Below are 72089 nucleotides of genomic sequence, written 5' to 3'. Positions count from 1 at the left end.
CCAATTGATACCAAATAGATTGTGCCACTCCTAAGGAATGAAATGCAAGTTCTTGGCACAGTCAATGGTCCCTTATGTTTTTGATTTTTATGAACTTTTGAAAAAGAAAACAACACACCAACCTGCTCATTCACATTAGTGGTTTCAATGATGTGAATATCAAAATTAATAAGAACAAACAGTGAAGTCTTATCCTAAAACCACTCCACCACAAACATACACATCATCACAACCAATTTCTCACAATGTTTTTTCCTACCACACACATCTTATCCATTCATTTTCGCACTACCAAAATGCAAGGGCAATAATGAATCCTATGCAATGGGAGATAAAACTCCAAGAGGATGGAAGAAACAAAGGTATTTCCCCGGCAGTGGCACCAAAAAATGTTATGGGGGACTACCACACCTCCAAGACACATTCACCTAATGGATGAGCAATAGATCACAACTGTCGTAGGGTACTTACCAAGGCTTCGATCTTGGGTCCCTTGAGGCCTCCAAGCTCGCTTGTTAAGCTCCAAACTCCAAGCTCCACCTCCACACTGTCACCGTGGAGTCACTCACACTGTCGCATAGGGCAATTACTCTCTCTCTCTCTCTCTCTCACTCTCTCACACAAGCATAAATCACACAAGCATGAAAGAGGCACAATGCTAGAATTCTCTCACTCCTTCAATCTCTCTCACTCCTTCAATCTCTCTCAAGACACAAAGGGAGAGATCTCAATAGCACAAAGGATATCGTGTCTTTACATTATGAGAAAATGCCTTATCTATAATTGGCCCTTATTCACACTTGGGTGCCCAAAACTCACTAGGCCTTGGGTGGCCAATATCTCATAATGTATAACGTTTATAGTGCCTTTTCATGACACTTATTAATGTCCTCAATTGAGTATCATGTTTGTTAATCCAAAATGGGATTAACAGTAGAAGAACCAACACTTAAAGTAGACTAATGAGAATGAGTGAAGTACAAGTGAAATAACATGACTTACACATTCATAAAAGTGCGTACAAGTGAGGTACAACCAAATTAACATGATAAGGTGTACATATGCTCTCGAGAAAAACCTCCTAAAGTAGAAAAAAGTACCCCAGTCCATTATTAGCCTATGTCTACACATCACTACCATATAAATGGCTACAAATTTCCCTCGTATAGTGATGATGTGAATATGTATAGAGATCATGTGGCTAATGAATCCCAAAATGGAAATAAGCTCAAATCTTTGCGAAAAGCTTCACACTTCTCTCGTAAGAGAGCCTTTGTAAATATATTTGTCATTGTCGTGTGTAGAGACATAATCTAGGCTAATCTTTCCTGTGATGAGCCTCTCCCTGACATAATGATAATGCACTCAATGTACTTTATGCAGGCATAAAACACTAGGTTCCTCCCGCAACAACAACGGGCTAATACACTCTGGCTGTGAATGCAGATGGAGGTGGGGGATGTTGAGATATCAAGCTCAACTAGTGCTACGGACATACATTGATGACCCGCTTGGCTGATAGCTTCCGCACTTATGCCACTGGCATGGTTGGTGAGATTATGAGATTGATATGCCACCAGTGGATGATACGTTGTGTGACAGCCACTTTGGAGTACTAGAGTTATGGCATAGTTATAGCGCCAGCTCATATATTCGGGTTCACACTATAGACCGACCATTGTATGTTGTTGTAGGAAGAAAGTATTTTCCCTTTATGTATGTACTCTTATCTTTTAGTTATATGGTTATAGAGAGGAGAAGAAAATTCAGCCATCCATCTCTCGCTTGTGTCTTGCACTCTCGTGTGTGTGTATTTGCTTCCAAGGAACTTAAGCTCTTCCTCTCCCCCACATTCTCTTTATGGTATCAGAGCTTTGGTTTGTGTGAGAGCTAAGGAGGTAAGCAAGAGGCAAGAACAAGCAAGGAAGGAAGCAGTACATGGGTAAGAGCATCATCATCTCTTCCCCTTCTTGGTTTAGGTACAACACCCCCTTGGTAGCTCCAAGAGCTACACATCTCTAATTGAGGAGCTGTCTTCGTAGGCTTGGAGGTGTCTGTGTGTGGTACTCAGTACTTTGTACTACATTTTTGCGACAAAAAACACGTTTTGGTCTCCATTTCGTCATTGCAAGGTATTTTCAGCAATATCGAGAAGTTTGGATAGAGAATTGTCTCTATGGTTGAAATCTAGTTATTACAGTGCAGCATTACATTTTGGAAGTGCAAACATTGTTTGCACATGTATTGTTGATATTGGGTGTATATACATGTACTCTGGTCAGATATGGTGACATACAAGTTATGCTGAAGTACCACTGCAGCGTTATAGAAGATATTGCTGTATTACAGGTTGCATACATAAATTGTCTATTTGCAGGTTTCTCATTATTGTAGGCAAAAAAGTCTAATGGAGACTCAATTAGATTGTCAGTTAAAAGCTAGACAATACCAACTTCCATGCTTGGAAGTTCAGAATGACTAATTTCATGATGGGTAAAGGATTTTGGGACTGTCAAAGGAGACAATGAGGAGCCTCCAGAGTTGTCTGAAAAGAATGCCACTCCACCAGATATAAAGGCATTCAAGGATTGGAATTAGGGTGCAAGGAAAGTCATGTATTGCCTTTCGATCATAGTGTCACATACAAAATGATAAGACATATACATGATGCCAACACTCCAGCAGTCGCATGGCAAAACTTGGTGTAGATGTTCCAAACTAATACAAAGACAAGGAAACTATAGCTAAAACAAGAGCTACATATAGTGGAAAAGAAATGCATGTCTATCAATGAGTATGCTCTAAAGATCAAGGGCATTGTTGAATCCTTTGAGTTTATCAATGTATTGGTTGAAGATGATGATTTGGTGAGTGTCTGTTGTTTGAATGGACTTGGCAAAGAGTACAAGCATTCAAGACCTCCATTATAGTCAAAGAGAATATTTTCAACTTTCGGGACTTGGTGTCTATGCTAATCATAGAAGAAAATTCTCTAGGTGAGGACTCTTCTTCATAAAGCAAGAATATATCAGAAGATGCCTTCTACTCTAATTCAAGTAGAGGTCGTTTGGTCGAGGCCAAGGTGGTGGGGCCGACAAGGAAACCAAAATTTTGGACAACAAACAGTCCAATGATTTGTAGCAGCAGTAATCATACACAAGTGGAAGAGGCCAAGGCAGGGGGAGCCAAAGAGGCCAAGGTGGTTGGCAAAGAAATCAGAATGTATAGCATAGAGTGCTTTTATTGTGGTGGCAAACCAGGGTACATGGAAAAGGACTGCTATAAAAAGCAAAATGACATTAAAAGTGAAAAGTTGTTGCAGCAAGGAAACTATGCATCATCTAGTAAATAGGGTGGTGATGACAGAAGTGAGTAGCTGTTTATAATGTAGCACATGTTCAATTCCACAAACAAGAGACGTGTCATGATTTCAAGATATATGGTATATGGATTCTGGCCTCTAACCACATGACCAGTCATGTGGTGACATTTAGAAAATAGAAAAACTAGGTTATGTCCCATTGTCCATGTTGGTAAAGTGCCATTATCTATGCAGGACGACAAAATGAAGTACTTTGTAGATGTACTTCATGTTCCAAATATCACAAAGAACTTGGTTTCTATTGAAGAGCAGGGTCTGCAAGTGAGGTTTAATCCTTAAGGATGTTTTGTGGAACACTTCAAAAATTATTTTTGCTTGGTTGTAAGGGTAACATAAATGACAGGATGTCTACTTTGGATGTAAACATGCTTGAGGTAAAGGCAGCCATGCTTGCATATGGAACATGTGTCATTTTACAGATATTGACATATGGCACAAGCGCATTGGTCATGTGAATATACAACGAGAAGTCTATGCAAGCCCAAAATATTATTGCAGATTTCCCAAAGTTTAAGGTTGATGGTATGCATAAAGTATGTGAAGCATGCCAACTTGGTAAGTAAGCCAAATATGATTTCCCACATAAAAATCATGTCAATGCAAGGTCGTTAGATGTTATACACTCAGATGTATGGGACCGACCAAAACTGCAACAATTGTAGGTTGGAGGTATTATTATGTTACATTCATTGATGACCACACTAGGAAAGTATGGGTTATCTTCATGTGAAGGAGAAAAGTAAGGTTTTTGCTCACTTTCAAATATTTAAGGCCTTGGTTGAGAAAGGAAAAGGAATGCAAATAAAATGCCTAAGATTAGATGGTGGGAGAGAATATTTCCAATGATTTCTTAAGAAAGCAAGGAATCAAGAGACAGTTTACATGCAGATACACTCCACTATAAAATGGCATTGCAAAAAGAAAAAATAGGCACATTGCAAAATGGCATGTGCCTTGAAGGCTGAAAAGAATGTCACATTATTTTTGGGCAAAAGCAATAGTAATTATTGTGTACATTATGGACATAACAACCACTGCAATTGTTCATGGTATGATGCCTGAATAGAAGTTTACAGGCATAAGACTGGATGTGTCTCATTTGAAAGTGTTTGTTGTATCGCATATGTACATGTTCTTAATGAAGTAAGAATAAAGTTGAATCCAAAGGCAGAGCAATGCATCTTTATTGGTTATGCTATGTTATGTGAAAAAGACAGATAGGGGGATCATGCTATTAATCTATGTGGATGACTTGATTATCACTGGTAATAGTGATGCTGACATACATAATGTCAAGAGGCTTTTTGAGTAGAAGTTTGGGATGAAGGATTTGGGTGAACTATGATATTTCTTGGGCATAGAGGTGGTGAGATCACCTTATGGCATTTTGTTATTGCAAAGGTAGTATGGCGTGGACATGTTGTTCAAGTATGGTATGATAGGTTGTAAGCCTATTTCAGTGCCATTGGAGCAGAACACAAAGCTTTCCACAGATATAGGTGAGTTTTTAGAGGACCCCACTACGTACAAGTGCATAGTGGTCAGCTTGATCTGCGTGACCATTGCTAGGCCAGACTTAAGCTATGTTGTTGGACTTATGAGTCACTTTATGCAGGCTCCTAGGAAGCCACACTTGGATATAGCCAGACGGATTCTTGGGTACATAAAGTCCACAATTGATTATGGACTTTTCTATGAGTTTGGTATAAAGATACAGCTACATGGGTACACAAATGCTGATTGGGCTGGTTTTATGTTCTCATTCGGGAGTGTTGCTATGAGTTGGAGCATTAAGAAGCAGCCACCAACAGTTGCCTTGTCAAGTATAGAGACAGAGTACAAGGATGCTGCTATGGTAGCTTGTGAGCTAGCTTGGTTTCAGAAGCTACTTGGTAATATGGATGAGCCCGTAGATAAGGAAATTGTCATATATTGTGACAACATGAGTAGCATGCAATTGGCCAGTAACTCAGTATATCATGCTAGAATAAAGCACATTGAGGTGCATTATCACTTTGTGTGAGGGAGAAGGTTCTAGCAGGTGATGTAGATCTGGCATATGTCAGCACAGAGGATTAGGTGGCTGACATCTTCATGAAGGTATTAGGTGCAAAGAAGCTCCACAAGTTTAGGAGCTTACTTGGAGTACAATGTGTGGAGTTGACCTCAAGGAGGGGAGTGTTGAGATATCGAGCTCAACTAGTGCTATGGCGAACATTGATGTTGTTGAAGGATTGTACTTTCCCTTTATGTATGTACTCTTATCTTTTAGTTATATGGTTGTAGAGAAGAGAAGAAGATAGAAGAAAATTCAGCCATCCATCTCTCTCTTGTGTCTTGCACTCTTTTGTGTGTATGTGTGTTTTCTTGCAAGGAACTCAAGCTCTCCCTCTCCCCCCGCATTCTCTTTAGGGGATTGCTATTCACACTAAGATCTACCAAAATGTGTCTGATCCATATACACTCCACAGTAGAAGCTACCCTCCTGTACTTAGCTTCATAGCTCTCGAAGTGGCCACAATCGGTTGCTTCTTGTTGAGCCATCATATGTCATAACATCCTGCCCAATCAGAATCACTAAAATCATATAGCTGAATATCACCCCCTTAGCATAGAATAGGCTAAGGGATTGAGTGCCTTCTTATAAGGATTTGAATAGGCCATAATCGGCTGCTTCTTATTGAGCCATCATGTGTCATAGAATAGGCTAAGGGATTGAGTGCCCTATAAGGATTTGAATAGGCCATAATCGGCTACTTCTTGTTGAGCCATCATGTGTCATAACATCCAGCCCAATCGGAATCACTAAAAGCATACAATTGAATATCACCCCCCTTAACATAGAATAGGTTAAGGGATTGAGTGTCTTATAATTATTTGAATAGGCCAAGGGATTGAGTGCCCTATAAGTATCTGAATACTTGCTTAGTAGCCTTATAAGTATCTAAAATAGGCTAAGGGATTGAGTGCCCTATAAGTATCTAAATACTTGCTTAGCAGCCTGCCAATGCTTACTTTCGGGACTGTGCATAAACTTGCTCAAGTGGGAGACTCCAAACTAAATGTCTAGCCTCGTATTACATAGATAGATGAGGCACCAAACATCCCTACTAATAAAGTGATGCATCAAATAGTTCACCTGCATCTTGGAGACTAAGCCTAGCACTGTCTCTATTAGTGGTGTAGTAATAGTCTTATGGCCTATGTAGCCTCTATATGTACTTTGACTACAACGTGACATACATAATACCATCATCATGTTGCATAAACTATATGCCCAAATAATAATGCAATGAGCCCAAATCTATCATGTCAAATGACACATGTAATTTAGCCTTGGAAGGCTAAAATCTTCTCCTCATTAGGGATTGTGAATATCATGTCCATCAACATATAAAACGATGAGTAAAAATTAATTTTTACTCCTCTTTACATGGAGGGTACTCTTAGTTAGATTGTTGTAAAAACCATTTGCAACTAAGTATACATTTATTATCTTCTCATACCATGCTTTGGGAGCCTGCTTAAGGCCATATAAAGCTTTTCTTAATTTGTATACTTTAGACTTATGTCCCTTCTCAACAAAACCACGAGGATAAGATACATATACCTCTTCATGTAAATCACCATTCAAAAAGGAAAACTTGATATCTAATTGATATACATTTCAACTATGATGCACTACCAATGCAATAGTTATATGAGACGTGGGTGTAAAGGTCTCATCATAATCTATGCCCTTCTCTTGAGCATAACACTTTACAATAAGCCTTACCTTCTAGCGGCGGTTAGCTTTACACTTTAGCTTATAAACCCACTTTGCACCAATGGCCTTTTTACCACCATAAGGTTAATCTGCTAAATACCAAGTATTATTTTTTAGGATTGAGTTGTACTCATCCTTCATGGACTGCATCAAATGATCATTTTCCTATGCTCCCTTAAAATAAATAAGTTCTTCTTCATTACATATACTGGAAATGAGAGCATGATCTACAAATGTGTCCTCTGAGGTAAAGCATTAGCAAAGTCGTTGTCCCACAATATCTGTACACTAGCCATTTTGGCATACTCTTGGATATTTACATGGCTGCGCTTTTCTCATCCATTGCATAATCCACAATTGCCTCATCAATAATCTAATATATGGGCTGAAATTTGAGCTGATTTTCAGCCAATACGTGCTAATTTGTAGCACCTTATCAAGCATTCATTTGCTCCACATATGGCTACGTGACATTATATAAAGGTAGGAGTGTATAGATGATGTCCTACGAGTATATAATTTACTCCTTTTACATAAAAACATGGATTAAACAAAATTCTCAACAAAGACAATATCTCTACTCACCAAAATCTACTTTGTGGCCGGATGGTAGAGTCTATACCCTTTTAATAACTCTAATACAAAACTTAGTTTTATACATAAGTTGTTTAAAAAATGAAATCTTGGTTTTTGTAGATAGATTCTGACTTGGTTTTATCTAAACATGCAAATCACAGATTTGGATTTCTAGTTTTATGCCCCCAATAGGTTAGGGGCATATGGGTGCTTTTTCTCATTAATTGGCTAAAAATGGCTTTTTATTTTGCATGTCTAGCTATTTGAGGGGCTATATGATCACAATTTTAGACACGGTCAAGTATGTATGTTGTTAATATTATCTACTCTAAGCATATCAAATCTTGAGGCCATTTGTGGCTAGACAATGGCAACTATTTTTTTTAAAAAGTCTGCTAAGGGCTGAGCAAAGTTGTCCATACTTGAAATTAGTAGTGAAAATATTGTTAGAATAGAAATAGCTTTCATTGTAGCACCCACTTTTTTCACATAAAGCGATTTAAAAGAAAGCTTGGATTCTATAGATAACTTTTGACCACTTAAACATCGTGATTGAAGCTACAGAACTCAAGCTATGACCTAAATAAGAAGGGCTACATAGGGTAAAGTTTGCATGCCTAGCATTTTAGAAGGCTTCCAATGCTTAGAATCTCATATTATTAAATTCTCACCTAATACTTAATGCTGCACATAAAGCCTCATCTCCATCATACATGTCTAACCAAGGGAACCAAGGGGGTCTACACGCTAGGTAGCCCATAAAGCCTCATCTCCATCAAACATGTCTACACTAGAGGTAGTAGAAGCCAGAGTTAGTGTATTTTTTATTTCCACACAAGACTGAAAAACAATCCAAACGATCAAATTTTCAATCAAGGTTTTGCACAAAGGTGAATGGGGATGGGAAAGTGGGATATTTTTTTAACAAATCAGCTACTATTTATAGCCAATTGCAAAAATGCAATCCACTTTTTGAGCCTGGGAGTTTAAAGGTGGTTTAATCATGGCAAAAAAATACATAGTCTGGCAGAGTGCATTGCCTTGACATGACATTGCTATTATTTAAACCATGTGTTCATCGGATAAGTGCAAGAAGTGCAACCCACATGTGGCTATTTTGATAGATTTGAACTTAAGTTTTCTATGCCAACTCTGGAGTGAAAGCCTAGATGTTGTAGCCAAAATGTCATGAAATTTTACACACATGATCAATGCAACTGCCTTTTCACCTCCCACAACAACAGAACAAGCCAAGTGGGATGGTGGGAGGGATGCATAGGCACAGTATTAATCCCACTTTCATTTGAAAAGGAGCATTATTCCTCATATTTGTTCATGTAAAGCTATAAAGCATGCTTGGGATGTGCTTATTGCACTTTACCATGTGTGTAACGAGGCATGAGTGACCTACTTATGCAAGTAGTTAGAGTCTGAGCATGTAAATGCAAGAGATTTAATGGATTAGTTCCTCACAAGGATTAAAGATCTTAGGAAGTAGCTTGCATGTATTGATGAGGCCTATCCAGACAGAGCTTTGGTGTTGTCTACTGTCCTCACATCTCTACTGGATTCATACTAGGGTTTTGCATCTATATTATGGCTCGTGATGAAGGGTAACCCCAATGCCCTTACTTTTGATGAGTTGTAGTGATGTTGCCAACAAGAAGAGAAATCTTGACAAAACCGAAGTAGTATGCATGTGGGTGATCATGCATTTGCTTGCCAGTCAAAAAAGGTAAAGGTAAAGCCTTTTCTTAGAGTGGCTATAAGCAAAGGTAGAATTAGCAGACCGTGGCTATAAGCCAAAGGTAGAATAATAAGTGGTAAAGCTTGATATTCTGAGGCCATTGCTTAGATCTTTTTGGCTTCCGAAGTTGTGCAGATGATGAGGTTTTTGGGACCCAAATAGACAGGTTTCCTTCGTAGAAGCCTTAGGCTTCCAGCAACTTGATAGGGATCCACAGGCCTCGGGGTTTGGATAAAACTCTAATATTTGGGCTTCCTGCTTATTAGCAGATCTCCACTCATGGTTGAGCTTTGAGCTAAATGGCAGCTGACATGTCCTCGCATGGGCATTGTACTTTCCATGGCTAGACAGGGTACTCTTGGGGGTACCGAAGAGTGGGTACCCATTCTTTCTTGGTGATCTCTCTAAAAGGTTGCTGAGGTTGAGGTTTGGGGGGTGGTCTTAATCTTCATCGATGAGGTTTAGGATCTCCATAATGGTTTGAGAGGGTGGCCAACATGGAGAGGTGAGAGTGTTGTGTAGTGCTAGAGGTTACCTAAGGGGTTGGCTCGTAAGTGGAGGATGAGGCTAGGGATGTTGATAAGCTCGGGTTGCCCTCATCCACCAGGGGTATGGTAACCCTTCCAAAGGGGATCTTGGACGTTGTTAGCTTTCTTCACCAATGGATAATGTAATCTGTGGCCTGTAATCTATCCCCTAATAAGGATGATGCTCTCTTTCAATGTACCTATGAGGTTCACATAAAACTTGCATGACGATGCAAGTTTAGATCCAATAATAAACTCTATTTTAAAACAATCAACAGCCATAGATTGGGAATTATTTACCATTGTAATGGCTACTATGAATGGTGCGAGGGTTGGGTGGCCTAATAATGTCCACATCTCCCAAGATAAATCTTTATGACTAGCTTTGGTGTTAACCAAGGTGGGCCATGAAGGTAGATGGTCTTTATGAGGGAACTCTAGCTCAAGGCAAGCAAGTTCCACCACTCGTTCTATTTTAATTATGTCAAGCACAAACAAGGATATGATTTTGGCACCGTCCATTCATGTAAATCTTTTCCCATGCTTCTATGGAAGAGTGTCCATGGTTTGCCATAGCATGTGAATCCAATCCTCAAAGTCGGAAAGCTCCGAAAGGGGCTCATATTCTTGGTCCTCATTTTACCCATCCAAGATCTTATTACAAGCTCTACAGATATCAATTGATGTAGTGTGAGCTTTTGCATTGCTACATGATCAACTAAAGCAGTCCCAACAATCGAGTCAGACTCCTTGGGAAGAATGCCTTGACCCATGGGATTAGTCTTCCCTATTTTCAAGTTTATTTTTAAGGATTGGTTACCCTTATGTATATAATGTGATTGGTTTTCCCAATGGTGAACCAGTCTTATGTCTCTCATGTAAGGCCTTATGAGAATCATGGTTCTCTAAAAATCCATCACCACAAATATATGGTGGAAGCTTAGCCCAAAGGTCTTAATCTTTTCATCTTAAAGGACACCCAAAGGTTTAGTTGTGTTCCCATTGGCAAGCTTGACCATAAGGCTTCTGCCTATGAGTGGTGGGCTTCCCTAGGCCTCCCAGTAATCCTTGGTGATTATGCTAACACTTGCACCACCATCCAAGATTATGGAGACCATTGTTCCTTTATAAACCAGAGGTAACACATTGTTCATTTTGTCACTCTCAAAGTGGTGCTCTAACCTTTGGGCTATCAAGAGATCCTTAGGTATCCACCTTTGAGTAATCATGGTGTGAGGACGAGGTGGGTTTTGTCGAGGTTTTTGCTTTGTTGGTGGCTTTCTCCGGATGTTCTCCTTTGTTTTGGTATGGAGGGGGGGTGTTCATTGTGGTACACCTCATCCTCGTCCTCTTCAAGTTCAATTTCAGCTGTGTGGGCCCTTAGACTCTCATTTATCCAGTCAGACAAGTCTCTCCAAAGTTGAAAATTTCTTTGTAAAAGAGAACTTATTGGGACTTGGACTTTTGAGGATAAGAAGGTTGTGAGGCCTGCTATGCCCCTCATGCGATATTCATGCTCACTTAGCTTGTACTCACTCGAAGGTGGGCTTGGACCTGCCAATGTGTAGGGGGGTGCGTTGATCCTTCCCTAAGGCACGGTGCCTTTGATGGGGTTGAAAAGAACTATCACCTATCATGGAAGGCCAACTTTCACCTCCCACTAAGTCCTCCTCCATTGCATCTAGCAATGCGGAATCTAGTTGTATGTGTTCCAGAGGCACAGGCTTCAAAACTAGCTCTTTACGGCCTCTTAAGAATGGTTAACGATTTCGGTGAAGGCGATTTGCAGGCACTAAGGTTTCGTAATTGGTTCCATGATTGGCTCTGTGATGGGGTCAGGGATCTCCTCAGGCAGGGTCAGTGGTTCGTACTCAAGTACTAGCTCTAGCTTAGCTTGTACCTATTGGTTGTGCATATACCTGTGCCACGTGGCTCTTCCTCTGGTGATGTGAGACTAGTTGATCCCATATACTAATCTAGTTTGTGTGTGAGTATATATATATAATAGTCTAAGGTCCCTCTCATCTCTTTGTTGTGTGCATGGGATTGGAGGTTAATGGGGGCCTTTCACCATGTCTACTGAGGCATCTCTATGGGTCGCGCGTAGCCTAGGCCAATTGTGGTATCAAATCTTGGTGGAGTTTGCTATGTGCATTGCATAATGGTTGTTGTCGGGCTCCTCTGGTGGTTGGCATCGAAAGCTTTAAGTGGATTGTGAAGTGGACAAATATGTTGGTGTTCGAGTGTAACTGCCCATCTACATAGAGTCAAGGGTAGCATCGATGTCTGTTGGCTCATACCTTGGAGCCCCCATATCGCGATTTCCTCTTGGTATAGCTGTAGCCCGTTGAGAGTGGGTATTGGTTGTGCCTACAGAGCTACCACATGGCTCTTGCTCCAGTGATGTGAGGCTGGTTATGCCATATGCCGATCCAGTTCATGTGTGAAAAACATACATACGTATACATACGTACATATAATAGTGTAAGGTCCCTCTCATCCCTCCACCACCCTTTATGGGTGTGTAGTGTACATGGGATTCGAGGTTGAGGGGGGTCTTTCTACCACATTTGATGTGACTCTCTAGGTTGTGCATAGCCTGGGTCAATAGTACCTTCCTTACAAGTTCTTAGAATTGTTTTATTCGCTCTTTCTCCAACATGGGTTTGGGGTATTCTCTAAGTTTCTTTGAAATGTTAGATTAATCGGACCAACAAAATCTAAACCCCTACTTTTGGAGAACTTGTAAGGACACAATGCTCATAAGAAGCATGTGGTCCTTGCCACCAAGACTGGCATCGAATCGTTGGCATTCATCGTATATTTTAAAAAATTCAGCCACGCCAAGTAGGCCATCACAACCCTTATTAAAGAAGTTTCTTGGCTATAGTATCTGTGTTTAAAATATCATCCAACTATGTCATTGTGTGCTTCTTCAAGCACACTACCATGTATATTCTGACCCAAGGATGCTACATTTGTGAAGGAGTCCATATCCTTGCCTTGCTTATAAGTTATCCAAAGATCAGTTGAGAAGGGGAAACTAGTTGAATAACTTTTGAAATTGTGTCCTTAGGTATAATAGGATCTTTGGGTAGACCATTGGTAAAAAACCACCATGTCCAAGCTCCATTCAGGAACTAATTCAAGTTGCAAAATAGGAGCATCTCAAATATCTCGTGGTCAACCCCTACTTGAGTTTATCCATTAGTTACCCTTGATAAGTGATCCGCATGGTTAAAAAAGCCACTATGTCCAATCTCCATTCAGGAACTAAGTCAAGTTGCAAAAGAGGAGCATCTCAAATATCTCGTCAAATTGTGTCCTTAGGTATTGCATGATCTTCGGTTAGACCATTGGTTTTAAAAAACCACTATGTCCAAGCTCCATTTAAGAACTAAGTCAAGTTGCAAAAGAGGAGCATCTCAAATATCTCGTCGTCAACCCCTACTTGAGTTTCTCCATTAGTAACCCTTGACAAGTGATCCGCATGGTAAAAAAAACCACTATATCCAAGCTCCATTCAAGAACTAAGTCAAGTTGCAAAAGAGGATCATCTCAATATCTCATCAAATTGTGTCCTTAGGTAGGTATTGCAGGATCTTTGGTTAGAACATTGGTTAAAAAAACCACTATATCCAAGCTCCATTCAGGAACTAAGTCAAGTTGCGAAAGAGGAGCATCTCAAATATCTCGTCGCGTCAACCCCTACTTGAGTTTCTCCATGAGTAACCCCTAACACGTGATCCGCATGCACATGGGTAGTCTCTTTTCTTACTAAAATAGTAAAATCAAATTCCATAAGGATAAGGACCCTCCTCGTGATGCACCTATAATGGTACAACTCACTTTTGTTCTTCGAGCATTTCCATTTATAATTCACAAGTGAATTCTAAGTTTTTTGGTGGATTGGAACTTCAATCACACAACAATGACTATGGTAGTTAGTATCAGAGTTACTTGAGAGCTTTCCAGCGTCAAAACATCGTCCTCATCTCTAAGTATTTGTGTTTTTTTCTTGGCTTCAATTACTCTTTGGATTCATGTTGTTCATGTGTGTATCCCTTGGAGGAGGGAAAAAGTGTTGCTTGAATGCATAGCTTGAACGTAAAGACGAGCACTACCTCCCATAATCACCAGAGGGAAAGGTATAAAACTTGATTTCCTCTAATGATCATTATCAAGGGGAGGCACAAAAACCTATTTTACACCCAAACTCATTGCTAAGAGACCGAAAGAAGCTCCTCGCATGAATAGGTCCATTTGCATTTATCAGATAGACTTCATTGAATTGTAGAATGCATAACTTTGCTTTCTGTCAAAGATGTTGATGCTCCAACTCTACAGGGTTTTAGAAAAGGCAAAAAAGGAAATCTAGAAAATATAAAGCCAAGTTAATTATCAAATTTGGCCCCATATGTTATCATATGGAGTGAATGCCACCTCTTAAGTACAGATTTTGCAAAGTCTTAATTTATTGCTCCAATCTGCCACATTTACCACATAAAGCACAACACTAAATGATCACTTTCAAAAAGTCTCCACCACTGAGGCCATGCACACATCAAATGGGCCTTAACTTTTCAACCTCTCATCTCGCTTCCCTTGTCATCTAGCTTCCCTTGTCATCCTGCGCAGAGATATCTATCATGCAAAGTGTTCTACATGAGTCTTGCCATATCAGTGCATTGGATGTCTATGGCTTGCTAACACACCTATGGTCCATTGTGCTCGATCATATCCAAGTTGTAATCTTTAGCTTTCATGATTTCTTGGCAAATCAATCTTAGCATTATTCAGACTTTCTCAAGCTATCCTCTCTCCATCCCAACAATGCTAATTGCATTGATTTCTTCTTGAGTAGGGTTTTCCCAATTCTACCATGGAATCCAAATTCTTATAGCTCTTACTATCCACATGGATCCTAGTCTATTAGCTATGCCTCTCGTCCAAGAGCCCCAGGCCACCAAGCTGCTATGGAAGACAACACACACTCCATTTGACTTTGGAGGCTTTTCTTTTTCCATTTTGATTCCCTGAGAGTACATCTCTTAAAGGGAACTCTAACTCAATTTTTTTCCATATGGCTTCCCCCAAAGGACATTTCTTAGAAGGCACTCTAACCTCACTCTTTTTCCATATTGCTTCCCCTAGACTAAATCACTTATAAGGCACTTTAATCTCACTCTTTTTCCATACTGGCTCCCTTAAAGTACATCTCTTAGAAGGCACTGTAATCTCACAATGTGAGATTCAGGAGGTCTTCAAGAACAAAGAAAATATATCACTATAGATAAGTATTTGGTTAATCATAATAACCTTGCACTCTAATCTTACAATGTGAGATTCATGAGGTCTCCAACAACAAAGTAAATATCACTATAGATAAGTATTTGGTTAATGATAGTAATCTTGCCCTTAAGACACTTAAGAAGAACACGAACCACTTTCCACATTTTTAAGAAACCTTTTGGAGAATCTAATCCCATCTTTTCTTCTATGAAATGTCCACTTCCAAACATACTCTAATGATTTCCTTTTGTTCCAAGGGGTTTGAAACCATCTCCTTATATATTTTCTTAATTATTGAACAAAAAATCACTAATTGATTTCCATGCTTCCTAAAATTTCATGATGTTAGCTCATAAAGACAGAGTAAGTCAATATAAAATAATTTAAAAAAATGTCATATTTTGGGAATCAATAACTCCATTTAATTTTGGATATATCTTAACCATGCCGACTCTAAATTTGTCAGAGATTGTAGATCTAGATTCTACTCTTCATGATCTTTTCAATGATATGTCACATAAAGGGGTTTTGACAAAATTTTGGACAAGTTCACCATGATCCCATTTTTCAAATGGGAATAGGATATTTTCCAAATTATCTAATATGGTGTTGAGTGGTATCATCAACAAATTATTTTAAAAGCTTGGTGTTCACTCTAGAAAGCCATCCATTGATTTCTCATTCCACTACGACCTCTCTAGAATTTTCAAATAATGGATTCTATTTCTTTTCCTAGACTTCATCCCTTGAATTTCTAATTCTCTTTATTCAAATATCCTCTAATTTATCTACCTTACACATTACATGACTCTACTTTCATCTCAAAACATAAATCTTATCGTGTTAGCCATTACAACTTGGTATTGGTCCATGCTCTCCAACCTGCCATTAAGTCAAAACAACATCACCACTACTCTAGCCTTGGGGTCTTAAAATGCTACTAGACTTGGGGTTGTCTTATAAGGAGCCCATTTGCTCACTTTAATTGATCTTGTTGCTTAAAAAATTGCTTACCATTAGTACCATGATTGTGATATGCTTGATAAATCATTGGATTTCTCCAAATCACCAAAATCACATTTTCCTTTTTAAGAACATTTACATCCTTATAGCATTAACCATGATGAGTAATAGAAGATTCTTACTCTTAACGAGCCTTAAAAAAGACATTTTTATATAAGATTCTTACTCTTAATGAGCCTTAAAAATATTCTTTGATTTTGAATTAATGAGAGGAATGAAGTAAGTTCACTTTTTATCTATGGCATGAGAAAATTGGACACATTTATTTGCCACTTGGTTCCAAACATGAGGAGTTATAAGCTCATACATAAGCATAGCCTTAAGGTATGTAATAAAAGAAGCTAACCAATGTGTAAAAATAGAGATGTTTTTGGAGGGTGGTAAACATACACTAAAGTGAGCCATGTATGTGATGGATCTTGGTAATCATGTTAAAAGTCGAGATCAATTGTTACAAGGTGTTCTCATTTATTGGCCTGTGTCACTTCTGATAAGATCAATGAGAGCAATTTAGCTCAGAAAAGCAACACTCCAATGAAAAAAACCATTCATTGCTCACAGCCATGTGTATCTTTCAGAAGTAATTATAGCAAAATCTGCAGACATGTGTACTGCATGTTTACCCTAACAAGGAGATAAGAGGCCCATAATTGGGTTAGGACCGAGTGATCTTAGACCCAGCCTCATTTGTTCTTCTGACTTGTAACAAAGGGCACATCTAGGGAGTCACCTCACTTGATCTTACCCAGAAATTTTCAAGTTAGAGAGAGGTCAAAATAAGATCTATACTAGTAGTGGGGAACGCTTTTTGATTGACCCCCACTTTGTAAGGATAATTTTTTTCTCCACCCATTTGAGAAGGGGTTTTACCGCTCTTGGCTCTACAGCTTATGAGCCTGTGATGAAATAAAATCATTCAAATCTCACCAAGCAGTCTCTCCTATGTGGAATTCCTCTTCACTGACTGCAGAAAAAATGTTCGAAAGCATAAGAGAGGCTGCCGTGTCTTGTGGTTCCAATGCGAGGATGCTTTGCACTGCCCACTTTGCTAGCATTACATTGCCATGGATTCTACAAGCACCAAGTAAAGCCCTCCACAAATTGAGACTGGGACGAAATGGCATCTTTCTGATTAGTCCCTCTGCCTCTTGTAGGCGCCCTGCACGGCCAAGGAGATCAACCATGCAGGCATAATGTTCTTCTGCCGGTTTTACACCATATTCTCGCTCCATGGAATAAAGAACATGATATCCTTTTTCCATTAGGCCCGAGTGACTACATGCAGTAAGCATACTCACAAACGCAATGTGATCCATTTTAAATCCATCATGTTGCATCTGCTCAACCAATTTAAGGGCTTTCAAGCCAGAACCATGTTGAGCATAAGCTGCAGCCATCACACTCCATGAGACCACATTGCGTTTTGGCAGTCTTTCAAATATGTGAAACGCAATGTCAACACACCCACACTTAGCATACATGTTGATGAGCGTGTTTGCCATCTCAACCTCTGATTCAAAACCTGCCTTCATTATTTCCATATGTAGTCTCTTACCCAATTCTAGGGCTGCAAGGGTTCCACATGCAATAAGGGTGCCCAAAAATGTTACCTTATCCGGCTTGATGCCCTCCATTTCCATGCTGTAGTAGAGTTTGAGAGCCTCCTCATCATGCCCATGTTGGACATAACCTGCGATTAAAGCATTCCATGAGACGACATCACGTACTGTAATTTGGTCAAATGCAAAACGTGCATCCTCCACACTCCTGCATTTAGCATACATATTGATGAGAGAGTTGCACACTTCGAGAACTGACTGGAGTCCAGTAGTAAGAATTTGAGCATGGAATCGCTTTCCTTGTTTGAGGGCGCCCAACTCAGAGCAGGCCTGAAGCATGCCCAAAAAGGTGACCTCATTTGACTTCACTCCTTCCTGTTCCATTTGCTGGTAAAGCTTAAAAGCTTCCTTAGCAAATCCAAGCTTCACATACCCTGCAATCATTGCAGTCCATGAGACCACATTCCGATCATGTAACCTGTCAAATACCTGGCGGGCATCCTCTATGCTTCCACACTTGGCATACATGCCAACGAGTGTATTTCCTATAAACATGTTGGGTATGGTTACATTTTGTACAATGTAGGCATGAAACAGCTTGCCCTTCTTCAGATTTCCAAGGCTGCCGCATGCTTTTATAATACTCAAAAAAGTGACCTTGCCTGCTTTTTCCATCCCACTTTCTAGCTTCAAAGCAGCCATGCATAGTAAATGCAGCTACTGTTATATGCCATGTAAACCTATCTTCAGCAAGTCCTAGCTTTCCTTCAGCCATGATTTTTTATTTTGTACACCCCTGTAAAAGACAAGGAATACATGAGCATATAAATCTCAAATGCATCTTGCTCAACAACTACAACACCTACATTTTATCATGTGCCATGTCACATGCATCAACCTCAATCATTAAATGCATGTATCATGCGGCTACCAATCCCGGCTACTAGCATTAGGGTTCTGTACAGAATCAGCCCATGTTTTGAGCCCTAATCTAAAAATTGACAAAAAAAACTATGTATGAACACAATCAATGCAAAACACAAATATGCAACTAACACTAAGTTAGCCAACTAGGATTGGCCAACTTAGTTGGCCTAGTTTTTATAAATAGGACCCCCTCTCTCCCCATTCTACACATCTTATGGACACTTGAGTGCAGCAAGCAGAGAGAGAGAGATAAGAGTCAAGAAGAGTAGCGTCTTTAAGAATGCGAGATTGTCCAAATACACTTTATCTGCATGCATTGCATTCATGGTTGCTTGGAACAATAGTTTTTGAGTGCAATGTTGTTTTTATACTTGCTTGGGTTGTATGTGTTGGTCTTACGGAGCCAGGGATGCCTGGATCTACATCCCGGATATGTACCTGATGCTAACTGCAAAGTTAGCCAGCCTGATCTTGGGTTAGGGGACCTTGAAGATTAGTGCGGCAGGCTGATTACGTGGGCTAGGGTAAGAATCAATGTTACCCCATAAGTTATAGCTATCTATAGATCTATAGTGGCTATATAAGGGGGTTGAGCCTATTGAGTGGACTATTGTATTCTACCATACTGTCGGAAGTGCTGTCGGTTGACAGAGGCTTGGGCCTAGGCATATTGTCATGACCCTGTGTTTTTCTCTGGACAAGATGCAGGTGTGCACGGGGACATGGTGGACAGTGTGAATGGCATCAGGTGGGAGTGAAGATGGAAGCCCATGTGTGGACAACCCCATGTGTGAAAGGGGGCAAAGAGATTTTAGTTTAAAAGGTTTTAAAAAAACCTTTAAAATCATTTATTAAGCCCTTCATTAAAGAAACATGGCCCTTATGCTATTTTTGGGGCCACGTGTGAGCTTTTTGGTAAAAGAGGGGCTGTTGGGCAGAAAAAGCAGGGAGGTGCCTATCTTTTGTGGTGGGTGTGCTTTTTCAGTCAGGAGGGCTGCTCATCTGGATATTCAGGCGCCTATCTGATGAGCAAGCGTGTGCTTTTCTGGGGAGAGGTGGTATGCATGCTGGCTGCGCACAGAAGGGCCTGTGCAGAACTGTACGGCTGCTGCAGGACTGTCCACGTGGCAGATCAGACTGCTGCAGGTGCAGATTCAGGCGATGCAGGTCAGGTTGCTGCAGATTGAAGGCGGCGCATGTGCAGGTACAGTCCACGTGGCAGATCTGTATGGCTGCTGCAGATTGGTTGGCGGCTGGTCCAGATGATAGATGCAGGCCTGTACGGACAGCAGGAGGGTACTGCTGGCGGGCTGCGCTACAGGCAATATAGGCGCATCTGGGTGTCTATTTTTGCATGCTTTTTGGAGATGAAAGGGCTGGCTGCTGTGCTGTGCTACAGAACAGAGACACAGGCCTCCTTTCTCTCTCTCTCTCTCTCTCTCTCCCTCTGCTGAAGAGTAGACAAGGGTTGGTTTTCTCTTGACACAAAGGTGGACAAGGGCTGTTTTTCCATGAACATAGACATCATGTCGATGGCGTTCAACTGATGGAAATTTCAGCCTTTCTATGCTTTGATTCGGGACTGTTTTGGGACAGTTTATGGGCTGTTTTTGTGTGGCTGCAAATTCAGCTATGTGCTTGGGTTTTTGGCTGCAAGTACAAGGTCATGTGGTTATGTTTCTTGGCATGGGAGTGAAGCAAGCTCGCATGGCTGCGTGCTCATGGAGCAGATTGTTTTCTTCCTGCTAGAAAGGAACAGTGGGAACTACAGCTATGGGCATCTCTATGTTGCCAGATGTTTCATGAGGGAACAGGCAACTAGATGTATGGAAACAGAACAGAAGTTTCAAAGGGAAACAGGCCTAAGGGTTTCATGTGGAAACAGGTCGTAGATTTTCTCGAGGAAACATGTTTTTGGGTTTCTCCAGGAGATAGGTCACATGCAGGCAGAAGGTACAGGAGTGGACACATGTATGGTACAGCCTTGCTACTGATTAGACAGGGGACAGGGAATCCATGACAGAGATGGATAGTACCCTTGGATGGTAGAGAGGGTTTGTACAAGTGTGTCAACTGTATGGTATGCTGTGCTGTGATGCGAGTTCTCTTTTGAGAGACAGTTTGGGAGTCTGTGTTGTGATGCAAAAGCACTGGATGTGTCAGGGTGTGATGCTGTTCATAGTGTGAGAGGCTATGGATGGTTGTGGCAGCCTTGATCATGGGAGAAAGCTTCTGTATGCGGACTCAGTGTGAGAGAGTCTTTTGATATGAACAATGGCTGGACTTGTTTGTGGATGCCGTGTGGACAAGAAGCCAGATGCAGGTTCTTTGCAGGCTTCAGGAGTTCTATTGGGACGGCTGAGTTCCCAGCCTTATATTGTAATCAAAGCTCTTAAAATCAATTAAGGAAATACCGCAAGGGGCGCCACTGCGATTTGGGGCCAATCGGTGTCCGTGTACTTTTTGCAGGAGCACTCTAGCTCCCCCTGTTTGTTTTCCTTTTCTAGGTCCTCAATGGTGTTGAAGTGTTTTATGTGCAAATGTTTGTTTCACCGCCCTTTGCTTTCTGAAGGCCGGTTTACAAGGTTCCGTTGCCGGGACACATCGTCGACTTTCTCAAGGAGGCGAGTCCGTGGTTGCTTTGGTCGGGACAATCGCCAACTTTCCTAAGGGGGCGAGCTTGTGGTTGTCTCATGAGAGTCACATCAAAAGCTTCAACATGAGGAAAGTGAAAAGGAAGTGCAGGACACAGTACAGGATTTTGTGTCTTTGCCTATATGAGATAAAGAGCAAGAGCAGAAGATGAAGTTCAGGAGAAAAGACACCAAGGACAAGAAGTAGTCGGCCAGGAACAAGAAGCAGTTGAAGTGTTATGGTGCAGGAGATGCGTTGAAGGCTATGGCTTTCGACAGTTTGTCACCGGTGGTATCTTCATAGAGGCTTCATGGGTTCGGAAGACAGTTTCTTTCTATGTTAGTGGTGATCTACTATGCTTCATCGAGGACTTGTGCTTATCACTTGGGTGGAGTGCAAGCAGGTTTTGGGTGCCTGAGGATGTATCAGATGAGGCTCAGATGGAAGTGGAGGAACTTGACGAGGTTCTTATTCCTGAGCATATACTGGCACATAAGGAAAGAAAGGTACAGGGTAAGGTTTCCCGTCACTATCCTGTGAAGTTCAAGAGCTGTTCACTGATGGATACGAAGTGGATGGAGGAGGTTCACTGATGGATGCGAAGTGGATGGAGGAGGATGACTTAGCAGATTCACCTCAGGAGTTGCAGCTTTATCTTGATGCCTATGAGTTGGAGTCGACTCTTGTTACGGCTCATTCAGGTTCAGCAGAGCATGGGTCTGGAGCATTACCTGATGCTCAAGAGGGGGGTAGCACCTCCGCTCCCTTTACAGACAGGCTCAGTTGTCATCTAGGAGTCGCTTGGTGACATCTTTGTATTCACCCGAAGGTACTGAGGCTGACAGTACATCTGCTTATGGGACTTCTATGATATTGTGTTCTAGACACATGAGATGATGGTTGAGTATGGTTCACAGTCGCGCGCACCTGGAACTCTAACTGCAACTATGGATAACTCTATGGAGGGCATAAGTCTTGCGAGCAGTCCTAGAGTTGGTTTGGTTCATGGAAATATGGATCGAACTCTGTTTGTGCATGTATGCATACACTTTTTGAGGTAGAGGTATTTTTGTATTCTGGTGCCATTGGATCCTGGTACCATTGAGAATACATTGGGAAAATACTCTGCATTGTGTTGAGTGCTGCATGTATGTTGGTATGATACATCAAGTGCTTTATTATGTCATGGATGCACCATTGGGTGTAACTCCTGCGGGATGGCCATGAGACATATGTGGGAAAGTACTTGGTAGATGTAGTGTTTGGATGCATTGAGTGCTTTCATATGCTCATGTTTTACCTTCAGTCGTGGGTCCTGCGGGATGCCCATGGGCGTAAGGCTTGCGAGCAGCCCTTAGACTGTTACTTTGGAGTAGGTAGAGCATTTTGAGGAGCATATTGTTTGCGAATGCATACGTGTGTGTCATGCATATGTGTGCCATATGTAGAATGATGCATGGTTTTGTTTTTGGCTAACACCGTTAACGTGTTTCCATTTGGTTTTAGACTTTTGCTGTAGGTTCTGAAGGAACAAGCAAGAGGACAGTGTGGCTTATTGTGCAGGATGATTGTTCTATCATCCAGATGCATTGGAAGGCCATTGTTTTTGCCATATGGGGTGTCTTTGCTCATGAGATGCTTTACTGTGCCATTGAGTGCAATCGAGGACGCTTGCCATTTTTCAAGAGGGGGGTATGTCATGACCCTGTGTTTTTCTCTGGACAAGATGCAGGTGTGCACGGGGACATGGTGGACAGTGTGAATGGCATCAGGTGGGAGTGAAGATGGAAGCCCATGTGTGGACAACCCCATGTGTGAAAGGGGGCAAAGAGATTTTAGTTTAAAAGGTTTTAAAAAAACCTTTAAAATCATTTATTAAGCCCTTCATTAAAGAAACATGGCCCTTATGCTATTTTTGGGGCCACGTGTGAGCTTTTTGGTAAAAGAGGGGCTGTTGGGCAGAAAAAGCAGGGAGGCACCTATCTTTTGTGGTGGGTGTGCTTTTTCAGTCAGGAGGGCTGCTCATCTGGATATTCAGGCGCCTATCTGATGAGGAAGCGTGTGCTTTTCTGGGGAGAGGTGGTATGCATGCTGGCTGCGCACAGAAGGGCCTGTGCAGAACTGTACGACTGCTGCAGGACTGTACGGCTGCTGTGCAGGTACTGTCCACATGGCAGATCAGACTGCTGCAGGTGCAGATTCAGGCGATGCAGGTCAGGTTGCTGCAGATTGAAGGCGGCGCATGTGCAGGTACAGTCCACGTGGCAGATCTATATGGCTGCTGCAGATTGGTTGGCGGCTGGTCCAGGTGATAGATGCAGGCCTATACGGACAGCAGGAGGGTACTGCTGGCGGGCTGCGCTACAGGCAATATAGGCGCATCTGGTGTCTATTTTTGCATGCTTTTTGGAGATGAAAGGGCTGGCTGCTGTGCTGTGCTACAGAACAGAGACACAGGCCTCCTTTCTCTCTCTCTCTCTCTCTCTCTCCCTCTGCTGAAGAGTAGACAAGGGTTGGTTTTCTCTTGACACAAAGGTGGACAAGGGCTGTTTTTCCATGAACATAGACATCATGTCGATGGCGTTCAACTGATGGAAATTTCAGCCTTTCTATGCTTTGATTCGGGACTGTTTTGGGACAGTTTATGGGCTGTTTTTGTGTGGCTGCAAATTCAGCTATGTGCTTGGGTTTTTGGCTGCAAGTACAAGGTCATGTGGTTATGTTTCTTGGCATGGGAGTGAAGCAAGCTCGCATGGCTGCGTGCTCATGGAGCAGATTGTTTTCTTCCTGCTAGAAAGGAACAGTGGGAACTACAGCTATGGGCATCTCTATGTTGCCAGATGTTTCATGAGGGAACAGGCAACTAGATGTATGGAAACAGAACAGAAGTTTCAAAGGGAAACAGGCCTAAGGGTTTCATGTGGAAACAGGTCGTAGGTTTTCTCGAGGAAACATGTTTTTGGGTTTCTCCAGGAGATAGGTCACATGCAGGCAGAAGGTACAGGAGTGGACACATGTATGGTACAGCCTTGCTACTGATTAGACAGGGGACAGGGAATCCATGACAGAGATGGATAGTACCCTTGGATGGTAGAGAGGGTTTGTACAAGTGTGTCAACTGTATGGTATGCTGTGCTGTGATGCGAGTTCTCTTTTGAGAGACAGTTTGGGAGTCTGTGTTGTGATGCAAAAGCACTGGATGTGTCAGGGTGTGATGCTGTTCATAGTGTGAGAGGCTATGGATGGTTGTGGCAGCCTTGATCATGGGAGAAAGCTTATGTATGCGGACTCAGTGTGAGAGAGTCTTTTGATATGAACAATGGCTGGACTTGTTTGTGGATGCCGTGTGGACAAGAAGCCAGATGCAGGTTCTTTGCAGGCTTCAGGAGTTCTATTGGGACGACTGAGTTCCCAGCCTTATATTGTAATCAAAGCTCTTAAAATCAATTAAAGAAATACCGCAAGGGGCGCCACTGCGATTTGGGGCCAATCGGTGTCCGTGTACTTTTTGCAGGAGCACTCTAGCTCCCCCTGTTTGTTTTCCTTTTCTAGGTCCTCAATGGTGTTGAAGTGTTTTATGTGCAAATGTTTGTTTCACCGCCCTTTGCTTTCTGAAGGCCGGTTTACACATATGACAACAAGAACCACTCCGAGCCTTAGTCCTTGTGCAGACATACAGTTGGGGGTGGGTCTTCCAATGCATACGGTTGAGTGGTGGGCTAGCCTACATGACCCCTAATTGAGAACTAATCCTGTTTGTCCAGTGTTTAGGAGATCTATGGGCACAACAGTCGTCTAAACCGTGAGAGGAGGATGAAGAGCATCGACGATGCACAAACAAGGATACTGTAAACAAAATGAATTGTGCTTTTTAGGAAGAACTGTGTAATCCTCTATGACTCTGTTGCTAGGGTTTGATGCATACTCAAATTTGAAGTATGTGCTCGCTTTTTGCTTTTGTGGAAAACGCCTAGAGGAGAAGAGAAGTTTGGCAATGGGGATATGCTTGAAAAATGTAGATGTGTAAGCTGAATTCTATATGCAGAGATGTGTGCGATGCTTTTTCAGATTTGAGAGTGGTATGTGATGCTTTCCCACGGGCTTTCTTTTTGTACTGCTTTTTATGTGTTTGGGCATAGTTCTGCAAGACTGGTTGTCCAGATGGTATGGCAGCAGTGCGTGTAGGGCCTGATCATGTGCAAGTCGTACAGCAGCAATGCGCTATACAAAACATACAGCCATGTGTGCAAGTCGTACAGCAGCAATGTGCTATACAAGACATACAGCCATGTGTGCAAGGCAAGCGTGTTATGTACCCAGCACTAACCCTTGGGGTTAGGGACTAATCCAGTAGGGTTAGGGGAGCCCTGGGATTAGGGAAAGCAGGCTTGGATGGATGGCTAAGGTTCAAGGTTACTGGCTATTTATGACTGGATAGTTATTTATAGCAGCAATAAGCACTATATAAGTGAGTCTCGGGTTATTAATGATTCATTGTGGTCTGTACCTCACGAGACACAAATCTGAAGATGGACCAAATGGTCGGCCAATTGGTGACATTGAGCATGCGCTATTATGAACCTTTTCAAGTATTGGAAAAGATTCGTGAGGTGGCCTATCGTTTGAAGCTACCAGATCACTGGAGGATTCACAATGCATTTCATGTGAGTCTACTTAGACCTTTCCGTGGGGATGTGCCTGAGGATGTATCAGATGAGGCTCAGCCGAAAGTTGAGGAACTTGATGAGGTTCTTATTCCAAAGCAGATACTGGTAAGGAAAGGAAGGTACGAGGTAAAGTTTCCCATCAACTCTTGCCATGGACATGGCGGATCACACGCGGTCTTGTGAGGGTCCCTCAAGACTGGCTCTGGTGGTATGGGTGTCAAGGCTGACTAGCTTGGCCTGTGGGAGTGGAACCTTAGCCCTTGGCTCAGAGATGGTTTACGGACGCAAACCTACGGTTTCAAAGTGTCCCTCCGAACAAGTGCTGCTTGTCACCTTCTTCTTGCAAAGGGCGAGCCGCAGAGTGAGGACTCTACCTGCAGTAGCAGAAGTAGTAGCAGCAACAAAGATTGCAAGGGTGGCCGCACTCGCAGCATAGCAGAGGATGATTCCTGTACAGTAACGGCCCGGCCTGCCAAGTCACATTCTTCCTGCAGACGGCAAGCCGCAGAGTGAGGGCTCTACCTGCAGCCCAGCCTGCCAAGTCACCTTCTTCTTCCTGTGAAAGGCGAGCCGCAGAGTGAGGACTCTACCTGCAGCAGCAGAAGCAGTAGTAGCAACAAAGATTGTAAGGGCGGCCACACTCACAGCAACAACAGAAGAAGATGGGAATTGTACATTAACGATGACTGATTAAGCGCCAGGTCTGTCTACAGTTTGTACCATCTCAACTAGGATTTTCTAAATGATTTAGAATTCCTAGATGATCTGGAGTTTTGAAAGGCTTTGATCTGCCATGGCTGCGTAGTCGCAGTTATTGAAGAGTAAAATTGAACACAAAACCAGAGAGGGCAGTGGAGATTATGCCACGATTTGGAGGCTTTCGTGCTTCATTGCTCAATCGACCATCTATTCTATACAATCTACTATTTTTGCTATATTCCAGTGGCAACCGGAGGATGCTCCATGTGTCAGCTCGCTTTCCCCCAGTCCCTCAGGTGTGGCCACCTCCCAAAGGACCATGAGGTTCACGTTCATGCACACCATGCTTCTCAACGCTTCCCTCCCAACAAGTACTGCTGGTCACTGTAATCACTATAGTGGGTATATGCAGGTCTCCACAAACCCTAAGTGCAGCTCAGCCAGTGAAGGCGTTGCCTAATTTTCTGCCTCTGCATTTCCCCCCAGTTCCAGTGCTGGGCATTGCCAATCCCAAGCAAGGCACTCCATTGAGCAACAAGGAGGGGTGCTGCCGCACTTCCCCATCTTGGACAACCTCTTCTTGCTGTTGAAGGTGGCGGACTCTTGCTTCAACTGTACCTTCTTCGTGTCGATCGACACTCCCTTGATCTTAACTGCCTCAGTAGAGGTGCCGCTCTCCCCTTCTAACCTCCACCTTTTGCACTACCAGGTGGTGCCTTTCCACCTGCCTTTGGACTGCCTCACCCCCTTGCCCCTCACTTCCAACATCCCATCCTTCCTCAACGGCTCCCACCTCCTCGTCATCGGCAGCAGCACCACCCCCACAAGCTTACCATGCAACAATTACATTTCTATCAACTACCAGTGCCTGCTGGCCCCTGACCTCTCCGTGTCTGACTTCATGATTGTCTGCGGCACCACTGGCTTCTTAGCCCCCTTCATCTTGGCCATCCCCTTTCCTACAAACACAGAAGGTACCCACCCACCCCTCTCTCTCTCTCTCTCTCTCTCTCTCTCACACACACACATAATTTTGAGCCTTGCTAACATTTTCTCATTGGATGTCGTACATGTGTTCACAGGCTAAGTACCATGCATCGACGTCCTTAAACATTTAGAGCTCAGTTGTGAAGATTGGGTAAGAGGAGGTTCCCTCTGAACTCTTGTAAATATATAATAGATCCCTTCATTCTGCACCTCTCTCCCCTCCCTGCATGCGATCTTCATTCTATCGCCAAAACCCTAACTGGCATTGTCTTCAAACCCTTTGTGGAGGTCCAGAACCAGCTCAACAAAGTCCCCTCAAGTTCTTCTCAGTCGTTGGCTTGCCAGAGCTTCTCTGCCACCTGCAAGTCCACCATCAATGAGCAAATCAAGTAAGTTGTCCTTTCTTTTGCCTCCTAATGAGCTAAGGCTCAAAGCAGTACTCCTTTCTGTGGTTTCTCTGCTGAGGAACGAAATGTTGTTGCGACTCAGGGTTCATGCAAGCTTCTCTGATGTGTTATGCAGTTAGGCATCATGCAAGCATTTATGATCCATCATGCCATAATGCATGCAAATTTGGTCACATCGATGGCATTCGGTTTCATACCATCAGATTTCACGCTATCATGTATCATGCACCCTGCATGTTCAAATTCATGTTGCAGAATGCATGCAGGATGAAAACTTATCACATACAATGCAAAATTATGATATCAGGTCAAGCTCTTTTTCTTGGATGGCACTCTGACTGGGTTTCCCACATTAGTTCAGGTCTCTGTGGTTCTAGGCACATTGTTATGTGATGAGATTGATGACGGTCATCTGCCCAAGTTGTTATGTTGGTTGGGACTCTAACTGTTTCCCATCTCTACGGTTCTCAGCACATAGTCGTGTGATGAGATTGATGATGGTCCTCTGCAGTAGGTGTTATGCTGGGCATATGTAGTGGTTACTATTGAAGAAATTTCCTGCAGCCTCCATTTTCTACATAGGAAAACTATATTTTTATCTTATGTGCAATCAGTGTCCAATATCCATGGGAGGGCAGTGCCAAAACTTGAGCTTATGCTTTTACCATGCAAGCTGCTTCACTTGGAGCCCCAGTGCTGGACTAGAGCCTTCTCTGCCATAACCCATTCATGTGGATTCCCTGGGATTCAGGAGACATACAGTGGAAGCCTTTGGTTCCCTTCTGCGACAGAACCACATTGGGGGAAGACAAATACTAGGCTCCCTTTTGGATGCCAAGCATGCAGGGCTTGGTCAAGTCTCTTGCCTGTTAAGAAAACTACACTGTGGGCAGGCGATTTGTCTTCAGAGCCACATGATGAAAGTTTTGCTTTGGGAAAATGCTTAAAGCACGCAGGGCTTGGTCATGTCTCTTCCTTGTTAAGAAAACTACATTGAGAGCAGTCAATTTGTGGGGTTAAAGCTGCATGCTGAAAGTTTTGCTTTGGGAAAACACCTATCGCGGAACGTGAGAGAGAAAAAATAACAGCATTTTGTGCCTCAGCTTCTCTACATGCACCTAATCAAAGGAGCTGTACATTCTTGCACATCAAGTTTTCTACTTCTTATTTCAATGTTTAGTAGAACTGGTGTTAACTGTGGTCTTTTGCTTTTGGATTTTGGTTGCACAATACCTCTTATGTGTACCATGCCCTCTTTGCGTACATTGACCGAGATAATGTCGCATTGCCAGGTTTTGCTAAGTCACAGCCAAGCTCTTTTTTCAGTTGGTGGTAAAGTCTCCTTTCTGGATAACAAAAACTGCCAGCTTCACTCGGGCGTAGTGTTCTGAATCAAAGTCACTATTTCCTTCCTGCTCAAAGCATTGGCCACTGAGTTGGCCTTTCCTAAAAGATACTCGATCATACCACCAAATTGTTGGAAGATTTGCTGAGAGTCACTCCACTGTGCACTTGTGCGAACCTCAAATTCTCGACTATAAAGGAAATACTTCCAATGTTTTAGGGCCTGAATTACTACTAGGAATTCCCAATCATAGACCGAGTAATTCTTTTCTCAGGCATTAACTTACAGGATATGTAAACTACTAGATGGCTATTTTGTTGTAACACACCTCCAGTCGCGATGTTACTCGCATCGCTGATAACTTGGAACGGCTTGTCCCACAAGGCAAACGCTAGACAAGGAGCTTCTAACAAAGCCACCTTGAGGTTCTTGAATGCCTCCAAAACTCATGGAGTCATTTGGATCCATTGCCTTCTAGTCTTGACACCCTTAAGCAAATTTGTAAGATCTGCCGAGAGGCCAGAGAATCTATCAATGTGGGTGGAATATGCTTGGCATAGACTTGGGGGCATCAGAGGCTAGACAGTGAGTAGCTCTCTTGTAGATTTTGATCACAAGAGTAAGGGGACCCCTTCAAATGGAAACTTCCATGGTGGGTGTGAAGAAACAACACTTTTCAAACCCTAAAAAGGGACTTTCTAGTTATTTTATATTTTATATTTTTGGGGTTTTTGTCTTGGCTGCTGGCCTACACCTTTATGGTGACTGACCAGCACCCGCCTTCACTATATATAGCATTGCCCATACCTCATCATCAGTGTACCACTTCATCGCCACATCAGGTACCATCTGGCCGCCTACAAGCAGAGGCTCTGATCTGCATTTTCCTCTGCTGGTCCAGGCCGCCTTCTGCAGGGCTCACATCAGCCAACATCAGGCTGTTTTCTTGGTGCTTACATCAGCCCTCTCTACTACTCCCGGACAGCAGCCCTCTCTGCTACATCGGGACGGCAGCCCTCTCTGCTGCATCAGGTAGGCAGCACCCGTGTCACCAAAGCTTGCACCACTCGGGACGGCAGCCCTCTCTGCTCCAAGTACGCAGCACCCGTGCCATCAGGACTGCACCACCAACCTTTTTTTGCTGCCACTATCACCTCGGAGTGCTTTGCCACACATCGACGCAAGCCTTCGTCTTCGACCGTGCTTCAGCTCCGACGTCCTTCTCTCCGTGCTTCAGCTCCGACGTCCTTCTCTGCTTCAGCACTGGTCTTCTTTTTGCTCATAGTCACCTCTCATATGAGGGCTCTTGTACATATCTACACTCACCTTTTTATATATATTCACTCACATATTTCATGCTGTGTGGTTTTACTATGATCTCTCATATATCTGGTCCTTCCGTCCTTTTGCCCTCATAGGGTCATCTCAGCCTGAGGCGGCCCCTCATTTTAGATGGAAACCCTTACCGTGAGCTTGCTCACAAAACTGTTGATGGTGATGGGGATCACAAGAGTTTTTGAGAAGGCGACGAAGAAGCACCCATTTTTGAACGGAAGGAAAGCCAATTGAATGGAGCAGCTTCAACATCTCCCTCATATGAAGGGGGCAAATTAACATCCAGCGATTGTAACATCAACACTAATCTAAAGGCAGTACAAAATAGATACCTAAAGGGAGAGATCAGTGAGCTTTGTTGAGCAAGAAGTCTCTGTAGGAATTGCAAACAATAATGCCTCAGCAACCCGTGGGTCAACAACTAGTATGGTGTTAAAAGAGACAAACAGAGAGCATATATCAGCAACAGAGAGCAATTGAACTAGTTAAATACCATCAGGAGTACAACGAGCATGCATAGGTGCATGCATGCGTTATATTTGCAGCCCTAAGAAAAACAAAAAACAAAAAAAAAATTACCTGCAGCAAAAAAGGTTGAAGAGTACACATGGAAGGATTTCATTCGCAGCCAGGGTAGGTGCACATAGCCTGGAGGAATTTAAGCTTGAGAGTTCCGTTGATCATGCTGGCTGTTGGTTTGCATGTTCACACCATTTTATAATAGTGCCAATTACTCAAACCTGAGGATTAAAACACTAAGGTCTACCACTCCCTGTACCTCCCATCGGCAACCTGAAGGGGTCCTGGCATCGAGGCTTGCTTGCAAAACCTATTCCCTCCTTTTGATGCGAGGTTGATGCATCTGTGATCTCTCTCTCTCTCTCTCTCTCTCTCTCTCTCTCTCTCACACACACACACACACAGAGGCCATCTCTATCTGTTGCTCAGCCACGGAGTGCCTATTGTACATGGTTCATCTCTCTGAGACTTCTCTCACACACGAGGATGATGATGATCATAGAGCCTACCACCTTGATGCGCGCCCCCCAAGAGAGAGAGAGAGAGAGAGAGGGGTCCTTGCGTCCCAAGTGTTTGTGAGAGAAAGAGAACTCTCACATAGAAAACTCCTCCCTAGTTTATAGAAGGAAACACGCGTGAGAGAAAATGCCACACATTAAACTCTACACATCATCCATAGCATAGCAAGGTTGCTTTCTGATGGGAGTCATGCCCTTTTTGGGCATTTTGGCAGTAAAATACAGCCACTTATTTTGAGTGACCATAAAAAAATAAGTTGAGCCATGAAAGAAAATCAATCTTGGCCATGTGCTTATGAATTCTAGCTCATGCACCGCCTTCTTCATCCTCCTCATCAATGCACTCATATTGGCAATCCACATACAATATCATTGCCAACTCAACCTCTTCATCCTCCTCATCAATGCACTCATATTGGCAATCCACATACAATATCATTGCCAACTCAACCTCGTCAAATGACCCTAACCTTGTAAATAGCCATTCAATGGTTTTTATTAGCCACTCAATGGTTTTAACTAATCATGGCATCTCTATCTTGTATAAAACACTCGTTTAGGTTCTTGTACATAGCATAGTTAGAGAAAGCACATAGCTTATATTATAAATAGCCACTCAATGGTTTTAACCACAATCATGACATCTCTTTCTTCTGTATAACACTTCTTGTACATAGCTTAGTTATAGAAAGCTTAGGTAAGGCAGAGCAACAATCGAACATGCTTGGTTTTCAAGGTGGCATGCCTCCAAATGATTAGCAAAGCTCCTCCAGCTCCCTCCAACCTATTTTAAACAATGGCAAGATCGAGTTGAACCATGAAAGAAAATCAATCTCGCCATGTGCTGATGAATTCTAGCTCATGTGCCGCCTTCTTCATCCTCCTCATCACTCAATGGTTTTAACCAATCATGGCATCTCTATCTTGTATAAAACACTCGTTTAGGTTCTTGTACATAGCTTAGTCAGAGAAAGCACATAGCTTATATTATAAATAGCCACTCAATGGTTTTAACCACAATCATGACATCTCTTTCTTTTGTATAACACTTCTTGTACATAGCTTAGTTATAGAAAGCTTAGGTATAGAGCAGGTAGAGCAACGATCGAACGAGGTGGCATGCCTCCAAATGATTAGCAAAGCTCCTCCAGCTCCCTCCAACCTATTTTAAACAATGGCAAGATCGAGTTGAACCATGAAAGAAAATCAATCTCGCCATGTGCTGATGAATTCTAGCTCATGTGCCGCCTTCTTCATCCTCCTCATCACTCAATGGTTTTAACCAATCATGGCATCTCTATCTTGTATAAAACACTCGTTTAGGTTCTTGTACATAGCTTAGTCAGAGAAAGCACATAGCTTATATTATAAATAGCCACTCAATGGTTTTAACCACAATCATGACATCTCTTTCTTTTGTATAACACTTCTTGTACATAGCTTAGTTATAGAAAGCTTAGGTATAGAGCAGGTAGAGCAACGATCGAATGAGGTGGCATGCCTCCAAATGATTAGCAAAGCTCCTCCAGCTCCCTCCAACCTATTGTAAACAATGGCAAGATCGAGTTGAACCATGAAAGAAAATCAATCTCGCCATGTGCTGATGAATTCTAGCTCATGTGGCGCCTTCTTTATCCTCCTCATCAATGCACTCATATTGGCAATCCACATACAATATCATTGCCAACTCAACTTCATCAAATGACCCTGACCTTGTAAATAGCCATTCAATGGTTTTTTTAGCCACTCAATGGTTTTAACCAATCATGGCATCTCTATCTTGTATAAAACACTCATTTAGGTTCTTGTACATAGCATAGTTAGAGAAAGCACATAGCTTATATTATAAATAGCCACTCAATGGTTTTAACCACAATCATGACATCTCTTTCTTCTGTATAACACTTCTTGTACATAGCTTAGTTATAGAAAGCTTAGCTATAGAGCAGGTAGAGCAACGATCGAACATGCTTGGTTTTCAAGGTGGCATGCCTCCAAATGATTAGCAAAGCTCCTCCAGCTCCCTCCAACCTATTGTAAACAATGGCAAGATCGAGTTGAACCATGAAAGAAAATCAATCTCGCCATGTGCTAATGAATTCTAGCTCATGTGTCGCCTTCTTCATCCTGCTCATCAATGCACTCATATTGGCAATCCACATACAATATCATTGCCAACTCAACTTCATCAAATGACCCTAACCTTGTAAATAGCCATTCAATGGTTTTTATTAGCCACTCAATGGTTTTAACCAATCATGGCATCTCTATCTTGTATAAAACACTTGTTTAGGTTCTTGTACATAGCTTAGTTAGAGAAAGCACATAGCTTATATTATAAATAGTTTTTATTAGCCGCTTAATGGTTTTAATCACAATCATGACATCTCTTTCTTGTATAAAACACTTGTTTAGGTTCTTGTACGTAGCTTAGTTATAAAAAGCACATAGCTTAGTTATAGAAAGCATGTAGCCTAGTGTTAAGGTTACTACTTTATAGTGTAAATAGTTTGTATTAGCCACTCAGTTGGTTTTAACTACAATCATGACATCTCTTTCTTGTATAAAACACTTGTTTGGGGTTCTTGCAATACATCGTCTTGTTCACATTCATTTGTGTTAGTTAACTACACACGGTAGCTTAGCTTTTCACTTGGTTGGGATTTATCGGTGGTACTTGTGGTGTTCCTTGAACTCCTCCTAATGTTAATTTAGGAGCTATTTGGGGTCTAGCTATATTCTATCTAAATGGCCCCTTGTGTTAAGCTCTGAATCCTATAGGCCTTGTCTAGCTACTTACCCTTAGTTTAGTGGTGGATTCGGTTCATTAGGCACAACGGTGTGATCTTTTTCATGGCTCCTTAATTCCTGATACTAAGTTTGAGAGGTGGTAGCCCTATATGGCTAGAGGTTCCCTCACCCATGTCTCCCCATGATTGTGGTTATGTACATTGGATTCTATTGGGGTGGGTTTATTGTGGTGTGTACATTGGATTCTATTGGGGTGGGTTTATTGTGGTTGTGTACATTGGATTCTATGGGGGTGGGTTTATTATGGTTGTGCATTGGATTCTATGGGGGTGAGTTTATTATTGTGGATGTAGCAGCCCAATCATAGTTGGAATCCTAATTGGGTGTGGGGCTCCTTATTATGTCTAGTAATATAAAACTTGAGTTCCCTCAAGAATTTGTATTGGTAATTATAACTACCATAGGTGTTAGTTAGTTATGTCCTTGTTTCTTTAAAATCCTCCTTGCCATTTTCTTCACTAACTTATTATTCTTTATCATTTATAACACTACAAAAATAACCAAACAAGCCTCAAATAAAGGCCCAATGTACTAGCACGTGAAGAGAAGTACTCTTTTATTGTGAGAGACGACATGTGGATAATCAACTATGATGGAATGGGAGAACCACGATGGTTTGTTGATTTGGATGATAAGAAGCAAGCATGCTGTCAACCCCTAAATGGTGGAGCTGAGCTCGCCAACAAACCCCTAAATTGTGGAGCTAAGTTGGAAGCTAAGCTAAAAGGTACATCTATAAGGTACTGAGCTATTGGCAAAGGGAGTGAGGTCTCGAACAGGAAGGTTACTCTATAAAAACCCATGTAAGCATGTACTTAAAATACCTCTTTGCAAGTATACATATCTAATATTTGAATTTAAATCCCCCCATATAAATTTACATTCATAAATTACATTAATCAAGTATACATATCTAATATTTGAATTTAAATCCCCCCATATAAATTTACATTCATAAATTACATTAATCAAGTATTCATTTAATCCACTCTTGCATGTACATGGCATGTAAGTCTCCTAAATAAATTTAAAGAACCCTTCATATAGTTAGGTGCTATGTTACATATGTATAAAATGACCTCCCCAAGAGTGAGGTCATCATGGAAGTGTCGAAGATGACAAATTCTTGGTCCAGAGATGAGGACGCTAAGAAGATGCCGATTGGAGATAAGAAGCAATTTGTGTTTGACTCTATTCCTTTGAAAAATGTTTAGTTGCTAAAAAGAGGTAGATCATGAGATGCTAGTGCAAACACCTCATAAAGAGCCTAAAGCTAATCTTTGGGGAGCTAGGAGAAGTGTGGATGAGATGAGAGATTTGTTTGCTAATTCACATCTCATTCAAGATGTGAACAAAGACAACCTCATTAAATACCCCCTAGTATATAGCTATAAGGGTAAATCTTGATGCTATACCATTGTGGTGACCCAGGCATGTTCACCTAGAAACCTTGCTCTATTTCATTAGGAAGCCAATGTTGAAGGCCTCCTTGAAGTCATGGGTGTTAGGAGCCCTTGGCTAGATTTTCTTCCACTAATAGCTTTTGTTGGCCCCATTGTGAGGAAAGGATTCCATCTTTCCTTGCATGAGATAGTCTATGACTTGGTTTACTATGGTGGTTTTGCTAGGGGAACATAATTCTTTGTGTTTGCTATGCCATGGACACCCCAGTTTCACTTTCAAGAGCTCCTTTTTATCGCTCATGATTCACATTTGGAATGTGTTTTGCCCAGGAGGAGAGGGATGAGGATTAATACAAGGGCATTGGAGGCATATTAAAAAAACAAATTCCCTATCACTAGATAGCCCTTTAAGGCCCTACAAAGTGTGGTTCTATTATATTCTACCATGTTGTCAGATGATTGAGGCTTGTGCCTAGGTCTAGGATGACAAAGTCCACTCCGAGCCTTAGCCCTTGTGGAGACATATGGTTGGGGGGGTCTGCCGAACAGTTAAGTGGTGAGCTAGCTTGCACGACCCCTTAATTTGGGAACTAATCTTGTTTCCCGTGTTTAGGAGATTTACAAAAGTGCTATAATTGGTGTTAAAACTTGTCTAAATCATGAGAAGGACAACGACAACCCGCCACCAACGATGCACAAAAAAGGTTTTTGTAAGCAAAATGAATTGTGTTTTTTAGAACTAGTTAATCGTTATGACTTTTGCTAGGGTTTAGTCTATACTTAGATTTGAAGGTATGTATACTTGCTTTTTGCTTTTGTGGAATATGCCTGAGGAAAAGAGAAGTTTAGTGATGCATATGCTTGAAATATGTAGATGTGTAAGCTCAATTATATATGTACAGATTTCAAAGATGTGTGCAATGCTTTTTTCATAATTTAGAGAGGTATGTGATGCTTTCCAATGGGCTTTCTTTTTGTAATGCTTTTTATGTGTTTGAGCATAGTTGTGCAAGATTGGTTGTATAAATGATGGTACAATAGCAGCACATGTAGAGTTTGATAATTTACAGGTTGTACATAAGCAAGTTGTACACAATGATGCACTATATAGGACATATAACCATGTGTGTGGTGGCGCTTGGTTGTTCTGTACAAATCGTACAAAAGGTTGTGAAAGGCTTGAGCTAACTCACACATTGGTTGCAGAAGGCTTAAGCAAGATGTACAGGCGTGACGTGACAATAGATGTATATGGAACTAATCTATGGTAGTAGTAGCCCTAGAATAGGTGGTGGCAACATGTTGATGGTGCAACCCTAGAATAGGTGGAAGCATGGTTATTCAAGCAACATATGTGTATAAAGCACATGGGGAAAAAGCGAGGGATGGGGGAGGACTATTTTTGGAAGGCGCTTGATAAAAGGAAATCAATCTTTTGTTTTTAACACTATATTTAGAAAAAGCCCATAAGTATATTTTAATACTTTCAAGGTAAAAACATATAGTTTTGTTTTAGAGCAAAGGCATGCATGAAATTTGTACTAGACAATTGAACCACTTTTTCCCAAAAGTATGTAGGGTGTTATTTTAGCACTATTGGAAAAGGTATGTGAATGAATGTTTAGAAAAGCATAGGTATTTCTCATGTGTAAGTTTTTTAAAGAAAAATCATACACTTGGAAAAAATCAAACCAATTACTTTTGTACTAATTAGAGTTTCCCTTATTTTTAGAGAGAGAAAACATGTTTTTTTGTGAAAAGCATACTAGATAGTTGATTTTAGCACCTAAAAGAGCATGCTTATAGGACGGGTGTTATTATTAGGTATTGTAGGCATAAAAGTTTCCCCTCTTGATACTTGATAGCTCCTTTTCCTCTATTTGAGAATTCTATAGGCTATTGTTATTGGGCGAATATCTCTATAGTTTATCACCAAAACGAATGCTTAGGGGCTTCACCCATTAACGGACTCATCATGGGTCGTGGGCAATTTCTCATTGTAGCCACCTCTTTACAATAGGGTGTACCCGGATGAGCAGAGAAGGACAAAAGGCTGGTTCATAAGATAGAAGAAGGGCATGTCACCCAAGTTCATGATAAAGAGTAGAAAGTACTATGTGGCATGTTATCAGTTTGTTAAGAAGAGTCTTTCCAGCCATGAACCTGCATCTTTAATGAGTACATACAAATCATCTGTGTGAAGTCTTTTTATATGGTGTCGAGAGTGTAACTGTGTATATCTTGTGTAATACAATTTAATAATGTGAGCTTTCACTCATGCATCGTTGTGGTGGGCATGCATTTACATAGCTAAGTTCCTTGTGCCATGAATAGTAGAATGTTCTCTTCACTCCAGTCTAGAAACCTTCTGAACTAATCCCTAGTTCATATGGATTAACCTCTAGAATGTTCCCAGTTCTCAAATTGACTTGTCTAAATAGTGATGATCATGTTGGGAAATGTCTTACTCATGGGGGTTGACTATTTGGGAAGATATAACTTGTAGGGAAGTTGACTACTTTTAAAACTTAATTACTAGGAATCTGGGAGGTTTGGTAGAAGCACTAGTAGGTAGGTTGAAAGAAACCTAAATAGGAAAGAATAAGCTAATTGGAACAGTCTAACAATGTCATGGAAATAATATTTTTACTATTTCATGATAGTGGCTAGGATCATGTCACGAAAAGAGTGTGTTTATTGTGTCATGAAAGGAGTTGCGACCATGACAAGTGAATTTTAGAAGTTTAGAAGCCGTGCACATGGAAGCTACACAATGATGGACATTTATCCAGATTAATACGTTACACACACAGGTAGCCAAGGCCAAATAGAAATATGGTGAGCCATAGCACGATGCAGATTAGTTCTAGAGAGAAGTCTTGCACATATCAATAGGGAGCCAATAAGAGGCAACAATAAGAGGCTATGCAGGAAGCTAAAATCCAAGATCAAGAGGATCAAGAGCATCAAGTCCAAGAAGTTCAATAAATTCAAGAAGATCAATAAGAGGCTATGAGGGGAGCCGAAATCCAAGATCAAGAGCATCAAGTATAAGGAGTTCAATAAATTCAAGAAGATCAATAATTTCAAGAAGGGCAAGGCATCAGTGGAGAATAACTAGATTAGCAAGACAGAGGCCTCAAAGACCAAATGGAAGTTGGATAACCTTAGCTAATGGTAATGGCACTAAAATACCCAAAAGTTCAAAGGGAAGAGCGATAAAGATCAAGATTCCCATGTCTTCTCGCTTTGAAACCACTTTTTGGGCACTAGAGCTCTAGTAGCCCAGAAAATAAATTTCTTTGCAATAACTTTGGTTGTGGTAAAGCAACCAGTTGGTTTGTGTAGTATGGTTTGGACCACTTCTAAACATTTGATGAGCTCAAAAGTGCCTTCTTGAAGAGATTATGGAAGGACAAGACAAACACAACCACATACATGGTGAAAGTTGCAGAGACTCACAAAGAAAAGGCCTATGAAAGACTATGCTGCAAGTTCATAGTACTCGTGATGATGAGATTATTGATGAGATTGGATCATACTAATAGAGCAGCAACTACCCTGAGCTAGTGGTTCGTGGGAGGATTACTTACAATATGCAGAAAATTATGGTATCATTGGATCAAGTAATACCAAGACCCATAAGAGTAGCAAGGAAAACAAGAAGGAGCCTAAGAAAAAGAAGAAGAATTCTGAGAAGGTAAAGAGAAATAGGAGGAGTCCTCGGTGTTAAAGTGTGAAGAATAGACATCTAACTTAAACTCCAATTCAAATTCAAATACAGAAGAGGAGCAGTGTTGAAAATACAAGTGAATAGGGTGTGTGCGAGAACAAGCCCTTGGTTAGAGGCTGTAAAAGAGATGTAAATGTAAGAGAACCTGTGAAAAGGTGAGAAGAATCTACTAGGAGAGAATAAAGGGTAGCATGAGAAGATTTAGGAAGTGTGGAGATATTCTAGGAAGTGTGGAGATATTCTGGGAAAAGTGAAGAGGTGGAGAGAATCAGGGAAAAGAGGTGGAGTGAATCAAGGAGAAATCAGTGGGATTTGATGCTTGATGTAAACTCTATAAATTGAGGCATTGGCCTAATGAGAATTTGCTGGTTTTTGAGTATCCATGCCTACATTAATCTATTTGCTAATTATCTACTAATTACGTCTTAATTATTTGCTAATCACTTTATTAATGATGTTGATTCTAGTGTTTGATCCACCATAGCTCATCACAATGCTCAAATTTCAACATGGTATCAGAGCCATGCCTAGAATCCATCAGATTTATGAGCCCATTATCTAATTAATTAGGATTAGTAGATAATTAGGAAATAATCAAAATTTTAGTTATTTTTCACTTCACCCCTTCATCCCCAGCCAGTGGAGGATCTCATTCATCTTGCACACTCACAATTAGGGCAAACCCTTCTAGCACATGGTAGCCAACATCCTTGAGCTGCAGCCAGTCGAAACGGAAGCGAAAACTGCCAAAGCGTTTAGGAGAAATCGTCATTTTTGTCAGTGCCTTTTTTCTGAGGAGTTTTTGACATTGCAGCTTCCACAAATCAAAGGTCTCTAATTCCTCTTAGCCCAAGGTGTTTTCAAGCATGCTCTACAAGCTGGTGAAGACAGTATTCAGTTTCATCAAGTCTACAGTGAGATCCAAGCTCTTCATCAAATCTGCAGGTGACTTTGGTAAAACAGAGATTAAGCTTTCAATATTTAGTCAAATCTTGTGTTTATTGGCTTAATCCTCTACTAGACTCATTGCTATTGATGCCTTTGAAAGCATTTGAGCTCATTTGAAGTCTAAGGCACTAGATCTGGACTCCCCACATACTCTGTTTTTTGCACACAAAATAATGGTTTAATTTGCTATCAGTACTAATCACTATATTTTGGTGCAATTGAGGGTTCAAATTAACCATTAGGTATCTGATACAGATCCCTATAACTTCAGATTTCAATTCGGAGTTGGTTTGATACTCCAACCATTCCGTACAAATTAGTTACCCTTGATTTAATGTAATTTCTGGTGGTGATTTTATGCTGATAAATTTGTTGTAATCATCTTTTAAACACCAGATTGAGTTGTAAAAGGGTAGACACTGCCCTTGAATCTTGAAATTGGATCAAGAGGTAAGAACCCCTTCACATCACCATGAATACAGCAGCACAGAAAATAGCCAAATTTAATGGGGAGCAGTTTTATACATGGCAGACAAAAACCATGTATTTGCTCATGAGGAAAAATCTGTGGGGATTAGTTGAAGGGAGAGATGAATGCCCAGAGAGAGGGGAAAATGAGTGGAAGAGCATGAATGAAAAAGCATTGGGACTAATTGCACTCAGTTGAAATGATGAAATCATTCATCACATCACAGGGATACAATGGGCAAAAGATGCATGGGATGAACTCAATAAATTTTGGTACACAAGCAAAAAATTCAAAGATAAATCTGTTAATGCAATTCTACAAATTGGACATGAAGGAAAGTAAACCTTTAATCACACACTTGAACAAATATAAAAGCATTAAGCAACAGCTGGCAGCTATTGACAAAAAGGTAGAAGATGATGAGGCATTAGCAGTGCTTCTGAAGAGTGTGTGGCAAAAAGGTAGAAGATGATGAGGCACTAGCAGTGCTTCTGAAGAGTGTGGACAAAGGTGATTATGAAAACATTGTAGCAACACTAAAGAATGTACCTGAATTGAAGCTACACGAGATAGAAGCAGCTCTACTAGAGCAAGAGAGCAGAGGCAAAGAGAAGAAATGGCTCGACTCAACAGCAGGAGAAGAAAAAGCATTCTTCACCCGAGGAGGATTCTCTCAAGGACAAGGACGAGGAAGAGGCAGAGTAGGAGGAAGGACCTTCACTTGCCACAAATGTGGAAGGCCAGGACACATGGCGAGAGACTGCTACAGCAAACCCAATGGAGAAGGAACGACATCGGCAAACTTCATGGAGGCTCCGGATCATCTTTTCTGTGTGTGAGAGAGAGAGAGAGAGAGAGAGAGAGAGAGAGAGAGAGAGAGAGAGAGAGAGAGAGAGAGAGAGAGAGAGAGAGAGAGACCCCACAACCCAATGTAACCTACCCCAACAAAGTAAAACCACCTCGGAGCCACCGATGATGTAGGCCACGTGGTAGATGTATGTGTGAGCACTTTAGTCAAGGTCGCGGCGGACACTTATAGTAGCCTTGGACACATAGAGAGAGAGAGTGTCAAGGACTATGGAGTTTAGGGACTTGAGGCACTGGTCGCGGGCTATCAAGTAAGAGGGAAACTTGGTATAGGATCCAGGTGTGCTAGAGAGTATTCACTTGAGGGGAGGTGTTGAAAATACAAGTGAATAGGGTGTGTGCGGGAACAAGCCCTTGGTTAGAGGCTGTAAAAGAGAAGATGTAAATGTAAGAGAACCTGTGAAAAGGTGAGAAGAATCTACTGGGAGAGAATAAAGGGTAGCATGAGAAGATTTAGGAAGTGTGGAGATATTCTGGGAAGTGTGGAGATATTCTGGGAGATATTCTGGGAAAAGTGAAGAGGTGGAGAGAATCAGGGAAAAGAGGTGGAGTGAATCAAGGAGAAATCAGTGGGATTTGATGCTTGATGTAAACTCTATAAATTGAGGCATTGGCCTAATGAGAATTTGCTGGTTTTTGAGTATCCATGCCTACATTAATCAATTTGCTAATTATCCACTAATTATGTCTTAATTATTTATTAATCACTTTGTTAATGATGTTGATTCTAGTGTTTGATCCACCATAGCTCATCACAATGCTCAAATTTCAACAAGCAGAAGCCTCGAAAGAAGAAAGGCAGGAAGCAGTAGATGTTCACGAAGAACTAAACATCACCCTAGCCCAGGTTGCTGAAGGACACGCTGGAAAGAACAAATTCGGACTGAGACTAGATGCCTTGTATACAAAGTGCAAGAATGAGGGTCACACCAAGGAGGAGTGCTAATTCCCCTCTGTTTAGTTGTGTGCCATCTGCAAAAACAAGACTGACCGCATCACTGACAACACTGACAACTGCTACTACAATACTAGAAATAAGAACCCAAGGGTGGGTGTAAAGGCAACAAAGACAAGTTCAACTGCTCCTAGATGTGAACTAAGAAGTAGCAATAGTAGGACTGTATAATTCCTGCCAATTTGGATGGGGACGAGGTGGAAGGTTTGGTTAGAGAGGAGCACGATTGACTTGCAATTTTTGCAACATGCCTGGTCATAGACGATTAGATTATCCTATGTGGGCATAGACATGAGGTGGAAGTTTTGGTTACAAAGATGGTTAGACTATCCTGTCTGGGTATCCTGTTTGGAAATAGACATCACCAAGAGTTGCAAGAGGCAAGACAACAAAGAAATGCACTTCAGGAGGATCCCACTTCTCTTTGTTCTTGTGCAACTCCTTGTTATACTTCTTGAGACTAAATTGATTTCTTGTGTTAACAAACACTCCTTGGAAGTTGGATGCCTAATTTTCTCCTAAGGATTCCCCTACCTTCGGATTCATGGGTTGTGGCAGCCTGTCTTGATTCATGTTATCTCTCTTGAAAATTACTAGCTCTCTACAGTTGGGGGTGGGTGCTTACAGCACGACTTTGAGCTTGTTGAAGTATTCCTCCCACATTGCTTTGAGTTGTTATGTTGCATGCTTCTCCCATTCTTACATTTTGGCAGCATCGAGCTTATACATCGCTAGAGTGGTATGGAGGAATAGCGGAATACCTGGAAACAAGAGCCTCACACGGTCCCGCGAATTCTGGATTTGCTAACTCATTCTGTAATAAACAACGCCTTGAATTTTATGAAAAGAAGGTATTCAACCGCCCTATTTTTGGGTGTAGCTCCAGCGAAGGAGCAAGGGGCAAGACATGGAACCTCAGGGTTTGCTCCTATATGAAGTGGTTAAACCATGTCCGATGCCACAATGTCTCAAACATTTGGTATCGATCCTCAGCTGGGTTTATGCTAACCCTGTCCCTTGAGACCATAGCCACAAGACAAGGGCAAGGGTAATGAAACAGAAGGCCTCTCTATGCCAACATCATACAAGTAGAAAATATAGTACAAGGGCAGTAAGAAAGGCTAGCACTAGGATCAAGAGAGTCTAAAAGAGTGCAAGTGATGCCACAACCAAGCTTCCTCAATGCAAAGCTGCTTTGCAGATTTGATTACTAGGGATGAGAGACAGTTGAGAGCCAAGATCTAATTACAACTAGACAACTAAACATCTAACTAGGGTGTATAAAGTTGGTGTAGCACTTTGCAACCGAGCCATCCATAACCTAATCTAGCTATTAATCCATAAATTTTCTACTTCAACCAAGAACAAAGAGGCTCTAATTATCCAATAATGGGAAGTCCTTACACTATCTCAATTCCTTATCCATGTGACACCTCAGTAGTTTACTACACTTTTCCATCACCTGAACTTAGGATGTTCATCACATTAGTTATTAATAATCAATTAAGAATCAACACATTAATCAATTCCCAACAAGTTTACACTTGATACAAAGTGAACAAACATAATACTAGTATTAGCGACATAAAAATTCACATGAAAATCACCCACAATATTAACCATATATCATGGCTTGAAACGCAAGTACCAATAACACTAAGTAACAAACTCTCTATGGTGTCTATGATGTGGTGATGCCATGGTGTTTGTGAATTGCTCCTCTACATGTGAGGTAGCATCATTACTTCTTACATTTGAATCTTCTATTGCCTTCAATGGTGCATACAAACTACTCATCTCATTAAAGATAACATCTATGCTTACTTGCATCTCACGAGTGGTAGGGTTATAAGATCTATAGCCTTTCTTCTCCAAAGCATAACTAAAGAAGATGCATTTCTTTGCCTACTTTGTTCTCACTTTATCGGTCACGAGAACATGCACATACATATGGTTTTATGCCTGTAAACCTCTATTAAGGCATCATATCATGAATAGCTATAATGGAAGTCTTGTTTATAATGAATAGCTATAATGGAAGTCTTGTTTATAATGTAAACAACTACTAATGGCTGTTGCTTCTACTTAAAATTAATATGACGTATTCTTTTTAGACATCAAAGCACGTGCCACTTCTGCAATGGGCCTATTTTTTCTTTCTTTGCAACACCATTCTGTTTGCGGAGTGTACCTACATGTAAACTATCTCTTGATTTCTTGCTTTCTCAAGAAATTGTTGAACTCATTGGAAAAATACTTTCCCCCACCATTTGATCTTAGGTATTTGATATGTATACATTTTTCTTTTTAGATCAAGACTTTAAATATCTGAACGTGAGCATTCACTTTTCTCCTTCATGAAATTAACCCACACTTTCTTAGTGTGATCAGTAATAATGAATGTAACCGAATACCTGTAACCTACAATTATTGTGGTCTTGGTCATCCACATGTATTTGAATGTATAACATCCAATGGCCTTGCATGATATGCTTTTCATGTGGGAAAGCATGTTTAGCTTTTCCAATAGAAAGGAGGTTCTTTGTGATATTTGGAACATGACGTACATCTACGAAGTACCTCATTTTGCCATCCCGCATAGACGTCGAGAACTGCTATGAGTTTCTCAAACTCAACCATGGCTATGAATGAATACTATGAGCAAAGGAAGCAGTGAGAGAAAAAATAGCAAGAGTAGCAAAATAGAAGATAATAAAAGAGCACAAATGAAAGATGAAGAGTGGGTGATGAAAACGTTAAAACATGGTAGTGATATTCCAAATAGTAAAAAGATCTATACACGAATTCATGATGATGATAATAATGAAGATGTACAACATTCGAAAAGACATGGTGGCAAAGTGAAGTAAAAGAAAGGCCACCCCACAATGTGATAATAATAGCCCAATTTGGATATTCATGAGCCAATACATGATGACAATGTGGACAAAGACACACGGTACGTATGTGCATGACAAAAATAGTGTACACTCGAATAGACACTGGTTCTGCTAACCATCCAAAATAAGGCTTTAATCGAAAACCATTTCCAAGCTTTGCTAGTTTCACACCATCTAGTGTCATTAATTCAAATGTGCACGTGCGCCGAGTTTGGAAGATATCTGGTATGGGCTCGTCCACCATAACTTAAGTTTACCTAGATAAGGACACATTCTGGAATTCAATAATAAGACCGAATCATTGACATCAAAAAACCAAAATTTTGTATTTCGATCAATCCACAGCTTTCTTTCGCATTGGACGGCATCGGATGTCCAGATACTCTGCAACCTCTTCTCCTCCAATGCTAGTAACTATTCTAGTCGGTTTCCTTAGGAATCTTCCAAAGATAATCGGGCAGTCATCGCAACTCTTAAATTGGGAATAACAAACTCCATTGGAACCACCACTTCCATCTCGTAAACCATGGAAAACGGTGTTTACCTTGTTGTGCTAACTTGCAATAACCAGTCTGAAACTCCCATAATGCGAAGTACAACTTCTAGTCCCAATTTGCCTGATTCTCCTTGACCACTTTCTTCCAAAAAAAAAAATCTTATTGGAGGATTCGGCTTGACCTATGGATAACACATTATAGATTTCTTATGAATGATCATGTGCTATTGAGTTAATCTCTTAATCACTTTGTTCATATATATTATGCTCATAAAGACATTGTGTGTTGGCCTAATTCTTGATAAGCGTAGGATATTACTTACAATGCTAGTTAAAGAAGGTAACTAATAAGATATTCTCTCCCACTGATTGGGAGATTAAAGTAGGGGATAAGGGTGGTTTTTTTATTTGATTAAAATATGATTTTAGTTAGTTATGGTCTTGTAGCTTGTTTGTAAGTTGAGAAAATGGAAGGGAGGAGGGATTCTTTTCTTGAAGGCTTTATTGCACCAACTTCCAAACCATCCACTATGCAAACAAACCAAACACCTTTATTAGCTCCACATGGAGCACTCCTCAGCCATCCAGAGTCTCCCACAAGCCAACTCGTTACCCCACCATATGTGTCACCTCCTTGCCACCACTTGTGCTTATTTGCCCAAGGTAGTCATTGGCTCTACATGCCACATAGGCACCTCTTCTATGAGTGCAATGTGGACTAGTTGTGCCACCTTCTTCATCAAGCTGCAGCAAATGACCAACATCAGTTGCCTTCACCAACCATCTCCTCCAAGAAATTATCTCTCACTCCAACCGGCATGGCACCTCCAAATTGGCCACTTCCCAATAGTACTAATGTCCCTTACCAATCTAATGAGTAACACCACATGGTAATGGTCTTGTCATATGCATCAAGATAAGGACATGGTTGAGCATGTACCCCATGTGGCTGCTATTAGTCCCATTTTGGATTAACGAAGATACTCCTTCAATTGAGGAAATTAATAAGTATTATATAATGGCACTATTAAAGTTGTACATTTTGAGATACTGGCCACCCAAGGCCGAGTAAGTTTTGGACGCCCAAGTGTGATTAAGGGCCGGTTGTATAAAAGGCAAATTCTCATAAGAAAGGACACAATCCCCCTTTGTGCTATGAGAGCTCTCGCTTTGTCTTGTGCTTGTGAGAGAAAGAGAGAGAGTGAGAGTGTACTCTAGCGTATGTTCCTCTTCTATGCATATGTGTGTGGGAGAGTGAGAGGTAGATTGCCTTGCATTGTGGTGAGAGTGACTTTTTGCGATGACAACGTGGAGGTGGAGATTGGAGGAGTGGAGCTTCCAAAAGTGAGCTTGGGGAGCCTCGAGGGACGTGAGCTTGAAGCATTGGTAAGTACTCAACGATGGTTGTTGTCTGTTGTTTCTTCCTGATTGTGAATGGGTAGAGTTCTCTCTTGAGAGGTGTAGTAGTCCATAACATTTTTTGGCGTTGCTGCTAGAGAAACACCATTGTTTCTTCCATTCTCTTAGAGCTCCAGCTCCCATTATGCAAGATTCACTATTGCCTTTGCATTTGGAAGGTGCATTATAAAGAAATTGTGTAGATAAGGTTTGAGTGGTAGAGAAAGAATTATATTAATTCTAGAAAATCATGTTTTAGAAGTGTGGTGAGTACTTGGTAGAACCTAGAGAAAAGCTACACTTAGTCTTACATTCAATTTTGTTGTTTTCCATCACCAATTCATACAATGTGAGCTAACAGTTGGTGACATGCAGTGTATTAATATTTTACGAAGCCTCTAAAAATCTCATAGACTTATTGATTCCTTTCATGCACATGAAACATAAAGATGTGTTTTTTCTAAAAATCACGAAAACTATAAAAAATAAGGAGCCATTGGTTATGTCCATGTGTCAAAACCCTAAGATCTCTCTAAATAATTGTTATGCATCAACATGCATAAATCAGGCATAAACTCGTCCACCCAACCACCTCCGAGCCCAAGGGATGCACACATGAATTATAAATGAAATACATCATACCTCTACCTTGATGTCCCATACCATCAAGAGGTATAACTCCAATCCAATAGCATTTAGCTATAGTGTGAAATGGTAGGTGAGTAGTTATGATCCTCTACACAAGAGAGCATAATATAACCTAGCCTCGAGCTAACATCAAGAGACCATAGCCTAAGCCTCAAAATAACATAGCCTTGGCCTCCAAGCCCCCAAGCCTCCCTTGAGTGTGCCCCATGCCCCTATTATATAGAAGGGCCCTCAAGTGACTCTTGACTCTCTATTTCCCATGTGTGACCCTTGGATGCCTGACCTTGACCTTAACCCTTAAGGTTAGTCCTAACCCATACTCCACTAGAGCTTGTTCCCATGTTCCCATGCTCACAAGCCTAATGTGGGTTAGCCTCCTAGTATATGCGCACATAATGTGCATATAACACCATGTATTGCATTGCATTCCTAATCCTTGGCACAACATTTTTAGATCAGTTGGATAGGGAAATCACCTTCTAACCATCATTCGGTCGATGCGGTTGTAAATACACGAAAGTGCAGGAAACCGTTCATGGTGTGAAACATAACTTGCTACTTCATGGTGTGAAACACTTTTCGCAACAATCAGCACCAGGAATCTCGCGATTACCTTACTAAAATTAGGGCGCCTTATCCTGACACATTTGACACAACAAAATAGAAAAATCTTATCTCGTGAAATAGCAGTGAAGCACTTCACGATGTGAACAACATTCTATTTCACGGCATGAATTGAACTCTAGTATTTCACGACGTGAACCATAACCTGCTACTTCATGGGTTGACACTTCGCGAATTAATGCTTCAGGTATTAACGCTTCACGTGTTAACGCTTCACGTGTTAGCGATTCACGAAATAACCTTTCACGAACTGCTAGTTCACGAATTAAGGGTTGTCAAACCAAAGATAAGAGAGTACCCTAATTGCACCATTGGAGTCTATCCGACTTAGATTAAAGTAATTCTAAGCTAAAAAATCAAAAACATGAACACCAATTGCCGCAACGTGAAAAATAGTTCACAATGTGAACACCATTCTATTTCACGGCGTGAACCATTGTCCTGTTTCACGAAGATCTGCTATTTCACGACCAAAAAAAACGGTTCGGTAGAAAACCAGGTGAAATGGTTGTAGTGATTTCTTCTATTGAAACACATTCTCATGCACTTAAGGTCCAAGAAAGTCATTGGAGACGACCTTACCCTTGACGACAATGCATCAAATCACCCAGGTTCTCCCTATCGAAAAAGTGTTGGCTCGCAAGCACTCAATTAAGTGTTTTAGCTTGGAGGAATTTGACCACCATAGAAACAAGTAATGAAGAATCCATGGAAGAAGGGCTAATATTCTTTTGCCTTGGTGGAGAGGAAGAAAAACCCTCTTCTCCTATGAGGTCCAGCGGAATCTTTGATATGACCAGGGGATTTTTCGGGCTCTAGCACGGCATGGAGGATGAAGAGCAATCTGCGAGCACGGGCCCGTCAACAAGCGCAGAGGACGACACGGTCTAAGACTAGATTTACCAACCTAACCTTCTAGGCCTAGAAGTGCTAACATAGTGAGGATTAGTGGAATGACCCCCAGGGTTAGAAGGGATAAGGAAAGCGCTGCCAGGACAGGTCAAGTCTTCTTCCCCACATTGGAGGAAATGGAAACATACTTGAAGAGGGCTAAGGTAGAGCGACAATTGCAGCTATTGAGCTTAAGAAAACAAGAGCTTGATACGCGAAGAAAAAGGGCGAAACAAAGGAAAATGGAGGATTTGAATCCATTTCAACCACGTGGCAAATAACCAAAAACATGTAGAAATTCCATTGATAGCATGTGGATGGGAATAACAAAAGGAGTGATACCAACTCTAGAACCCATCAATGAGGAACCAACGGCTGACGAAAGCCTTGAAACACAAGAAGAGGAGGACAATCTACCTAGGGCACCTGAATGAGGTGAGGATTATCTCTATACAAGAGAGGATATACAAGAAATGATCAATGATCCCACGTTCTTTTGTAGAGCATGGAACTCTTAATCGAAACAAAGGTGGGCTGAGGTTGCTAACAATGAGCCAAGCAATGAGGAATTACCCGAACCTAGCCACATACCCAAATTGAATAGAAGACCCTATCCAGGAAGAGAATGTGGTCTAGGTAGGGGGGAGTAGCTCCTCAGAGGCCAATTGTGGATCCTAACGTAGACCTAAATGCAGTCACACAAGGGTGAATCTGCTAAATATGGCTGCAAAAATGGACTGAGGTATGGTTAGGGAGCTAGGCATTGCCTTGGAATCCAGAGCATCCCAGATAAAGCCACATATTATTTCAAAGTGTGTGCAAAAATTCTCAGGAGATAGGGACCTAATCCAACATGTAAAGGTCTTTGAGTCTACCTGTTAAACATGTCGGCCCCAGTGAGCGACGTAACCATGATACGTGCTTTTTCTCTGACCCTAGAAGGGAAGGCTCACCAATGGTATCGAATACTAAAACCTGAAGACTCGACTTGAAAATGTATTCATACCGATCTTGGCTTGAAGTGGTAACAGATGGAGTCCTATGGCTCAGCTCCACAGGCTCAGCTCCACAATATCAAGAAAAAGGAAAATAAGTCCATGTGGGATTATGTTTCTCGGCTCAAGCACTTAAATTCAAGATGCAAGTTGAGGGAAAGGCTAACTGATGATCAGTTATTGCCTTGCTTCCGGAGAGGAGTCTGAGATTATAAGATGCATGATTATCTAGTGTAAGGCTGACCAGCTGCTCTAGATACTTGTGCTGTAAGCTGGCAATTGAATATAAGGACAATATGCTTAAGCCGCAACCAAAAGATGCCAAGGCAACTTCAATAGTAGTGACAACATCACGAGTCTCCAGCCATCAGGACACAAGAACCAAGAGCAAGTAAGTTGGCAATATAATAGTGAAAGAACTTAGTAATACCATCTTGGAGAAATTAAAAGTTAGGGATGGGAGAGAGGCATCAAGAAATGCTTATCTCTATCCCCAGAGAGAATTGATTTGGTGCTTAATTTATAGACAAAATCACACAAGCACCGAATGCCCTCACTTAAGACCAAGGCAATTACTCTATTGTGCTCATTGTCAGAGATTGGGAAACCATGACACTGCCATGTGCAGATATCCGAGGGTCCAGCCTTTAGAATAACTGTCAGCACCCAAAGTGCCGCTAGCCTTGCCAGCACCACCAGTGCAAACCAATGTGACTGCAGGGCAAGAGGGATGTTCTGAATGCAAGACATACTGCCTTTGCCGCTACCTGTTCTATCACCACAACCACCATAGGTCGAAATCTACTAGGTGATTGAGGAACCCTTGGATGAGGGAGAAATCATGCGCGAGGTAGAAGTCAATAATGACTACTACGAGGAGCCCATGGAGATCACACCAAAGTATTATGTCTTACAAAACAGTACATCAGTATCAGTGTTTCAAACCACGGTACAATGGAAAGGAAAAGACATAAACTCAACTATGGGAAGGAGACCCATACAATGTTTTTATTGTAATGGATGTCATCAAGTAGGGGAGTGTCCTCTTAAGAATGTAGCTAATGCTGGCCAAGCTCAGCCAGTCATAGCACAGACCAACGTCATGCCTACACTTTCATGTGTGAAGTGTGGTGTTGATCATTTGATCAAAGATTGTCCATATCGTACTAGTAGTTCTGCTTCTACTTCTAACCATGCCATTATTAGGACTATAAGTGTGCAGCCTGGGAATATCACATCACTGAATGTCATGACATGAGTGCAATCAAAACAAGCACACAAAGGGAAAACCCAGGAGAGGTGTTACAACCTCTAAGACTGGGAGAAGGAGAAGAGTGAAAAAAATTGGGCAAGGGAGATACCATGGTCATAATTCAGGATGGATCTGAAGAAGATACAATTGACACTAGATCCACCTAATCAAAGGAAGAAGGTGACCAAGTGCTAAAACAGGATGGGTATGCCCAAGAAATTGTAAGAGAAAGACCAGCAACCCTTAAGGGGATTGGAGAATATCGAAATGCTGAAGAAGGAATAAGGAATATTGAAGAAGTTAAGACCCTAGTTGAGGAATGCTAACGCAATCACAAAGTCAACAAGTTAAGGGCTAACCGAGCTAGGGATATAGTGTATCCAAGAATTGAGTTGTTAAAGAAAAGGAGATTGGATGTGCCTACTCCAATCCTAGAAGAGTCCGAGGAAGGGACTTAAAGTGACCTCATGACAAGAATGTTTGAGGAAGCAAATCAAGATTTGTAAATCCATTCATTCCCTAGGATTGAATACATGACAAACACGTGTAAAGAGCCCTCACTTGCCAGGGAACCTAGAGACATAGGCAGTCTTGTAGCCATACTGTCCACAACTGTAAAAATGCCACTAGGACCATTGTTACGTAATACGCCGGCATTGTGGACAGATGTCAAGGATTGGGTAGAAGGAAGATTGAACCCAATGTCCACTATAGAGGAGAGCGAGACACCTCTGGTAAAGAAAAACCTAGTACATGAGGAAGAAGGAACACCCAAATTCGTCAAAATATCTGTCAACCAATTGGGTCGGTATTATGAGAGTGATGATACGAATGCCACAATTCCAATCCACAAAAACGGATACCAAGCACTGGCTATCCTAGATGGAGGCACGGGTGTGAGCATTATTACCAAACGATGTTGGGAAAATTGGGGAAAACTAGAATTGGAAAGAGCAAATCTAATCATCAAGATGGCAAATGGAACATCCACAAGACTGGGGCTGTTAAAAATGTTAGGCTTAAGGTCTTTTTGTTCTGCTACCATCATACATTTGTTGTAATGGGTTTTTTGCGCCATCCGAATTCATATGACATTATCTTGGGCAGACCCTTCGTGAGGGAAGCCAAATTGGTGCATGATTAGGCGTTAGATAAGGTGTATGTTCGAAAGGATTCACAGATTCTAAAAATCGATCTGCATACGTGGAAGGCACACCCCATGATGGAAGGAAAATTGTTTGGAAATGATTCGGTCACCACACAGAGCGAACCACATCCTTTTATAAGTCTGCCAGTTGAGGAGAATTCACGGGAAGAGTTAGAGGCTGCAATGTATGCATCGCTTCCGCCTTTGGATTTTAGCGAAAACTAGATGCACATGCTTGCTACTATAGATGCATTGCCCCCCCCAATATATTGAATCGAGAAACATTCCTACCACCTCAGTGTGCATGGTAGATGTGAACCAAGAAAAGAGGAAACAGAGGATGAAGCCTCCAACATAGAGGGGCTTGGGTCACAAGGCTGCCATCACCCAACGCCTTAGGAGATGATGCAAACAAAAGAGTTACATCACTTGATAAAATGCCCTACTACGAAGTAAACCCATGGACGCCTAGTGGCTAAGATATCTCGAGGTCACTAAGGTGCACAAGGAGTTTTCTAAGAACTGGGGTGAGGAGTTGAGTAAGATAACCCTAGAAGGAAAACGAGAGAAAGAGGTTATGCCGCCACAGGAGCTGGAAACACCTAACCTCACTAAGTCAGGATGTAGAAAAAGAAATAAGGCTATGGCTGATGAAGCCAAGCATGAGGCAAAGAAGGTGATGGCTTTGACGAAAGATGAGGAGGATGACAAGCTAGACCCACTCTCAGTGCCGGACCATTTCAAAACATACACCATTAATGAACGAAAGGTGGTCTAATTGACAGCTAAAAGAGTAAAGAAAGATGGCCAATCCATGTCTTACGAAGGTCTAGTTGAAGTTAAGGAGGTTAATATTGCAGAGCCAGGGAGGACACCAAATTTGTCTACCCATTGTTAAGACTTAACTGCACTAAAGAAGGAGAGCTCATCGCTCTCTTAAAAGAATTCAAGGATTGTTTTGCTTGGAAATACATGGAAATGAAGAGTGTACCACTCGAGGTGGTTCAACACACTATCCCAATCATGTAAGGATCGAGACCATCAAGCCAAAAACCGTATTAGATGAATCCAAAATATGTGGCAATTGTAAAGGAGGAAATTGATAAACTCATTGCGCGGATTTCATCTATGAAATTGAGCACACAGATTGGCTTTCACCAATCATGATTGTGCCAAAGAAAAATGAAAAAATTGAGAGTTTGTGTTGATCTCAAAAAGTTCAATGTAGCCACCACCACCAGGAAAGACCACTACCCACACTGCCATATACAGAACATGTATTAGAACGGGTAGCAGGTGTGAAGAAGCCTACAACTTCTTATATGGGTTTTCAGGCTATAATCAAGTGTCCAAAGCACCAAAAGACCAGCACAAGACGTCTTTCAATACAATGTGGGAAACACATGCTTATAAGGTTATGCATTTTGGTCTGACCAATGCCCCAGCAACTTTCCAACGAACTGATGTGCACGACCTTCAAGGACTACTTACAAAAGTGGCTAGAGATATTCATTAACAATCTGTGTGCACACTCACGCTGGATTGAGCACTTGGCTTGCTTGAGGAAGGTGTTTGAAAGATGTCGATTATATCATATGTCCTTAAACCCTTTAAAGTGTTAATTCTGGGTCAAGCACGGTGTAATCTTAGGGCACATTGTGTTTAAAAATGGTATTTCACTAATGAGAGCAAGGTAAAATTGATCTTGGAATTACCCACACCAACCAACTACAAAGATGTACATTGGTTTATGGGACACGTTGGGTATTATCGATGTTTCATCATATTCTATATTGAAATCACCAAGCCATTGTATAGACTACTCATTGTCTTTGAATGGATTGAGGAATGCCAAAAGGCCTATGATAAGTTGAAGAATGCACTGGCTCGTGCACCAATCCTGAGACCACCCAACTAGATCTTGTATTCCACGTACACATTGATGCATCAAACTTTGCTATAGGATGCGTATTGGCATAACCTAGAGAATTCAAATTGGATTACCGAGTTTGCTTTACCAGTCGTCGTCGTCATAGGGTTGGCCATGGTTTATGATGTAAAGAGATACAGACATTACCTGTGCCATTAAATTTGTATTCTTTGTGGACCATCAGGCTCTATTATATCTGGTGAACAAGCCTTGCACCACATGAAGAATCACACAATGGTTGCTTTTACTCCTGGAATTCGACTTTACGGTCATGGTGAGAAAATGAACACAACATGTTTTGGCGGACCATATGTCTAGAATTCCTAATGGAGAACTGGCAACATGCATTGATCGACGATGAGCTTCCATATGCTTTTCTATTCAAACTTGACATGGTGCATAAGTGGAGTGAGAAAATATCCGACTATCTAGCTCATGGGTTCCCACAACATCGACCCTTAAACAAAGATGAGATGTGTCGGCTTATTAAGGTGGCCACACCTTATCAATTGATTGCTAGAGAATTATATAAGCTATGCAAGGACGATATCCTTAGGAGATATGTGCGAGAAGATGAGTTTATCACAATCTTAGAAGAAGCACACATAAGAATCATCGGAGGACATTTTACGGGAGAAGTTACAGCTTGCAAAGTGCTTCAAGTAGAACTATGGCCTACGTTATTCGGGGATGCCATAGAATTTATAAAGAGATGTGAGGAATGTCATCGATTTGATATTCCACAACAAAAGGATAGGATGCCACTCACCCCTGTGATTGTGAGACAACCCTTTGAGAAATGGGGTATTGATTTTGTTGGGCCCATTAGTCCAGTAGTGCATCTGTCTGATAAGCTCGTTATGTGATCGTGTGGTGGCTATAGATTATTTCACTAAGTGGGCATAGGCAAGAGCCTCTAAAAGAGCTAATGCTCGGCGGACTACGGCCAAGTTCTTATATGAATAGATCATTTCCAGATTTGGCTGCCCACTTGAATTAGTCAGTGATCGGGGTTCACATTTCATTAATGAGATGATTGAATAATTACTTACAGGATTCCTTGTAGTCCATCATAAATCATCAGCTTACCCACAAACAAATGGCCAAGCAAAGAGCACAAATAAGATTTTATGTACTATCTTGACTAAAACCTTGGAAGCAAGTCGCATGTATTGGGAACACAAGCCAACTACAGCACTATGGGCCTATCGCACATCATATAAGATAGCGATGAGATACACTCCCTTTCGTCTAGCTTATGGCATTGATGTGGTCATGCTTGTGGAATTTTTAGTTCCAAGCCTGCGAATTGCCGTATAGGAAAGGCTCATTAAAAATACGTTAGCCAAAAGGTTGGTTGACTTGGAAAAACTCGATGAAACTCAGCTGATTGCATCGCATGGGCTTATGGTTGAAAAACTACGGAGAAAACATTGGTTTGACCATAACTTAAAACACAAAGAACTCGAAATGGGGGACCTCATCCTCATGTATGGTATGGGAAGCACCAAGAAAAAGAAACTAAAATATAGAGGGTTAGGGATTTTAGAGTGTCCAAAATCACCCCTCAAGGGTCAGTCCGAATTGAAACTATCGAAGAGGTAGAAATGGAAGGGTATATCAATGGAAGCAAACTCAAGAAATATTATAGACCCTTGACCCAGGAAATGCTCACAGAAGAGCATCTCCTAAAACAAAAGAAAGAGCTAGTCAAGGAAAAGATCAAATAAGCTCAAAAGGAATCCAAGGCAAGGGAAGCCAAAGCAAAACAAAGACTCCAAGGGAGAATGCTACACGTGAACATGGCTTAACTCACCTTGCCTGACAAGGATGACTTGGATATTGAACCTGCACGACTCGAGGTAAAGGTCTCTACAAAGGAGGGTCACACAATAAGCATTGCACTAATTGATATGGGGTCAAGTCATAACTTGATTTCCTATGAGACATGGGTAGCCTTAAACAAAGTCCCCCTAGAGGCAACTAATGCATAGGTTCACAGTGTGCATCCATCTGTTACACATACAATAGGGATTTTGAATATAAACATCTTAGTGAGAAATAATCCCTTGGTTGGGAAGGTGTTTGTTATGCCTGCAAAAAGAACCATGCAAGAGGAAATGCTTCTTAAACGATCTTGGATTTGTAAAAGCAATTGCCACATCCAATGGGCAAAATGAGAAGTGCAACTCAATGATGGAATGGACACCATCACCATGCCATTATGGAGTCCATTGAATAGGGGGAAACATGCAACGACATGTGATAAGGATTCTCCAATGCCACAAAAAACAGAAGACCCAACCATAATAATGGGAATCCTAGGGGGGATATAGTTCTAACAAACCTAGCTGACATTTTCTTTTTCCCCCTACATCCCATAATGCTAAACCTTCGTAGTTGGTATAGGGTGCTGCAAAAGTCAGACATCCTAGATAACAGTGTCTATAAACTTGACCTGTTTCTACAAGATGATATCCCAATGACACTGGCCAACTACAAGGTGGTTGCATAAAGTTACCAATGGGTTATTAACCAAGGCTAGACTGAAGTATATAATACCCATTAGTATCTAAACCTCTCTAAATCTACATTATATCATCCTTTTGGTATTATAAAACTTTATCAAAATATCTATAAGCATTTGGAGGCTATGCTCACTAATGTGATTTTTAATTTTGATAAAGAGCATATAGAATATCCTTTTATAACCACCAATGATATAAGTGACCACTAAGAATTTATGAAAACTAACAAGCCTAGCCTTCTACCCCCAAGTTCTAGAGAGGGTCAAGAAGAAACACAAGGAACCTCCTCATCTTTTACTTATCCTCCATTGCCAGTAAGTTATTAAATCCCTTTCCTAATGCATCTCCAACTAACAAAACTGAGGCCGATTTTATATTCTCTCGCTTCTCTTATATCCCCATTGATTTGACACTAACACTCTTGCCCCCAAGAAGATGCCGGTCGATGAGGTAAGTGACCTGCACCCTCAAGATGATATCCAAGCTTTTACTGATGCAAATATTCTTGAGTCTTTGTCACTTGTAGAGCACGAGGGCTTCATTTGCACATGCAACCCACTCTTGAAACCAAAACTCATGTTCACGGTGCTGATGATGATGCAAATCACACCATTTGAGCCTACCAAAAGAATCATGCCGAATGTATACTCGAACATGGAGTCAAGGAGGCAGCCTTACATTCCATACCCTCTTCGAGCCCCAATGACAAAATTAGAAGAGCTTTTACCGATGGGAAGAGAAGGGACATTGTGGGAGAATGTGGCTCGTCACACCAAGCTGGCCAATCCAAACTTGGCTGATCTACTGGAGATCAGAATCGTTTCATTGATGATCAGCTATTGTTTCCCCGCAGATGGCACAAACAACACTCAATGAATACAAGGGGATGCTATACGGCTATCCAAACAGATGATATCAACCCTCACTTGGCGGAATTTGGCATACAGTCTGAATGGCGCAAGGAGTATCTGCTGACAATCCCACACAATATAGTTATCAATACCAGTGCTCCCTGCCAACACAACGAGTGGATCTCTTATTCATGCCACTCAAAAGGTGCCTGACTCCACTACAATTCACACGAGGCAAGGAAACAGGATTCTCATGACAACTTCCCGCACTTCTCGCCATCCACATTCCAAGATATAAAAAGTTAAAGATAGCAATTTCTCACATGGATACAAGCATGGTGCAGGATTCTAGATCTAGATATAATAGCTGCTGTGAGATTTATGAAGTTGATCATAGTACTCACATCGATCAACCAAAGGAAAGACATGATGACTTTGAGGCGGAGAAACTTTGCTTTAACATGAACAGAGGCCCAACTGAAAGAGGCATGATGATTTACTATCATCGCCTAAGGTGTCTTCCAGGTTACATGCATGTCACATTTGAAGACATGGTCGACACCAGGTTCGAGATTTCAGGGGAGATTTGTTAACACGAGAAGATGTATGAGAAAGAGAGATCTCCCCTTACTTTAACATGCAACCACATATGGAAACCTTCAAGGGGAGATTCACATGGGAGAAAATGTATATAAAAGAGAGATGCACATAGGGGAGGCACATTTTGGTCCAGAGAAGACATTGAAGCCCTAATGGAGAGAGAGAAAAAGAGAGAGGGGAGAGAACGAGGATGGTATCCTTTGTCTAAAGAAGACACCAAAATTAAGAATTACTTGACAATGCATAGAAGCATTGTCAAGGGTTGTCATTATTTTGAGGATGAGGGATATCATCAAGAAGTGAACGAAAGACTTGAAACAATCAAGTCTAGATGATCTATTGATATTAAAAAGCATGGAATCCACACTTCTTGTATTAAAGATTTCATCAATGCATGTTTTTACAAGAGAGTAGCAAAGATTTCATCAGTGCTGCATGTTGTCATAAGAGAGTCGTAAAGAATTATAAACAAAACATGGAATGCCCACTTCTTATATTAAAGATTTCATCAGTGCATGTTGTTATTTACAAGAAGAGAGTATCTCGATCGGGATACCAACAACCACCATGCCACGTCATGCCAGTAGCCTTAGAAGGGCTCTCGTATCTCGATCACGATCCGTGTCACTAAAATACGTCACTACCTCCCCATCATCTTGCACCTCAAGCAGCACTCACATATGCCCATGATCCACAACCAAACCCCACCTCCTCCACCAGTGCAAGGGTAATACCAAGCTGGTACAATCCCAATCTATTAATCCTATCTTCTGTTAGTATTGACCCAAGTCTACCGACGACCAAATCCACTAGCCAAATCAAGTGGTCTCTATGCAGCTACTCCCCCCTACTAATCCTACTTATGGGGCCATACCACCTCAAAGAACCACCTATCGATCATCGGCGTCCCCTAGCCCCAACCACACTAGGCCTATCATTTGCCACCACTATTAGGTAAGTTTTTATCATGTACACTTCTAGGATCAATCCACCTTTGGGCTGAGATTTGAAGATGCTTGGTGGCTTCTGAGTTCAAACGACACAATTTAGAAAGGGGGATCTCCACCCTTAACCCTAAAATGATTGATTCCCACCCTTCTACCATGGACAAGGAGGAACCTTTAGATGAAACCATGCCTCCCAAGGGATGAGAGGTACATTGGGGGAGTGAAGGGCTAGATGTACATCAATTTCCATGGGGGGAGTTTCGCTCAACCCTCCACTACTTCCTTAAAGGCTTTCTCCACCATGCTCGGAACTATCGTTGTTGGGGAATTCAGGTGGCTCTTAAAGCTCTATGGGCCTTTCCCTAATGGACTTGTAGGTGCAATTTCCTTAGCTATGTTTACTGTAGGGGTGGCGAGAATGGCTTTGGGACACTTCAGGGTTTAGTGATCTTTGCTCTCTCCGGACAGTGCAAGCACGGCGAGAGCCTTTTGTTATTGTACATTGAGTCTGGTAATGTCCACTCCTACCACATCTGAAACTTTGCCATTTCCATAAGTGTACTTGATCCACATTACAAAATCTTGAGGTTATATTATCTTAATGTCTATCTTGATGTTTTGTACCTTATGTGATTAAGTTGCAAACATATTGTCGTATGAGCTACTTTACTTTATAATCCATTCCCAAGCCTCAGACCTATGAGTAAACTCGGACTGTGAAAGTAAACTTGGACCATCCGAGTCTACTTTCACACTCAGTGTTTATTATCACAGGTCCAAGGCTATTCCATTCCCATAAATGTGAGAGTAAACTCAGATTGTGAAAGTCCAAGTTTACTATCTTAGATCCAAGTTTACTTTCACACTCTGAGTTTATTATCACGGGTCCCAGGCTATTCCATTCCCATGGTCTTTAAATATGATAGTAAACTTGGATTGTGAAAGTCCAAGTTTACTATTTTGGATCCGATGCTATTCCATTCCCATGGTCTTTAAATGTGATAGTAAGCTCGGATTGTGAAAATCCAAGTTTACTATCTTAGATCCGATGCTATTCCATTCCCATGGTCTTTAATTGTGAAACTTAATGCGGGTCGTGAAACTAAACTTGGATGGTCCAAGTTTACTTTTGTAATCCGAGTTTTACTATCACATTTAAAGACCATGCAAATGGAATAGCCTCTAGTCGACAAAGTAAATCCGGACTGTGAAAGTAAACTCGAACCACCTTTCACAATCTGCGTTGCATTGTCGACCAAATAGACAAACAAGACCAAAGATTCATTCGTATAAATGGAGAGACATATAAGACCAAAGAGAGACATATGGCATACAAGAGATATTTATATTTGCCATAAAAGACATTTCGTATATATCAAAAGTGAATATTCTCCACAAAAGGACACACTATGGTGTCAATCCTCCTTGCATAAAGGTCAAGCACCATGTATTGAGATCTTCCTTAAGCTTCAAAACATCTTCTTGAGTAAACCAAGACTTCGAACTAGTATGCAAAGACAAAAGAGAAAGTTAGAAAATTATGCTTCCGAAGAACACGACACAAGATAAAGAAACAAGAGTAGAACATTGCCCATTTGTTAGGCCTCTTATTCATTAATGTCCCCTCAACAATATACCCCATGAACACCAAGGCATATCCACAATCAACACTTTTTAGTTTGACGTGGTATCTAGATCAACACCATGTGCATATATAAACACATTGCTTTTAATTGAAATGATGCTAGCCACAAAGGCATACATAACATGATTCATACCTCCATTTGCATGAACTGAAAGTGATCGTGTGGGCTCTTAAGATGAAGCTTGTAGATTGAACTAGTACAATTTGGACCGAGATGTTGCAACACCCTAATACGTACATCACAATCAATCAACAAGGGATAACCAAAACAATTGATACTCAAATGATAACAAAATTGAATGTTGTTGGTGGTCTACCTATGCATCACGAGCAGGACTCAAAGAAGTGTGTGGTACTCTTTGTTCGAGGTAATCCATGAGCACGCTTCACGTGTGCATTGTAAAAACCTAAAAGAGTCCAACGGTCACTATAATTAAACAACACTAAGATTCCTTGTTCAGCCAACTTAATCAACATGTACATGTACCAATGGATTATTGGAAAGAAAGTAAACATGTGGTTTGCAAGGTCTACAGTTCCAAATAAAATTTTCAATGTAGCAACTCAAGAAGCCACATAATTGAACCACATATTGTCTACAAACCAAACCGTCTTAGGGATTTGTCTTGGTAGGCTATTCTCCATCCACCTATAGCATAGTATCGAGTGGTGTAAATAATATGTTTATTTCAAGATAAAGTATTAATAAGAAACATACTTGCGCAATGGCAAAAAGTTTCATGGTTTTTGTTGAGGCCTAGACTTGTAAAATCGGGTCCATAAGGTTTGCATCCATCTCTGCAATTAACCTTGACTGCCCAGATGTTAATTTATATTGTATGTTATCTATTAATATGAATATAGATAAAGGTACATCATTATACAAATCATGCATTAGGTACCTCAAACTTAAAATGATCACAATCAAATTTGTCTTCAATAGTTCGTCTTTGTCTTCATAATGTAAGTGTTTATTACATGAAAGAGAGAGAGACATAAAATGGTAATAGCCAATCGCCAAGAGTGAGGGAGTGAATAGATTTTGGAGAAGATAGAAAAATGCTAACCTTCACCCTAAGTGTCCCAAGTTTACTTTTGGTGTAAGTTTACTTTGTTGCATTTATCCGCACTCACCAACCCTTTCACATTATCTTACTCCAGTTCATGCCCCTAGTGAAATTTTAAAAGTCCAGACATATTGTATATTGCAGAGAAGATTCGGCCAGTGCCAAATCTCGTCACTTTTATGCTAGGCCGAGTTTAGTGTTGGGCCGAGTTTAGTCTGTGCCCAACCAGACTGTGCGAAAGTTGCAAAACGGTTTGCCAGTGGTGGCCGGAACCTTTGGGCCAAGTTTACCTTTGGTCGGAGTTTACTTTTTTGATCGACGCTTGAGACGATCGAACTGCGTGGAAGAACTAATGGTGTGACCATGCCACCTTGACCGTTGATCCCATGACTCCAACACTATGTAAGAGGGCATGTACATTGCATGGGGTGGTAGGTGAAGTTGAAGGCGCCGCCAAAGTAGGGGTCCCGGACAAGGCAGCTGCCAAACTGGAGAACCACATGTGCACAGGAAAAGCAAAAAAGCGAAGCAGTTGGTAAAAACATCAGAGATGCTTCTGTTAATCACAGGGCCCGTAGAGCCCAGAAACCCGAAGACGCAGAAACCCTAAAAAAGCAGAACATCTAACACACACATGGCTCAGCCTCGTCTTCTCCCTCAAGATGCTCTGTTTCTTGGGCTCGACAGCTCCACCCAGTTAAGCTCTTCACTGCCTTTTTTTTCTTCCTTCACTTATAGGGTTTTTCCATCATAATTACGTAGATATTTTGTTTCTGGCGTGTGTGTTTGTTGTGGGGGGAGTGGGTAAATAATTATAATATGCCCTTAATCATCATTATTATCCATGATTTCTCAACAGAAAATAAGAGCACTGCCATTGATCAATCCAATCAACCCCAACACCAAAACTGTTCTCTTACAATTTTTTTACCACAGCATGTATAAATATTTTCTATTAAATCAGAAATTAAAATTATGATTAAGGGTAACAACCATGTTCTTGATTATTAATTCACCCATACTAATGATGGTTAAGAGCAGGTTTTACTGAAGATGAATAATAATGACGATTAAGGACTCGCTACATTAATCCATCGGTTATTACCTCATGTTTCTGATGATTAAGTAGTATATTCTTGTTGCATATTGACGATGTTTTTAACTGTTGCGAAAATTTCCTTTTTTAAAATCCCTAGGTCATTGAAAGCAACAGCTTTGGATGCCAACCTCTGCATTGTGTCATATTGGTCTGTACACTTCGACTCCGAACTCCCCCACTACAATACCAAGGATGGGGTGCACAGAGGGCCTTCAGGGAGAGTGACGGCACCTGTCCTCATGTGGGTGGAGGCGCTCGAGTTGCTCTTTGACAAACTGAAGGGTGATAAATTTCCCTTTGCAAGGGTGAAGGCAATCTCAGGAAGTGGCCAGCAGCACGGCAGCGTCTACTGGCGACGGACTGGTGTGGCACTCGGTGCAAATCTGAAAGCACTAGCCCCTGCCCAGGGTCTGTCCGTGCAGCTCAAGGATGCATTCTCTACCATGGATTCACCCATCTGGATGGACAGCAGCACTGCCAATCAGTGCAGAGCCATCGAAGCCGCAGTTGGAGGGGCAGCAGTGCTTGCTGACATAACCGGATCACGCGCCTATGAGCGATTTACTGGACCCCAGATCAGAAAACTGTATGAATATCAGAGAGAGGTTTACGATGATACAGAGAGGATTTCTCTAGTGAGTTCATTCATGGCATCACTGTTCGTGGGAAATTATGTCGGGATTGATTATTCGGATGGGGCAGGGATGAATTTGATGGACTTGAAGCAAAGGGTGTGGTCCCAAGAAGTGCTACATGTAAACCTTTTTTATCCTGTTCTCATCTTATGCTGGTCACTGCCTGCCCAACTTTGGGGGGCCATCCGGGCGGAATATTAGAAATATATGTCCACTTTCCTGCCCGTCTGTCACATGCACGGAGAATGTTCTGTAACCAGCCTGATATGCTGAAAATTTTCTAATCTTGTATATCTGACTTAAGTAACTGGATGTTTGGCGTTTCTTTGCAGGCAACAGCCCCCGGCTTGCAAGAGAAACTTGGCGATCTGGCGCCTTCTCATGAGATAGCGGGAAAGCTAAATACCTTCTTTGTGGAGAGGTAATCAGGCATTGTTTTTTTTGGAATGAGGATTGCATCACCATTTAGAAAGCGATATTTTTGGTGACAAATTGTGCTAAACTTGTATCTGAAATGCAGGTATAATTTCAGCCCAGATTGCATTGTCATACACTGGTCTGGTGACAACCCAAATAGTCTGGCAGGTGCAATCCACATCTACATCTCATGCATTCCTTTAATCATACTGTTATACTCTTTTAGTTTCAGATCTGCATCAATTTTCACAAAAAATCTTATACGCTTCTACCCCTATGCATCTCACTTACTTCAAGTATGTACATTTTTTGTTGTCATTAGATTGAAAATTTGAGAAAATGCAATGGGTTGCTTTTGTGTTTGAGCGAATAGCTTACGGAGATTGAGTTAATCTCACTTCAATAATCTAGAGTGTAAAAGTAGAGGAGGAGAGGGGAACCATATTATGATGATGGATTCATTTTTAGACAAGGAAAAGTGGTAGTTAACCAATGCGTACAACCTTTGCAGGTCTAGCACTGAACCGTCCAGGTGATCTAGCCATTAGCTTGGGTACAAGTGATACTGTAACTCTCTCTCTCTCTCTCTCTCTCTCTCTCTCTCTCTCTCGTGTGAGTGTGCGCGTGGTATGCATGTATATGTAGGCGTGCATTTATGTATGCTTTTTCTTATTTCATCCATGATGAGATTTCATGGACACTATGTATACAAAGGGTCTTTTGAAGACGTTAATGTAACTCTCTCTCTCTCTCTCTCTCTCTCTCTCTCTCTCTCGTGTGAGAGTGCGCGTGGTATGCATGTATATGTAGGCGTGCATTTATGTATGCTTTTTCTTATTTCATCCATGACGAGATTTCATGGACACTATGTATACAAAGGGTCTTTTGAAGACGTTAATGTAACTCTCTCTCTCTCTCTCTCTCTCTCTCTCTCTCTCGCGTGTGTGTGCACATGGTGTGTACATATAAGTAGGCATGCATTTATGTATATCTGTATATTCCTGTGTATGCACATATGGGTGTGTATACGTATGCACGTATTTTTGGGAGTGCGTGTGCACGTGTGTGTGCATGTATGCATGCATGCATGTATGTGAATGTATGTGTATGCATGTCGTACATGTATGTGCGCATGTAGGTATGTATTTGTTTATGTATGTAGGATGGGTGTGTGGGTGTGTGTGCACGTGCACTTGTTACTTTTTGTCTTGTTTCTCTCTCCTCTTGGACCTTTGCGTTTAGAAGATGCCGTTCTTAACAATCAATGTTTTGTTGTAGGTTTTTGGAATAACTTCAGATCCTCACCCTGGACTAGAGGGTCATGTTTTTCCCAATCCTGTAGATCCCAGTTGTTACATGGTGATGCTCTGCTACAAAAATGGGTCATTAACAAGAGAAGGTATTGCACAATTGAGGTCCTTTTTTCATGGTTCATTGGGATTGATGCATTAGAGAGACTTCTCATCTTGCTTCTTATATCATGCAGAAGTGCGAAATCGTATCACTGGGGGCTCTTGGGAAAGTTTTAACGAGCAGTTATGTCAGATCCCTCCATTGAATGGTATGGTTTTAAAGATTTAGGGGTTCAGTTTTGAAGTGATTTCCAAGAAAACTATTGATTCCTTATCAAAGAGTTCTTGTTTTCTTGTTTCAGAGGGAAGAGTTGCATTTTATTACACAGAACCAGAGATAATCCCTCCTCTACCTGGCAAGTAGTGGGTTTCTTCTGCTAGGATGTTGTGCATTTGTAAACATAATTTCAAAGTAACTCCATTTTGTGGCTTATTGCAGCTGGAGTGCACCGTTTTAAGCTGCGGAAAAAACGAGAAATTCCTGGGCAGGATCACTTTCTTGAAGCAGATGAAGTTCAAGAATTTGATCCTTCTGCAGAGGTTAACCATGGAAAACTAAGTGTTAATATTACTAGAGTGTTTGTTTGTGATTAAGATTTCCAGTTATGTGTTTTCAGGTAAGAGCAGTTGTTGAAGGCCAATTTTTATCAATGCGAGCACATTCTGAGAGAATAGGAATGCCAAGTCCTCCGGAGCGTGTTATTGCGACAGGTGGTGGATCAGCAAATAATCAGTTTCTAAAAATAATTGCTGAGATTTTTGGCTGCAATGTATATACTGCAGAAAGGCCAGGTGCTTTTTACCCTCCTTTCCCCAGCCACCCCCCCTGCCCCCCTCCCTTCCGCCGCCTTCTCTCTCTCTCTCTCTCTCTCTCTTTCTCTCTCTCTCTCTCTCTCACACACACACACACATTGCAGCTGTTAATGCCATGTGGTATGGCTCAATCAACATTGACCATAATGTGTTTACCTCTGCACCCCTGTTCATTATGCCCCTGCATTTTCTAGAGGTACTCTTGTGTGTGTGTGTGTGGATACATCCACACACAAGTACCTCTTGGAATACCCACAAATGGTGCAAGAGAAGACTCAGTTGGACTGTTCTATGTGGTGAGCTTTTAATTCAAGAGTCTCCTTCTACATATCACTCATACAAAAACTTATTACATATGAACCAGGAAACATGGTCCTCCCAGCTGAGCTCAAAGCCACATCCTAAAGCCCACCCCCACAAACCCATCTGACCTAGGGACTCTAAAGTCCAGCATAACATGAAGACTCCAAATCTATATATGTTTTCTGAAAAAAAATCTCTCCTTCTTAACGAGTTGAGCTGAGTCACGCGTGGTCCACATAGGATGGATATGAACCTAGGCCCTAGAGATAATGCGTGGGATTCCCCTAGTAGAGGCATTACCATCCTTTGATCTCCAACCCGGCGACTTTCACCCATAATAGATCTGTCACGTGCATCATGGATGTGTGCAACACAGACAGCTCTCCAAACATCAACCAACTCCAAGAGCAAGGTCAGAGGCTGAATTGGAGCCTTTTGGGCAACCAGGAAGGGATCAGCCCAGGCATCCAAGTCAAGTGCCCAACTGGCCCAAGGTGTGAACACGCTTTATGATCTGTGTGCTAGCCGACCAGCAGGACAGCTAACTGACTAGCCGATCAACCCTACAGATGCATATAAATAGGTGGCTGAGAGGCAGATGAAAGTGGGATGATGAGAGCATCCCACGCCACATTTGCAGAGCCCTAGTCAGGAGCCGCAAGAGGCAAGTTGAGGATCAGCATAAGGTATTCCATGGGAACCAGAACGGCCACATTTTCTAGAGTCAGATTCAACTCTATATGCCAGCATTGTATATAATCATCTTTTGGCAATATACAGTAGATCAGGTCAATTTGCCTTGCCTTTTGTGAATTTGCAATAGAAGTGGTTAGCGTTATGAGCAAGTTAATCTGCGTTTACTTAGACATGCTTCTGCACGCATGCTACAGTGGTACACAGCCTTAGGTTAGGCTACAGCAAGCTGTGTTTTTTGCATTATGGTTTTTTTCCCCCCCGAGAAAAGATCCTTTCATTAGTTATATAAAAAACGCCCGTAGGGCTACAAAAGATCTCTCCTGCTCATAAGAGAAACAGAGCAGTGAATACAGCAAGGCAGCCCGGGAGACTCTCCCTAGGTGCTGCAAAATACAAGCATCAGTACAAAGGACTGAGAGGCTAAATCATACAATAGGGGGGGAGGAAAAGCCAAACAGGTGGCCTGTAGTGCCAACGGGGGGATCCCGTGTGTAAGGTGTAGAAGGGGCCACAGCGCCAAGTGGTGTGAAAGGCGTGGCACCGCAAGATCGCCTCATCCGAGTCTCCCCGGATGCGGTCATACTGTCCTCGCAGGGTGTGGATCAACTCCTGCCAAATCCCCCGTACAGTCTCTGCTGGTGGCTCCAATCTCCCCTCAAAGGCCGTAAAGCACCGGGCCCTCCAGGTGAACCAGATGGTGAGGCTGCTAAGGAGCTCCCATCGTAAATCCCTCTCCTGTGTCCAGCTGGCGGACAAGAAATCCGGTGCCGGAACTAGGCGAGGCTGGCCCCTAATGAATCTGATGGCTTGATTGCCCTGCTCCATCTCATAGCCCATAGTAGGCCCTGACGAAGTCGACCAAGCAGCGGCACCCCACGTAAACATACCCTCTGGAGAGAGGGGAGCCAGAATACGCAGCATCCGCCAGCCAAATCTGCTGCGCCTGAGGGCAATCCCAAAGGCAATGTCTCTGTGTCTCCATAGGGTGGCCGCATCGGACGCAGGCCGCCGGAAGACCGCTGTAAACAAGCCAAGTGCCAACTGCTGAGCCCATGTGGGCGACCAGCCAACCACTGGAAAGTCGAGATCCTGCGGGCCTGTCGACTAGCCCAGAGCCGAGCCCAAAAATCCTCCAGGAACTCCTGTGAGAGTCCGTGTAGCCGCCAATGCCCCGCTGCCGCTGGAGAGACCGTCGTCCTCGCCGTCAAAATATGCCGCCCCAGCCGAACAGTATACTGGAAAAAGGTAATCTCTGTGGCCTCAAGGGATGCATAAGGATCATGCCACTCGTACTCCCCGGGGTCCCACTGTAGCCGGGCCAAGGGGCGCGCTGCATATGCCCATATGCGCCAATCCGGGAGCACATCAGCAGGGTTGGGGTCAATATGCCACTTCCGAGAAGCGGCAGCCACTACCCGTATCCTCTGAAAGGTGCACTCTACAACCAAAGGCGACTCCACCTCCACTCTCTGAAGTCTGCCCTCATCCTGAATCTCATAGTAGAGGCATCTGCCATCCTCAGTGCAAGCTCTGACAGCAATCAGGATCTCCAACTGTGTAGCAATCAGGATCTCCAACTGTGTAAAGGCTCCCATCCACCATGGGGCCACTGGCTCGAGAGGCGTGAACCACTCCTCTGGGAGTGCCTCTTGAATATCATCCCTCATAATCAACCCCCCTCTGAAGTGACTCAGCCTCTCCACCTGGATCTCCTCTGGGAGACTGCAGAAGGCGTGCCAGTCTCCAAAACTACGTGCTGGGCCTGCCGCTAAAGGCCCCCAGGCTAGACGAGGCCGCCCATGCAACCTTTGCCCGGGCTGGCTGACTGTCCCGCCTAGACCACAGAAAGTTCCTGATCAGCCTCTGTACCTGGCTGATGCAAGAGCTCGAGAAGATCCAGCAAGCCGTAATGTACCACATGGTCGCTAACAGCACCTGATTTGCCACCACCACCCTCCCAGCCAAGGATAGTCGAGCTGTACTCCAATACAAAAGCTTCTTCCGAATGCTCAGAAGAAGCGGGGCAATCTGCTGCTCAGGTGACAAATCTAGTCCAATCTGGCATCCCAAATACCGCACTGCTGTGCCTGGAGGAATCCATCTAAAACCGGGGTCCGGGCTCCATGCCGGAGTGGGAGCACTACTGATCCAAAAGGCCACTGTCTTGCGCCAATTGATCAATGCTCCCGAAGCTGCACTAAAAACCTGGAGCGACTGCTCTGCCCGAAGAAGATTGGCCTCTTGGCCATGCAAAAATAAGCCCGTGTCGTCTGCAAACTCAGCATCGAGCAGGTCCTCCCCCCGGACTGGGAGCTGGAGTCCTCTCAAACCAACCTCCTCTGCCGTCAAATACATGCTCATAGCCTCCGCAAAGAAGAGAAAAAGAAAAGGGGCGAGGGGACACCCCTGACGGACTGATCTGGTCAGCTCAAAACTCGGCCCCCGTCCTCCTGTTTTTGCGTTATGGTTTCTCGCAGGTCATGTACATTAGGGTTTTATGTTGCATGCTGTAGAGTCATCTGCACAATTTGCATTAGCATAAGAGTTTGTAGAATATACATGCGTTAATTTTGCATGTAGGAGCTTTGCTAGAGTCTAGGTCTAGGTAGGCAAGTTAGTGTTTGTGGTTGGGGAGGAGTGGTATGGTTGGGAATCCAACAAATGCAAAGCACAATCAATGGAAAATGAAGAATGCAAAGCTTGATTTGGACAGGAAGAGAGAATGCACGGCATTGGAAGAGAAAAAATGCAATGCCTGAGAGGATTGCCAGGCAGCTCTACACAAATGGAGTGAAGACTTCGCAGTACTATGGCAAAAGCAATGGTGTTCAAATGCACCGCAATGGAAAATGTACCCGCAGTTGAAACTTGGCAAGAGGGAAGGGAAGTTGCCCAAGAAGAGAATTCTTCACTAGTTGGAGAGCTTCAAGAAGTTGGCAAGACCAAGAACAGGTGCTGACATCAGTGTCTGTGGAGCCATCGAAAATGCAGGAGACAGACTCCGAAAGGCAGGAGAATCTCGAGTTGGTGGCAACACCAACATCCCAACGTCATGCAAGAATAGATTCAGAGATCATTCCCAAGAAGGATGCGGAGAGTTCCAGTTTTGAGATGTGTACCGTGACCAATATCTGAGAGGATGGTGCAACCGGTGTATTTTACACACACGACTATTAATGCAGTTAAACAAACCACTTAATCCACATGCGTAAACTTGAATCTGATGCCTCTTGGAGGAGTTACTGTTACAAGCTTTGGGGGATGCTTCCCGTGTTTAGCACCAAATTATCGAGATTGCAAGTGTCCCAAAAGATATCCAAGTACCCAGGTTTCTTGTAAACAATGGAATCCATAGAACATGGATGCCTGTCGTCAAGCCTTTGAATCGCTTTCCACACTTTTTTGATGCTTTTGGTGAGGTGCAGGTAGCGGCGAAGAGTATCGGCAGCTCCACGTAGTCTTGACGTAGTGCCATGTCAGCAGTACGGCCAGCCATGCCAGCAGGGTACGGAGCAGAGGTGTACAGCAATAGATGCTCTCTACAGGGTACGGAGACTTTGTGGCAACAGATGATGTTAGCAGGTCCTACAGAGGCTAAACGGATAACGGGCGGCAGCAGCAGTGTATGACTGCCACGTCTGCAGGTATACAGCAGAAGGAGAGGCTGCTGTTGTTGATGATGGCGTCAGCAGGATCTTAGGCAGCCTGCACAGGTACGGACAGTAGTAGGAGGGGGCTCAACTGATGGCAATGGAGAGA

The 72089-nt window shown here is 42.0% G+C and overlaps 2 protein-coding genes and 1 pseudogene across 4 annotated transcripts in view; 2 read left to right on the top strand and 1 right to left on the bottom strand.

Moving 5' to 3' along the window:
* Positions 1-16710: 16710 nt before the first annotated feature.
* On the bottom strand, positions 16711-32015 carry LOC147632735 (pentatricopeptide repeat-containing protein At2g13600-like). 3 transcript variants are annotated; one of them, XM_086807577.1, is made up of 3 exons: positions 31453-31962; positions 31206-31294; positions 16711-18668 (listed from the first exon to the last, which is right to left on the bottom strand). In XM_086807577.1, exon 3 carries the CDS (start codon positions 18572-18574, stop codon positions 17237-17239), a length of 1338 nt encoding a protein of 445 aa, XP_086663703.1. In that variant the 5' UTR covers positions 18575-18668; positions 31206-31294; positions 31453-31962; the 3' UTR covers positions 16711-17236. The 3 variants fall into 3 exon arrangements, with proteins under 3 accessions (XP_086663703.1, XP_086663702.1, XP_086663704.1); XM_086807578.1 differs by lacking the exon at positions 31206-31294 and having other exon boundaries at positions 17539-17700; positions 17924-18668; positions 31453-32015; XM_086807576.1 differs by lacking the exon at positions 31206-31294 and having other exon boundaries at positions 31453-32015.
* Positions 23604-27886, top strand: LOC147632736 (uncharacterized; annotated as a pseudogene).
* Positions 32016-63429: 31414 nt separating the features above from the next.
* XK-2 (xylulose kinase-2) overlaps positions 63430-72089 on the top strand; it is a 10501-nt gene continuing 1841 nt past the window's right edge. Inside the window, exons 1-10 of the mRNA XM_086807575.1 lie at positions 63430-63711; positions 64212-64869; positions 65082-65170; positions 65270-65334; positions 65678-65733; positions 66445-66565; positions 66653-66727; positions 66821-66874; positions 66958-67058; positions 67136-67310. Of these exons, the coding sequence (XP_086663701.1) occupies positions 63650-63711; positions 64212-64869; positions 65082-65170; positions 65270-65334; positions 65678-65733; positions 66445-66565; positions 66653-66727; positions 66821-66874; positions 66958-67058; positions 67136-67310 (1456 nt within the window). The 5' untranslated portion in view covers positions 63430-63649. The remainder of the gene's footprint in view (positions 63712-64211; positions 64870-65081; positions 65171-65269; positions 65335-65677; positions 65734-66444; positions 66566-66652; positions 66728-66820; positions 66875-66957; positions 67059-67135; positions 67311-72089) is intronic.

This window comes from Cibotium barometz, chromosome 13, assembly GCF_041138505.1.
Source record: "Cibotium barometz isolate CiBa-2024 chromosome 13, ASM4113850v1, whole genome shotgun sequence".
NCBI classification, from domain to species: Eukaryota; Viridiplantae; Streptophyta; class Polypodiopsida; order Cyatheales; family Cibotiaceae; genus Cibotium; species Cibotium barometz.
The sequence above is the reverse complement of the archived record's forward strand: the minus strand, read 5'-3'. Positions and strand labels throughout refer to the sequence as shown.

Bases quoted from the DNA above. Each gene is read 5' to 3' on its own strand.
- LOC147632735 (XM_086807576.1), bottom strand. From the start codon at position 18,574: ATGGCTGCTTTGAAGCTAGAAAGTGGGATGGAAAAAGCAGGCAAGGTC.